General features: G+C 34.7%; 4 protein-coding genes and 1 long non-coding RNA gene across 7 annotated transcripts; 4 read left to right on the plus strand and 1 right to left on the minus strand.

Annotated features, from left to right (window-relative positions):
- Positions 1-17,698: 17,698 nt before the first annotated feature.
- LOC118348248 lies at positions 17,699-18,927 on the minus strand. The gene is made up of 2 exons (XR_004801332.1): positions 18,631-18,927; positions 17,699-18,437 (listed from the first exon to the last, which is right to left on the minus strand). It is a non-coding gene; the product is annotated as an uncharacterized LOC118348248 (long non-coding RNA).
- A 3,519-nt stretch (positions 18,928-22,446) lies between these two features.
- LOC109002811 (protein FAR1-RELATED SEQUENCE 5-like) lies at positions 22,447-26,476 on the plus strand. The gene is made up of 8 exons (XM_035689269.1): positions 22,447-22,509; positions 22,596-22,721; positions 22,812-24,136; positions 24,356-25,094; positions 25,189-25,263; positions 25,368-25,421; positions 25,518-25,577; positions 26,405-26,476. Exons 1-8 carry the CDS (start codon positions 22,447-22,449, stop codon positions 26,474-26,476), a joined length of 2,514 nt encoding a protein of 837 aa, XP_035545162.1.
- Positions 26,477-31,962: 5,486 nt separating this feature from the next.
- Positions 31,963-40,249, plus strand: LOC109002812 (pyrophosphate--fructose 6-phosphate 1-phosphotransferase subunit beta-like). Of its 3 annotated transcripts, none has more exons than XM_035689524.1 (17): positions 31,963-32,234; positions 32,524-32,685; positions 32,784-32,905; positions 35,044-35,097; positions 35,184-35,290; positions 35,908-36,013; positions 36,185-36,248; positions 37,163-37,251; positions 37,606-37,737; positions 37,916-38,086; positions 38,197-38,312; positions 38,599-38,710; positions 38,905-38,989; positions 39,317-39,361; positions 39,567-39,635; positions 39,791-39,909; positions 39,990-40,166. In XM_035689524.1, the coding sequence occupies exons 1-16, from the start codon at positions 32,051-32,053 to the stop codon at positions 39,865-39,867; spliced, it is 1,695 nt and encodes a 564-aa protein (XP_035545417.1). In that variant the 5' UTR covers positions 31,963-32,050; the 3' UTR covers positions 39,868-39,909; positions 39,990-40,166. The 3 variants fall into 3 exon arrangements, with proteins under 3 accessions (XP_035545417.1, XP_035545418.1, XP_035545416.1); XM_035689525.1 differs by having other exon boundaries at positions 39,791-39,904; positions 39,985-40,166; XM_035689523.1 differs by having other exon boundaries at positions 39,791-40,249.
- Positions 40,250-50,875: 10,626 nt separating this feature from the next.
- On the plus strand, positions 50,876-52,345 carry LOC109002813 (translation initiation factor IF-2-like). Its single transcript, XM_018980718.2, has one exon. The coding sequence runs from the start codon at positions 51,050-51,052 to the stop codon at positions 52,085-52,087; it is 1,038 nt and encodes a 345-aa protein (XP_018836263.1). The 5' UTR covers positions 50,876-51,049; the 3' UTR covers positions 52,088-52,345.
- Positions 52,346-66,423: 14,078 nt separating this feature from the next.
- LOC108981542 lies at positions 66,424-68,081 on the plus strand. Its single transcript, XM_018952758.2, has 2 exons — positions 66,424-66,723; positions 67,487-68,081. Exons 1-2 carry the CDS (start codon positions 66,578-66,580, stop codon positions 67,869-67,871), a joined length of 531 nt encoding a protein of 176 aa, XP_018808303.1. The 5' UTR covers positions 66,424-66,577; the 3' UTR covers positions 67,872-68,081.
- Positions 68,082-72,089: the final 4,008 nt, after the last annotated feature.

The following is a 72,089-nucleotide window of genomic DNA, read 5'->3' on the forward strand; positions in this document are numbered from 1 at the left end:
GTGTGAAAGGTGGGGCAGCGATGCCTTCAAGGTATAGATGATCTTTCTCACATACAACCACATAATATGCATCAATTTAATATGTCTAAATATTGTTGTGGCAAATATGTTTGTCTATTATAACTAATTGTTCCCTAATGCCACATGACAGAAAATTTCAGCTCAAAATCGGGAGAACCGAAAGAAGCAGGCTATTAACCACACATCAGGACGTAAATCATTCGTCCGATTACTTGAGCAAAAGGTATGTCTAAGGGAAAACAATCTTTTGATTTCAATAGAATAGTGAAATATATAGTTGGAGATTTTTTTGACAATATTACATTACTATCACTAAAGCTGTCCATTTACTCATAGCTTTTGTTGTTCAAATGTCACATGACAGCGCAATGAGAATGGGAATTTGGTCGACTTCTACAAAGAGACGCGTTGGTCGAAGAAAAAGAATGCATTTGTCACAGATGCTACAGAAAGTACTTATGTGAGTAGTACAGGAACAGCCATTGGGGTCTATGTTTCTTTCTATACGTGATAATTTTATTAACATAGCATTGATGCTGATTTATGCTAGTTCTAATCGTTGCTTTGTCAATGTGCAGAAGGAGATGCAAGGTAGGTTGGATGGCCTAGGACCAGAGCAACGTAGTGATGAGGCAGCAGCGACTGTCTTTAGGGAGGTTCTTGGCCATCGACCTGGATATGCACGGGGACTTGGGGAAATGGTCATCCCCGAGTCAAGTAGACAGCGTGACAAAGTTCAAATGCAACAATACATGTCTGAGGCTGAAAAGCACAAGAAAGATTCTGAACAATACAAGAAGGATGCTGAACAATATAAGAAGGATGCTGAAGCTTACAAGAGTCAGCTGGATGAAATGAGGACAGAGTTGCGGGAGCTGAGGGAGCATCAGATACAAAATGACAATCTGATGCATCAATTCTTTAGGGCTTTCCCATCGTTCACTGAGTCAGTTCGACAGACTCAGTGTAACGATTCCCCCGGCCCATAAGGGGCTTCTCATAAAAGGGCACAAGTTTTTTGGGTGGTTTTTTGTGACACCGGGGAGATATGAAGTTAAGGTGTCGACGTGTTGTGCTTTTGGGTGGTTTTTGGACTTAGTCTATATGACACTGGGCTATATATATATATATAGTATTATATATATATTTATATAAATCTTGGATCTATGTCTACACCGGGGATCTCTTGGATCTTTGATGGGTCTGAAAATGGGGTTAGTATCATTTGGAGTTATCCACCATAAAATGTACTTGTACAAGTGAAGTTCTCAAATATATTTCTAGCAACTTGGTTTCCCAAACAGAGTTGAATATTAATGCTATTTTTTGTGTTTGCCACAGTTGCTCCTGCCCCCCTCTGTCGACTAGAATATCTTGGGATTGGCAACTAGTGGGATGTGACAGCTGCCTAAGAAGCTTTTCTCAAGTGTATTCTATGGTGAGCCTCTTGCTGATTGTTTGCTTGTATCTTTTAAGTGTACTAGTTCGATATGGGCGATTTTATGGTTATTTATTTCCAAGAATTAAATAAATAACCAAACAAAGATTCTATTAAAATCCCATAAGGCATAGCCCAAGCACATGAGTAGTATACAAGATGAACTCTTGGTTAGGAACAGGAAAAGAGATGACTCTATCATGAACACTCAGCCCATGTGCATAACTATAGTAGTTCTTATTTTGCAAGTCTCCAGTGTCGCTTGTACTTAACTCCATTCAAATGTCTATAATTAATTTCCCTTAAAATACCACACACTTGCCAAATAGGGACCATTTTTCTCATTGGTCCCATATGGGGTTGCCATATAAGTAGTTTGTAAGTTGGGGCGATTAAAGTATGTTCTTGGACATCTATGGTTTGAGCCGATGATAGAGTCCAAGTGTTTACTAAGATGATTGGTGCAGTGACAATGAAAAGCTAGGCAAAAAACCTACGTAAGGATCAAGTTGGTTTAGTTAGAACTTGTCTCGCATACCACCTTTCACAAGAGTTATTGGTTGAAGCTGTTAGCTTAGGATGGGAAAATGTCTAGGGAGAGTGATCTTGATCCTTGGTTGCAGGCCCTGTTGGTTTTCCTCTTATTTGAACTGACAACTGGTTATGGAAGTGTGAATTTACTAAACTTAGTTTAGTTAGAAAGCTGAAAAGTCGGCATAAATGCCCTTTTTGCAAAGTGCTAAGCCACACTATATACGGGCATCTATAGCACTCTGTTGTATTCTGGTGTGCGTACTATTGTTGACAACTGGTTAATGTTTGCCAACTTTTCATGAATTTTTCTATACGTTTTAGAAGTTGACAAACCTTTTATTTTTGTTGTTTTGAATATGTTAGTTGTTTATAGTTAGAGATGTGTGCAATGTCTGTAAGTATAACTGAGCTCAAGAAGAATGAAGTTGGAAGGCAGCTGAAAGAGACACACATGAATAATCTGAAGTGGTCAACAATATAGTAGCAATTATTGGTTCAAATTGAGTTTGCAAAGGTATACTTCTCTGCAGTTAAATTGAAATTATATATAAAAGAATTGCAAATAATATTGTATAATAATCTTTCTTATATCCATGGTGAGAAATTTTGACCATTGAGGTGGCACAATCATAAACATATGTAGTTTCTGGAGGGAATATAAGATGTATGTCAAAGATGAGGGAGCAAATCGTTTTTACGATTGAGGGGTATTTCTCATTGAGAACAAGCTCAAATGTTTAGGGGAATATCCTCTGATCCAAATATAAGAGTGAATTTTCTATTCACTCTTATATTTCTTTTGCTGTAATACATTTGCAGGGTTCTATTTTGGCCAGCCCATATTACTTATGCTCTATTTGGTGATTTTATGCAGATGAGACATTTCACAGTGTTAATAGTGAGTTGAGGAAGTTGCATTATATTTGGACATTGGTCTCTCTCTCTCTCTCTCTCCCCCTCCCCCCTTTCTTTAAATCTGAATTTTATGGTTACTTTTTCCTTGTATATGTTAATTAGCTAGTTTTAAGTTTAAAATAAAATGATGGAAGTGTATGAGGCAAGTTGCTTATTAAGGAAAACTCATATGTTTATGTAACACGAGCTCCATTCTATTTAGTTTGTAATTGGGTGGCTTGAATAGCATATGGGAACTGCTACATTGGACATTCATCATGCCTCTCACTGGGATAATTTACTTTTACAGGGAGGAAGAGGTGGGCATTATGACCGGAAACATTGTTTGAGGGTCTATTCGCTGGGATATCACAGGTATGCATGAGTTCAGCCCATGTGCAGTTGCATCTAATTTATTTGGGTTCAAATTTGCTTCCATAAAACATAAGTAAAGAACACAAAAAGCCGCCCCATTTGGAGTGCAAAAACTGGTCTTAGTTGTAAGCTTGGTTTACTATTTATTCTTGTCTTGCATGCTCATTGGGAAAACCAGGCTATGTATTAGTTCGATTTGTCTTCATAAGCTACCACCTATGTATTAGTTGGATGGGTTAGTACATGACATGGGACTGATGCCTTTCATTGTTTCTACTTTTTCCAAGGTGCCCCGTGCTGCAACACTTGGTCCAAGCCAGCCCAATCTAGTACTGAACCTGGCCGTTGTTGGGTTAAAGTCGCAGGAGCTGTACATGGGGGCATGACGCTTAGGGCTTTGTTTGATATTGGTTGTATTTATTCTCAGTGGATAGTAGAGTTGAATACAAAATGAGAAATGACTGTGATGGTTATTTAATATGAATGGATTTAGCTCAGTTTGTATATGAGAATACAATACGCCACCCCATTGTAATACATATGAGTTTGGATTTGTTGATGGGCTTGGATGTTTGTTGATGGGATTTTATTTTGCATGTTATATTGATGTTCAACCTTCATTTCTTGGGCGCCATTGATTATGAATGTTGCTTTTATGAACAGATAAAAAAACCAGGCTTAGAAAGAAAATTAAGCCCAGGGAATTTAAGCACGGAAAATCATTTGCGGCGAATTAAAACCCTTCACCGGCGACTAATTTATCGCCGCTAAATCACTTTTACTTTATTAACTCTACCCCAGCGATCCCAAAATCGCTACTATAAACTTCTAGCAGCGTTTTAAAATTCGCTGGGATTTAATTTCAATACCAATAACTAAATGACGGCGAAACTCGAAATCGCTGTCTATAAGGAAATAGCGGCGTATTGAGATCGCCGTTATAGGAACATCTACATTTCGCAGCGATTACAAACTCGCCGTAAGTTAGCATTTCGCAGCGATCTTATGGTCGCTGCCAAAAGGGCCATCTCCAATAGCCGCGATTAAAAACTCGCGGGTAGTAATGAAAAGCGGCGATTAATAAGGAACATCTACATTTCGCAGCGATTACAAACTCGCCGTAAGTTAGCATTTCGCAGCGATCTTATGGTCGCTGCCAAAAGGGCCATCTCCAATAGCCGCGATTAAAAACTCGCGGGTAGTAATGAAAAGCGGCGATTAATAATCGCCGCCAAATACAACAACACTGTTGTAGTTATATTACGGCGATTTGTATTGGTCGCTGGCAAATAGAATTGGCAGCGATATTTTCACTTCTAGCGTCAAAAATTAGTCGCTGCTATATATCTTTCGCAGCGTTTATCAACTCAATCCTATATTGAGTTTTGCGGCGATTAATAACATGAAGCAGCGAATATAATATCGCCGGTAATAACGAATATATGGCGGCGAGTTTTGGGTTCCGTTGGACTAGATCTAAAGTGGGGCTTTAATACCGGCGAATTAGCAGCGACTTATAAATCGCTGGGGTAGATATACGCCAGCGATTTATATGGTATAGCCAGCGATAAATAATCGCTGGTAAAAGGCTCATTCCTTGTAGTGACATATAGACGTGAAATCACATTTTGCATGTATGAGTTAGCTTAATTTATATATAATGAAATAACAAGAACATGTTGTTTTCAATTAATACTGATCATATTGTTTTTGGTCCTTTTAGTTTTTTCCCTTCTTATTTTCCATCCAAAAACTTAATTATGTAATTTTCATCTAACTTATGACCATTGACCATATTAAATGTTGAATATACGCATTTAGATCCTTATCTTGTAGAACATACTCTTCAATATATAAATATATAAATATATATATATATATATCCGGTGGACTACATATGATCGTTGGGCTTTAGAGACTGAGTCTTGGTTTTGCTTATGCAATAATATATATTGATATTTCTTTATGATCATTGAATTTATATAAGGTGATCAGCATAGGAATAGAGATCCCATTTTTCTGTCCAAGAAGGGGTTAAAGTGGGAGCTAGGTCAAGGTTTGATATCCTCTACAATCAGAATATGTTTATATGTTTATAATCGGGCATTCGATTAAGAGGGACCGATCAAAGGCCGACAGGCACTTGTTCGTCGAGATATATGGACTTGAGACATGATATAGCTTGATTCTAACGTACACACCATATTGTTCAATGGAATTTACAAAATAAGAATAAATTGGTTCAAAACTCTGCATGGCCGAAAACCTGATCAAGTATATATTATATATGCCATAATATTCCTCAATCGGAATTCATTCATGAGATATAATTATTCAAGAGACAACGAAGATCTTTATAAATTTCTTGATTTGCGTCTCTTTATTCTAATAAGTTCTGTTGATGAGATGAATTCATGAATGGGTTCCATGCACCCATTAAATCTGTCTTGTGGAGAAATAAAACGTACGGATACGAAAGAAAATGCCACCACACGTACAATACCTTTCCTGGACTAGTACTCATGATTCCCTAATTAATTTGAAAGACACTGGCGCCCTTGATCACAACATTTCAAGGGGTGATCATTTTGGCGTGTAACATTATTTTAATACGTTCTCGTATGATAACTGAGAAATAATATACAAGAATTTAATTAAGATATGTGTGTGTGTATATATTTATATATATATATGATAATTAACAAAAAAAAATTACCACTTTCACAGTACGCTGCATTAATTAATTTAATTCTTCTATGTACAGTCGCTTGGCGGAAATGGTGGGGTGTTAGGGACCCCGGTCTTGTCCCTAACACTAAGGGTCCGCGGCTCGTCTTGGTGGTGATGGTGACCGAGTGATCTTACCAACTTGCTTGGCCTTCCACCAAAGGATGGTGTTTGAATGATGGGATGATGGTGTATTTAGGTAGGCTAAGTGTTTAGGCTAAGGCAAATCAATGTGGGAGGATGGGCTTGTTCTTGAGTGAGGTGCCAAGATGATGGAGGCAATGGTTGAATGGATGAGATAAGCTTAGGGTTCGGGTTGGAAGCACTTAGGGTTGTCGTGGGGTAGGGTAGAATTAGGGTTGGTGTGGTCTTGGAAGATTGGCTTAGGATTATGGGTGTTTGATGCAATGGGAATGACTTAAAGGTTACCCTTGATGGTTGGGTCACTTGGATGGTGGTTAGGGTAGGTATGGTGAAGTGTAGCTAGGATTTTGTAAGGTGGCTAGGATGGATTTCGAGATTTGCAAGAGTTGGCTTAGGGTTGGAGTTTAGGATGATGCTAGGGTTTGGGAAAGAGATGGAAGAGTTTATAAGATGGAAGGAATCTTTGAGTGAAGAGGAAAGTTTGAATTTTGAATTAAGATGACAAGTCAATGGTTGACTTGGAGAGATTGTAAGAAGAGTGATTTAAGGAATTGAAGAGGATTTGCAATTCCTTAAATTAAGGGATTGGAGTTGGGATTTGAATTTGATTTGGGATTTGAATTTGAATATGGTAAGAGTGGTTCCTTGAGTTTAGGGATTTGAATTTGAATTTGAATTGGAGGAAGTCAAGACTCCTAAAAGGAATGAGTTTCCTTATAGGGCTTTGAGGTGGGCGGCAAGGGCTTATGTGGAAGATGGAGGCAAGACTCCTAAAAGGAATGGGTTTCCTTATGGAGCCTTGAGGTGGGCGGCTAGGGCTTATGTGGAATATGGAGGCAAGACTCCTAAAAGGAATGAGTTTCCTTATGGAGCCTTGAGGTGGGTGGCTAGGGTTTGATGGAGGAAATGCTTATGATGGCCAAATATGGTAAGTGGGTGGTGTGGCTAGGTCAAGTCCAAATAAGGCAAGTAGTAGCCGAATAAGACTTTGCACCAAGGGGGAAAATGTGTTTCGGCTAGGGCAACAAAGATGAAGCAAGCACTTTATGGAAAGTGGACTAACACTTGGTTGGTCGACTTTTGTGGAATGGAATGGATCAAATGAGCAAGAATAAAATGAACACCAAGAACACTATGATGAACACTTAAGAACAAAAGCAACAATACTTATGAACTTAAATGAACAAAAGAACAAACAAGATAATTCAACACTTGATTCACGAATTGCACAAGAATTGAATAAACCTCATATATTGATAAACACAACTTGGATTCACGAATTGCACCAAGTTGCAAGAACAAGATAGATAGATTGAACCACACCTATTCACGAATTGCAAGGTGTGATCCTCTCTTTGGGATTCACGAATTGCACCCAAAAAGCCCAAGTGCCTAGCACCGATGGTTGATCTCAAGAACAAGTATACCCACTTACGGAATTTGCCAAAGGTTCAAAAGACAGAAATGCAATGCCTAAGGGTCCTATTTATAAGAGTTACAAGTTGGAAACCCCCAATAGGTCCCTTGGAAAATAAATAATTAAATAAAAATAAATAATAAAAAATAACATAGTTGGCATGGGTCAAGTTGGCCCATGGCATGCATGAGCCCATGGATGGGCTAGGTTGGCTGATGGCATGTGGCTGGCAGGGCCCTGGGTTGGTCTGCGCATGTGCAGGCTGGCATGGCCCAGGCAGGTTGCCTGGGCGCTGAGCTTTGGGCCTGCTGGGGCGCGCGCGCGCTGGGAGTGCACGCGAGCGTGCGTGCACTGGGCATGGGCGATGCGCGCGCGCTAGGCGTGCGCGCAGGACTGTTGTGCGCTACGCGGGTGAGGCATGCGAGGCGCACGCGCGGCCACGCGTGTTGGGCGTGCGGGCTGCATGCTGAATGGGCTGGTTTGGTCACCAACCCCCTTGGGCACCCTGGGCATGTCAAGGCATGCCCCTAAGGCTGTTTTGAGGTTGTCTAGCCTTGTCCCCACATGGCTAGTGGCTTGGCCATGGGCCACAAAACATGGGTCTCTACCAGGGGAGTCGCTGACGCCACGTCAGCTAAGAAAAAAAGAAAAATAACAAAAGAAAGAAAACGTTCACCTTGCGCCCGAAATAAAACACCAAAACAAAGCTCGTTGTCCAGCTTTTAGAGTGGGTTTCGTCTAGCTTTCATGTGGATTTTTGGTTGTTCGTGTTCGTGTTCGTATTCGTGTTCATCTGGATCTTGCGTGTTCGTGTTAGTTCTTCGTCTTCCTACTTCTAATCTGGTTCATTGATACCCACATTAATCTTGTTCGTCGTGTTTGTCTGGGACTGTGGGTAGTCATTTTCATGGGTTTTCGTGTGGGTCTCCTCCGTCGGAAGCTTCATCAAGCATTGGTAAGATCATTTATTTTTCCATAGTATAGGTAACAATAGTTTACATTCAGAAGAAATAGAAATTACCTAAAACAAGCTACAGATGCTCTAGTTCTGAAGTGTGCATATTCAACTTGGTTTAATCATTAGTGCTACTACATGTGTGATACATAGTGCTATTGTAAGATGGAGGAAGCTTGTGGAGATTATTCCCCCTTTGGACTTTTAGGTAAAATACAATTTGTTGAGATGAAAGCCGAAGTCTCAAATGCTTCCTTGTTGGTTATGGTGAGGTTACATTTAATGGATTCTAAATGTTGTAAAACAAGACATACCATATATTTCTAGCAAAACTGGACAGCATAACATGGAAGCTAAAGCCGAGTTTGTTTTAAAACTAATGCAAACAACCCAGTGAGTAACAACTTGGAGCAGAGGATGATTCAAACTAATGCAAACCACCCAATGAGTAACACCTTATTTGCTGCAAGACTAAAGAGCAAATTTCTCATTATATATGTTAATTTTTTCATCCATAGTGATGTTATGCTGTCCGGTTTTGCTAGAAATTGCTGTGATTTAGAAATTTCTGGAGGATTATCCCTTTAGCTTTATGATTAGACATGGAAGGTGTTTTGTTCTCAAGGCATTTTAATTGCAACTTTTGATAAATAAGGGTTTTTGCGTATGGTTTTTGATCCAAAAGGTACAAAACTGGATGCTTTTTGCGTTTCCTGCATGGATAAATAAGGGTTGGTTGCTTAATTAAAATCTTACACCTAAAGGTCATTAATCTAATGTTTATACCAGAAAGAAGTTAATGAATGATCAGGAACTGGGTGTAGAGCTAATTATATCAAATTTAGAAGGATTGAATTGCATGGGATCCTTGAATAGATCTGGGTCAGAGTGTATACTTTTATCAATGTTCACATGCCATCCTTTCTTTATCTCAAAACCTGCAATAATTCATGCATAATCGATAAGAAGGTGTTTTCATTGAGGCGAAAATTACGACCTAGAAGCTTTTTAAGCAGTTGCTAATTATCTAGCTCGTACTTACTAATTATCATTATTATTTTTATGGATTTGATGGATCACACCTGGTGCAATGATATAGTTGAATTTTAATTTCTGCAAATTTTTTTTTTTTTTGTAACTTTTATGGATGTAGATTTTTTTTTTTTTTTGGGGAGGAGGGGTTGAACACCCAATCATGGACTCAATATATGGCATGATGCCATAATAAGTATGTGCATAAAAATCGTCTAGATATGACTTCTCATTAAATATTCTTATTTTAACTGCAGGATTATTGTCTCTAGAGGCTGTGCTGCTTAGGACATGTTGAAGCTGCAATGAAGAGTAGCCACACTTTGAGCAAATGCATTTATGTTTAATTGTATAATGTAATTTAGCTTCATTCCCAAACTGACTAGAATAGAAGTGGGACATGGAGTTATTCCCATGTACTGTTAATTAGTCTCTCTTATTATAGATTGTGTCGTTTGGTACTAAGATAAAATGTTAAGAGTCCTGTGGTTTTGTATGGTCAAAACAGATAGGTACATTTATTTATGCTGGAGTTAGTCTCCAAGTTTTGTCTCCATTATTTTTTTCTTAAATCAGAACTCCAAGTGGTACTCTTATCCTTTAGTTGGAATACAGGTTTTAAGTAATGAAAATGCCATTTTTTGAGTTTTGGTATTTTAGTTGAATGCTTGGTGATTGCAATAGGGATAATTGCAGGACACAAGTCCCATTTCAATCTGCAAGTGTGTTTCTATAAAGAAAAATGCTTGGTCCCAATTCAATATGCAGGTGTCTTTTCTATTGTTCATTTTCTCCCACTCCAAACACCAGCATTTCAAACCAACAGCCACCATTACAAGTCCACTACCAATGTACCTTTATTGATTTGCACTCCCAGTACACCTCCATAATCATAAAAGTTGTAGCTTGAACTAAACCCAAAAACACACACAGGTACTTGCATTTCCTCAAACAAACTGAAGTTTATATAGATATATATATATATATATATTTAAACTTGCAAATATAGAAAACTATTAAAAATGCTAACCTTGCCTCAATAGTTTGAATGTCCAATACATGAATTACATTCATTACATGTTAGCTGCTATATAATCTTGGAAATGAGTGTTACAGGAGTTACATTGCAAACGTATAACTGAGCTAGTTTAGATAATACATTAGTTGATCTTTAGATAATACATTGCAGATCAGCTGCAAACAAACGTCTTTGTGAGCTCTTGCTATAAATGTCTTCAGAATCAAGTGAAGGTTTAATCTTCTACACTTGTACTCAATGCCAGCTTGCCAAGTTTCTGCTTTTAAGCATAAGATACCAATAAGCAAGAACCAAATTATATTAATAAACATCAAGCAGATTATGAAATACAGAACTGAAACATTATATCATGTATTCATGCCTTTTTTTTTCTTCCAGCAAAAAAATTATCATAATTCTTATTATACATTACATAATAAGAATTGAATTTCAAATTCATCCATTTAAAACATTAATGAATGAGAGTAATTGCTTTTTCTTTTTCCTTTTTTGATAATTGATTATAAATAATAATAAACAACAACTTCCACCTCAATTTGAAGTATATCCAGGAACTTTTTTCATATATATTTTGATAATAGCACTACACATAAACCCTTGGGTTTTCAGTATCCAAGTCAAAGAGATGCTCTGCAACATATTCACCCAGTTCAACACGCCATGTATAGAACAATCTTCAAGAAAAGAACCTCAGATGGTCCCATTTCCATATTCTTATGGCCTTTACTTCATCAAACATCCCAACTTGGCCAAGAAGATCTAAATTGTTTCTGTTTAATTTGGTGAAATATTAAAATGATAGATCATTAAACTAAGATATTGGCGTAGAAGTTCTAGCAACCTGGCTTGGGTACAAACAAATAATAAACCCACAAATTTGATATCAACTGGTTAGGGCCTTAGAAACCCATACAATGGGCAAGATATCTAGATCAGATCCTTACTTGTCCCTTTACTCCCACTTGACGACCCACATGAAGATCTACTTGAAGACCCACACGAAGATCTGCTTGATATGCATCAACTTTATTCATTCAATACATCATCACAAACAAATAAAGCACTGAAAGTAAGATAACTAAACTGAAAAAGCATTTGATTTCTTGCATCTTGTAATCAAGCAAAACAGACAATTTAAAGGAAACCAAAAATTAGGGAAGAATATATATTATAGCCTAAAAAATATGGTAAAATCAAAATTTAAAGAAATGCTTGCCTTCCCAGGGGCGACCGATTACCAGAGTCCTTGATCACCTTCTTATAGGGTTAATGGCGACCACGAAGGAGGGAGGGAGGCTTCCAAGGAAGGCTTTGAGGGAGGGAAATGGAAACGTAGAGAGGGAGGGAGGGTGGAGGCTTCGGCTTCGAGAGAGGAAATGGAAACGCAGAGAATGAGGGAAATGAAAATTGCTCAAAACGGTACATTTCTTTATTTTGCCACATCAGTTGCGCTTACATGGCGCTTACACCAGGCGATGACTCTAGAATTTTTCTAATTAATTATACAAAGGAAAAATGTTAATTAGTACTCCACCTACACTTTCTACCGAGTGTTTATATTTTAGTATTGTGTTTTATAATTTTTTTTGTATTTAATTTTTTAAAAAAATACATTAAGAAAATGCTTTAAAAAAAGCAAAAAAAAAAGTTTAATTGCACAGTCGGTGGCTGATCTATAGCAGCTAGCTCCCTTACACAAAACCATGATAGTCTGATATCATTTATATGTTTTAACTATAATCTATAGAATAGTGATCTTATATTATTCTGAGAATAGAACCACAAATCATCACGTCATAATCATACAAATCTGAAAGAGATCTAGTCAAATCCAGTACACAACCTCGAAACGAAGGGAAAGATATTTATCGGAACAAGCTGCTAGCATTGATGTGTGTGTGCGCGTGTATATATATGTGTGTATGTGTGTATTGTAATATCTATATGATAAGGGTAAGGGTAGGTGGTGTATGAGATTCTATATTGTTTGGGAAGGAGAAGTTCTTGCTCTTTATAAGGTTCCAATGGGGTTCAAATTATATCATTGACTAGTCATTTTGGAGTATATGTCACATAATTTGGGTCTTCTATTGGGGCATTACAAATTGTATTAGAGCTAGACCCAACGAGGACGTCGGAAATTTAAGGGGGATAAATTGTGATACCTCATATGATAAGGCTAAGCATAGGTGGTGTATGAGATTCCATACTATTTGAGAAGAAGAATTTATTACTCTTTATAAGGTTCTAATGGGGCTCCAATTATATAATTGACTAGTCATTTTAGAGTATATGACATGTGATTTGAGTCTTCCAATGGGACATTACAAATGGTATCAGAGCCAGGCCCGACGAGAACGTTGGAAATTAAAAGGGGGAGTTTGTGATACCCCATATGATAAGACTAAGGATAGGTGGTGTATGAGATTCCACATTACTTGAGAATGAGAAATTCTTGCTCTTTATAAGGTTTCAATAGGGTTCCAATTATATCATTGACTAATTTTTTTTTAATATAGGACATGTGGTTTGAGTCTTCTATTGGGACGTTACATATATATATACTAACTGCTTAAAGTAGTCGAGAAATATGCCTTACGCATGTATCAAGGAGATTGTGCTTGTTTGAGATCACTGATCAACATTAGTCAGTCAGGTATTGATAAAGGTTTGCCTTTCAAAAAAAGAAGGGAAAAAAAAAAGCCAAGAACTACGAAAGAACCCAACACCAAAGACACGAGCAGTATTGAGGAGAGTAAAAATGAGAGGCTGTAATTCCATCTTGGGACCATATTTTATGAATTAACTGAAGTTTTTTGTAATGTTAAAGATGTAAAACATGATGATGTATATCAAAAAAAGAAAAAGATGTAACGTGTTAGAAATACTAGGTCAAAGAATATAGCGGAAGCGATATTACCTCATCGGAAATATCTTGGATCTATAGTAGTTGTTCCACAGATTCTTCGTCGTCGTTGTTGTTCATCTGTAATCCTCCCATATTTCACATATACCAGATTCTTCATCGTTGTTGTTGTTCTACAAATTCTTCGTCGTCATTGATGGTGGAGTGTGCTACGTGGTAATATACAAGAGTAATGCTCACATATTTCACAGCCTAGATGTCGAGACTAGAGAGAATTCTTTGAGAGAGAGATCGTTTGTGATGCAAGTGTGTCATCCAAAGGGAAGAGGGGCTATTCTGAGCATATCCCCTGGCTAGCCATTAAGGGCCAGCCATGAGAACTATGGGTGTCCCTATCTTACATCTCCTACTTGAACATAGTGGGCAAGACCCCAGGTCTACATCTCTCAATATGTTCTCGATCTTGTTCATACTGGCAAATAGACTATGCGAGTATCAAGCATTGCTATAAAACAAAAATGGGAGCGCTATACCAAATCTCTCTAAGAGAAGACCGGCATAACAACATCCCTAAAAGTGTCTTGTTATGCCCCGACTCATTTGGTCACATCAGACTAAGCATCTCTAATCCCTCTCGAGTCCAAATGACTTAAAGTAATGCTCAATCTCCATAAAACATAATGTACTCACAACTATGTCGCAACTTTCAAGAAGTAACATAACTTACCGGCAGTGAATACACACCAATATCGATATGTTACCAAATAGTCTTTCATTTGCACTCATGTCATTTAGTTTCAGTCCAGTCATTTTTCCAACAATGTCTCTTTAGACCGTATTATTTAGGGCTGCAAATGGTCCGGTCTGGTTCGGTCCGGCAATGGACCAAATATGGTCCATCGTTTTTCCGGACGAACCGGACCGAACATCCAAAGGGACCAGACCGGACCGATAGCTATCGGTCCGATCCGGTTGGTCCGACCTATTTTTTTTTTAAATAATTAATAAAAAAATTATTTAAAATACTAAATTAAATCAAGTGACTTATTAATGTGAATTATGTAACAAATTCAATAAAAAAATATTTTATATGGTCAATCATAATAAATTAGATGAAAATTATATTATTAATTTATATAATTACTATATAATTAACTAATTGATATTATATATTTATTAATTCATAGAATATTAACAAGTGTTAATAGCATATTTAAAATTTTATATTGTTAATAGTGATAGGTTAGATGAAGATATGTATAAAATATTGTTAATTTATAAAATATTAACAAGTATTAATAATATATTTAAAAATTTATATTGTTAATTGTACAATTATTATATATATAAAATATTTATTTTATTTTATTTTTCATTAGGTCCGGTCCGGTCTGAAAAAACCCTGGATCGTGGACCGGACCGAATGTTTTCGATCCTTTAAAATGTGGACCGGACTAAACCGGTCTAAGTCTCGGTCCGGACCGAAACGGTTGGTCCGTTCGGTCCGACCGGACCGTTTATCACCCCTAGTATTATTCATGGTCATAAATAACATACCATAGTAGCAAACACTAAAACATCAACCTCGTAACATAGTCAAAAGTCTTCTAAGGATATAAATAAATTAAGGTCATCAATTATGACATATAGGACTCACACAGTGAGAAAGCAGGGATTCATTCACTCGCATCTACTGTTTGTCGCAAAAGTGCATGTAGTATGAAATACATGTTACGGTGGAGTTCTCTTTCCAAAGAAAAATAGTATATCTAATCTCAATACACCGTACATGTCTCAGTGCCTAACACAAGTCCCTCCATTTGCTTGCTATCCAAAGTGTCAAAAAGGATCTCGCATCTGACTAAACCACAGGCTACATGGATTGTGGGTAACCATGCACAGTCCTTCTAAGTATGATGGACCTCATCTTAGCTCTCACTAAGGCGACGTATCTTTTGTGTCTTACAACTTATCCCTCCCTAGACAAATACCGAGTGCCACATTGTCTCATCTTTGCTCGCTACCCCTTCATAGCGCCAAAGGCGATCACTCGTATGAGTGAGTATATCTAAGCCTATCAATATACATTTTTCACCATAATTCCTAAATTTATAGTGAATGTGTGTGCTTACCAAAAATGTTTCCAATCACACCACATGATCATAAAACACATCAGTATCATATGCACAACGAGCAATACCATGAGGTAGAGAGAAATCACATAGTCAACTACAAATTATTAAACCACAACTCTCAAGTGATATTTAATGACTATTTCTCTCAATGTGAGAACCCAACACCAAAGACACAAGCTGTATTAAGGAGAGTAATGAGAGGCTATAATTTCATCTTGAGACCATATTTTATGAATTAACTGAAGCTTTTTGTAATATTAAAGATGTAAGACATGATGATGTATATCAAAAAAAAAAAAAAAAAAGATGTTGGACATGCATGTAATGTTATAAGAAAATTGTTTATTTGTGACTAGTTATTTATTGTTAAATTTTTTTTTTCTGCCAACATAAGTTTATTTTAAATAAACATTCTCATACTAAATAACTCGTCATAAATACTTATTTTTCTTATACGTATGGCTAACATTAACTTGGGCAATTTATATATATATATATATATATATATATATATACTAGTAGAGAGCAACGTGCTAAGCACGTTTGTCTAGTTTAATAAAATTATTAATTTTAAAAAATAATATAATTTTTTTAAAAATAATATATAGATTTCAATCAATAAACAATTTCAATTTTAATAAACAATCAATAAACAATTTCATTAATTTATAATCAATACAAGCAATCAAATTACCTATACTTTAAATAAATAAAAAAAACGAATGTAACAAAATAACAAATCAAATAAAAAAATACTAAGAAAAGAAAATCTATAAAAGAATATATCAATGAGAATTCTAAAATTACTATAATATTTATCATTATTATATATAAATAAAAAATAAAATTATTATAATATATAAATAAAAAATAACATTACTATAATATTTATCATTATTATATATATATGAATAAAATCATTATAATATTTATCACAATTATATATAAATTAAAAATAAAATTATTATAATATTTATCATTATTATATAAAAAAATAAAATAAAATCATTACAATATTTATTAATATTAAAAAATCACTATAATAAAATTACTATAATATTTATTATTAAAAATAACATCACTATAATATTTATGAGATTCACATATTTTTTAACTATTTATCTAAAAATCAATAACTTAACATACTTCACATATCTAAATAATTTAAAATACTTTTAATAGAATCTATAAACTTATTCTAATCTCTATTCGAAACTATTAGTAACCATTCTTAACCCTTCTTATATATTTTCACGATCTAAACGTAACTCTCTCCTTAAGTGTTTGATAAGCGTGGTCTTGAAAAAAAAAAGGAAAGAAAAAAAATTAAGTTAACAGTGTTGTTCTGTCCAGCAGATATATCATTCCCAAGAAAAATATCTACTACGTAAAGCTGCCGTGCAGAAAGATGACGTACGGTTTCAATAAGAGCATACAAAAAAATGATCAAGATCGGATCTTACTGTATCTTGAAGACCAAGACCAGTTGGTCTACACCTCGATAATCATTTTTATTTGTCTGTACTCCGTACTCCAGCTTAAATCCTAGTGGCTAGTGCCATCAATATCTTATGTCGTCAATTTCAAAATCCCAGCCAATTTTATGATGAGATTTTATTAAGGTGATACTATATTAGTATTCTTTGTTAATGGTCATGGTCAGAAATTATATATAGAATTATATAGGAGAAAGACCATGATGGCCTGCACCTTGCTTGCCGGAGATCAATATCATCATTTATTATTACTTGTAGAATTAAAATCAGTTGTATCAGGCTAAGTGATATTTATCATCAGTTGTGTCAGGCTAAGTGATTGATAAAGGACACTTTGTATGCTCGACCGCCTCTTAATGTGAGTAGGTAGTAGCTGGCTAGAATTTTGGGCCAGTTTCCTATTAATTGAGATAAGTTTTTTTTTCCCTTTTTTTTAGTAACAAAAAAAATCAAATTATAAATAAATAATAAATGTCATTAAAAAAAATATATGCTGGACCTTTCTTATGCTCATTGGGTTGAGTATGAATCTGGGGAAAAAATTTTTTTTTTTTTTAAAAGAACAATTATGAAGAACTGAATGATATTAGGAAAAACAATTATGAAGAACAATTATAGAGCAATATTAGGAAAAAATAATAATAAGAACTGAATGATATTAAAGAGAAGCAATTAAGAAAAGAAACGACGACAAATATAGTTTCTTAAATATTGAAGCTAGCTAGCACAATTAAAGCGGGCACTATTTCATGATTTTAATGGAGATGGAAGATGAAATCATAAAATCTCTGCTCAATTAAGGCTATATATACTGCCGACAATTCAAAAACCAGATCGTCTCTGGTTCTCTCTCCCTCTTCAACCGTGGCTCTCTCTCTCTCTCTGGTTCTCCATGGCACCGAACACAACCTCTAAGCTTTGCAGTTGCCATCGATCGAGGGCCACTCGTCCACGAGGTGCGGTGCCTGTCCGTAGCTCCTCCATGAGTCAAATCACTGCTAAGGATAGTCCTGCCCAGCCACCTAAAAGTGACGCAGCGTCGTGCTCCCCAGCCCAGATCTGCCGTTGTGATCAGCAAGAGCACCGAAGTCGTCTGAAAACCCCTTGCCTAATCCCTCTCTCCTCGATCTCCTTCCTCAACATGCAAATAAAAGATAAAATAACCAAAATCAGATCTTGGATCATCTTCAACAACATAGATATTTTTTCATAAAAAAAAAGTTACAACTCTGGATAGAGAGAGGGGAAAAGGGAAGACGCCCAGGGTAGTCCAGCCCAGCCACTTGAAAGCCATGCATCGTCGTGCTCCCCTGCTCAGATCCGCCGCTGTGATCTATTTTTTCATAAATCTGTAAATCACACAACTATAAAAAAAGAACTCCGGATAGAGAGAGGGGAAGAGGAAAAAAAATGAGGAATGATAAGATAACAAAAATTCATCTACAATCTTCAAACCAGTTCGACGGTATGAAAAAAAAAAAAAAAAAACTCAATGATGCAGAATACAAACTTGAAAAGAGAAGTTGCAAAGAAGAGAGATAGAGAGAAGAAGGTCACTTCGGTAAGAGAGAGAGATGGTAGCGTCCTGGAGTACAAACTTGGGCTTGCTTGGCTAGAGAATGGCCCAGACAATGAGTGCAGTCACCAGGATGATGAGGTTGAAGATGAGGGTGCCTGCACCTCAATAGAACAAGAAGCGCTCTGAACATTAAAGAAGTTGTCGGAAATTTTCACTTTATCTGGACGAACTTTCGTCCTTTAACGCGGATTTAACGAAAAAGCAGATTTAACGGAAAATAAGAATTTCCGTTTCACAACCGTTTGATAGCCACTTATATAATAGAGATAGATATATGTATTAAATGGACAATCCTAGATAGGGGCCGGGCCGGCCAACATATGGACAATGCATGTACCACTGGGCATATCCCTAATGTATTTGAGATTTCTTCTTTGATCTCTTTTTAAATATTTTTTTAAACATTTTTAACTATTAAGAAAAAAATCATAATTTCACTAATAATCATTTATTTAATAATTAAATAAAAAAAAATTAAAATACTTAAACGATAACATTGAGTGGATTAAATAGTATTTTTTATATTAAATTGCAAATGGCTGCCTCAATTTTTTTTTTTTTCTTTTTTTGGGGAGGAATCCAGAATGTGTACAAAAGCAAAAACACTTTTTTTCCATCTAGCTCACTCCACTTTGACTTTTTACCTTGCTAAGAAATAATAAACAAAGGAAGACATATTTTGCCCTCAAACGTTGAAACTTGTATTATATGGACGAGTCATTCTACTCATAATTCTTATATCATATATTTGTTAAAGAAAAAAAATAAAAAGATAAAAAATAGAAGCAAGAGTATGGTGTAAGAGATAATGAATAGAATTTTTTTATCTAATCATAACTGTTTCGACCCGTTATTAAGAGTAATAATATTGGATATAATTTTAAAACGAAAAAATTTCGCATACTCCATTTGAAAAATAGTGAGACTCATTATTAAAAGATATTTTTTTATGTAGATGTTAAATTTGTCTATTTTTTTTCGAAAGAAGTATACAGACTTACTTGCACACCGAAAAATAAAAATTGTATCTAGTATATTCTTTTATTAATATCAACTATCAATCTTTATTAAATATCATCAAGAATATTTACTCAATATAAGATTTAATAAATCTTTATAAAATGTCACATGAGAGTTTTCACAAAAGAAGGCCAAGCTTCCATAGAGAACTGAGAAACATCTAATTTAGTCTGAATAACGTACATATACACGTTAAGCATAAGGTTTGTTTTTACAATTTCTATTGTAAACTCATTTCATTTCATTTAATCTAATCATTATAATTTTTTTAAATTTTTATATAAAATAAAATAAATAATTTAATTTTTTTCCAATCTTAAAATAAAAATAATAATAATAATAATATATTTTAATAATATTTTATTCAACTTTTAATTTTAATTTCAACTCATCCCGACTTCACTGAAAAAAAGGAATAATTCACCGATAGCATTCTCTTCCTAATCTTTTGTCTGAGACCAGTGACCGGATTAATTGCGTTTGGATCTACTGGAATTCACCAACCACCAGCAAGATTAGGTGGCCATGAATTGACGATTCACCATTCACTGGCATCAACGCCGTTATTACAAATATATATTTTGCTAAAATATCTCAACTTGCTAGGTTTACTATTTTGACGCCATCCAATATATATGTTGCTCATTTTGTTAGAAGGAATTAATTGAAATAGGCGATACATTTTTTCTAATGATCATCCATGTATTATATTAAAACAATTCTGCTACAGGTACCCGTCTTCGGGTACCCGTAGCGGAATCGCTGACGTGGCATTATATTAAAAAAAAAAAAAAAGGGCGGAAAGGCCTCGTTTCAGAGCGCCATTTGATTTGAGAAACCATTTTTGCGAGCTGTGGGTTCATCGTTCTCCATCTGGATCCGAAACCATTTTGCGCTGAAAGGGAAAATCCGTTCGTCGATCTTCATCGCGTTCAAGTGAGTGCAGTCGAACCCAGAAACCATCTTCTGCTCTGAGAAAAAGAAAAGCAGGTTCGTCTTCTTCGTCGTGTTGGACCTCTGGTTTCTGGTTTTTTTTTTTTTTCTTCATCTTTGGCATCACCGGCTCCATCACCGTCAACTGGAACTGGTATTCCTCTTGGGTGTCTGAAGAAACGACACCCAATGATGCACAGTGGGTATGGGCTTGCTCTGTCTCAAGAAATGGTAGTCTGAACAGCAGCCGATCTTCTTCTTTCTTTTTATCATAAATAAATAGAACACCTACGGAGATTGAATGTAATGTGGGTATTTGTTATAAATTTTTTTGTCACATTCCTGGATATGGGTTTTCATATTCATTATTTTTTTGTAGTAGATGTGTTTGTTGTTATGCCATGCTTATGGACGCACAGCCATTAACTTCTTCCTTTTGTCTGGTTAAGTCTTGTATGATTATTGGTCCTTAGCTTTAATGCTGTAGAATTTCAAGGGACGCAATTCATATTCTAAGTTCACAATGTAATCTGATCACACAGCCATCAATCATACACGTTGATGAAGCTTGTGTTTTAGTGTTTAGTTTTGTGCTATTTCGAAGAACGGATTATGTATCAAACGAAAACTTTAGAAAAGGAGTGGGTGATGAAATAGACGTCCTTTTTAGTTTCAGAAGCCTTTCTGCAATGAGATTTTGTATTTGTTTTTTTATCATATTTGGGTGCAGGACTTTTGATTTGCATCCACTGGATTAAGATCGCTATCATATACTAACTATCTCTGGAAATAATTCGCTATTCCAGAAAACCTTGGCTCTAATATTGATTTGCCCACTGCTGCTCCACAGAAAAATAAAAGAAAAAAAGAAGCAATGAAGCATTGATGTAACATGTTTTCAGTCTTTGATTTCCATTTTTTTGAGAATAATTCATTTTCCCCCGTTATGTAACATGTGAGAAATCAAGCTGCAATGGGCTACTTGTTATCACGTACTTTGTTACCATGTTTTTACCCTTTTCCAAACTCATCTTTTGTACTGAGCTCATTCTTTTCTATGGAATTGATGTTTTAAAGCAACACGTAATGGTCAGTTAAGTGTAAATAAATCCTTTTAGCTAATAGTTTAGCGGGGCTTTATGTACTTCCAACTTTATTTTTTTGGAATTAGTTGGTTGTACGATGAATTATTTTTTTGTTTATTATTGGTTGTAAGGCAACAGATTTATTTATTTTGTGTCATTTTTCTAATTAAGGATCCTTGATATACAGGCCAAAATGATATGGAATAGGATCTTCTCTACTAACTAGATATGGGGTGTTTTGATCATTTCTCTTGTCAATTTAATCCTTCTTAAAAACTCAATGACCAAAATACCTCATGTGTTTTTTTTCCTAAATGAATGCTATCCATTTCAAGTTGAATGTAGAGAACAACCCTATTCTAATTGTATGCCTTATGAATTTTTTTGTCTTTTATATTCTTCAATCAAATGTTGGTTTCTAAACTTGTTGTCGAGCCAGAAATTTGTTCCTTCCATCAGATATTCTTTCCCAATAGTTTCTCTCATGCTAAATATTGTAAGTGTTGGTCTCTTACTTCTCTATTTAATGATAGCAGCCATTATCACTACCAAGGTGTAATATTAAAAATAATAATGGCAAGCTTAGCTGTCTAGATGGTCCAGCTTAGCATGCAGAAATTTGAATACTATTTGTTCTGTTCTGCATATATGCAAGTCATAATGATAATGAGAAGATAAAACTTTGAAGTTTTGTGGCTAAGTATTTTTTTTATGAAGTAATTGATTGTGGAATTATGCAGTTAATCTCTTCTCGGCATGGGAAAAGGGGATGAATACTCATCTCCTCAAATACCATCTAGCTCAAATCCCCCAACCATTGTATGTTATATTTTTTACAATGTTGCTTTATTTCTGTGTTGATATTTATTTTCAAAATACATAAATAACTTGTGTAATTATGTTAGGATATACCATCAAGTAACCGGTACTTTGTAGATTACACCAGTCCCGATTACTACGGACCACTTCCTGCGGCAATGCCTTTTCCGCCATATCCTGATGACGGGCAATATCCAAGAAACATTCAAGTGGTGATTAAATTGGCTTATTGTTTTTTTGTTTGTATAAGTTGGCCCTTTTTTTTAGTTTAATGTCATTGATTTGTCAATTTCACATGGCAGAATGTTAGTGACCCGACTCCTCTCATGACTACATATTCCGCCACGAGTGAAAGAGTTGATATAGACGAACCATCTAAATGTAGAGAAACTGATATTCCATGTACATCTGAAAGCAAAGAAGATAGACTAAATTCAGAAGAAACTGAGGATGGGATTGTCGGGACACCACATTTGTCGGATGAAGTTGGTGGTGATCCGATTCAACAGCCAAGTTCGGGAATGGAGTTTAATACTTTTGAAGAATTAATGGTCTATTATAAGCAGTATGGTAAGAAAAGCGGGTTTGGGGTAATGATAAGAAGGACTGATAAAGGAGATGATGGAACTGTCCGATATGTTACTCTTGGTTGTGCTCGTGGTGGGAAGGCTCGGAATAGGACATTGAATGTCGCTAGACCACGTCCAACAGGAAAGACAGAATGTAAGGCAAAGATTAATGCCTTAAAAGTTGATGGAAAGTTCCGGTTGACAACAGTGAATAATACCCATAACCATGACCTTAGTCCAAATAAGGCTCGCTTCTTTCGATGTAATAGAGAAGTGAGTGACTCTGTAAAAAGAGTCCTAGATATAAACGATATGGCTGGTATTCGAATGAATAAGAGTTTCGGATCTCTCGTCGTAGGCGCTGGTGGATTCGAGAACCTCCCATTTTTAGAAAAGGATTGTCGTAATTATATCGACAAGGCAAGACATCTAAGGCTTGGTAAAGGTGGTGCAGGAGCGCTTCAAGAGTATTTTTGTAGGATGCAGTACAAAAATCCTGGTTTCTTTGCACTGATGGATTTGGATGATGAGGGGAGGTTAAGGAATGTCTTCTGGGCAGACCCTCGTAGTAGGGCAGCCTACCAGTACTTCGGTGATGTGGTGACATTCGACACTACATACCTGACGAATAGGTATGGGATGCCCTTCGCACCATTTGTTGGTGTAAACCACCATGGGCAATCAATTCTGTTGGGAGCAGGGTTGATTTCCAGTGAGGATACAGAGACTTTTGTTTGGTTATTCCAGACGTGGTTGAAGTGTATGGATGGTATCGCTCCAAAAGCTATTATCACCGATCAAGACAAGGCGATGAAAAATGCAATAGCTATTGTTTTTCCTGAAAGCCGACATCGACTGTGTTTGTGGCATATACTGAAAAAAGTGCCCGAGAAGTTGTCCTCCTATGCTTCGTACAAAAGTGGGATGAAGAATGCATTGATGAAATGTGTGTATGACACGCATACCATTGACGAGTTTGAGAAATCTTGGGATGAGTTAATCGATACGTACCACTTGCATGATAATGTCTGGCTGAAAAGTTTATACACTGAGCGTGAGTATTGGGTGCCGGCATTCTTGAAGGACTGTTTTTGGGCTGGGATGAGTACAACGCAACGCAGTGAGAGCATGAATGCTTTTTTCGATGGTTACGTTCATGCTAAGACAAACTTGAAAGAGTTTGTCGATCAGTTTGATAGTGCGTTGAAAAAAAAAATTGAGAGTGAAAATAACGCGGACTTCCACTCATTTAGCGTTACCATTCCTTGCATATCTAGATCTCCTCTGGAGAAGAGATTTCAAGAGTTGTACACAAATGCTAAATTTAGGGAAGTTCAGATGCAACTTACCGGCATTATCGATTTGGATCCAGAGTTACTTAAGAGGGATGGTGCAGTAAAGACCTATCTGGTAGAGGATGAAGTTCGTGTGGAAGAGTTCAGTAAGTTGGTTACGTTTTCTGTGGACTTCAATGAGGAAGATGCAGATGCTAAGTGTTCATGTGGTTTATTTCAGATGAGAGGTATACTGTGTCGGCACATTCTCGCTGTATTTAAGTGTAATGGGAGAAAATCCCTGCCAGAGAAGTACATTTTAGACCGATGGAGGAAGGATATCAAAAGGAGATACACGTTAATCGATAGCAGCTATGATGCAGGGGATCAGCGGCCAGATGCTTGCAGATATTCTAGTCTATTAAAAGTCTGTTATCAAATGATTACTTATGCAGCGGGTTCAAAAAAACATACTGAGGATGCCACACATAAGTTACATGCAATGATTGAATTATATAGTGAGAACCAAGAACCTCCATCAATTACCCTCACTGGTTCTAATGTTGGTTGTACTCAAAATGACACACTCACTGTGGGTAGTTCAAAACAAGTGCTCAGTCCATTGGTTGTCAGAGGGAAAGGCAGACCCCCATCTCTTCGGAGAGCATCCAAGATGGAGAAAAAGATGCGGAAACTTAAAGGAAAGACAAAGAAAGCACCAGTAAACCAGAAACGTAAACAGGTGAATATTATTTTAGCTTTAAAAATATATTTGTTTCGGGGCTATTTTATTACATGCAAAAACTTACGTTCATTGAATGCTACTTGTTTATTAGAGAGATGGAGGAGATACACCAGTGCCAGACACATGCAGGAATTTATTTGGCCCATCAGTGTTAGATGTTTCCAATGTTGGTTATGTGCAATTATATTACTTTTGTTATATTTATACTTGAAATGTTATATTTATGTTTTTATTTGATTTTCATGTTTTTTTTTGTTTGTTTATCTCCAGCTTGTTCAAGACAAATCAGCTGTTGTCATTGATGGAACCCAGATTGGACAAACAGTGGGTGGGAGTCAAGAAAGTGTAATACTTCTTAACTTTTCATATGTCAATAGTAATATTGACATATTTCTAATCTACCATCATGAATCCTTACAGGTTCAATTTGGGTTGGACGGATCACAACCTGAACAACTTGGATTGGATGATTCACAATTGGTTCAACCGTGGTTGGCGAGCCCAAGGAACTAATTCCAGGTACTACGAGCTAAGGATATAGATAAAGTAATAAATCATCCGTGTTACAACATCATATGGAATCTGCTTTTGTTAGATTATTGTGTCGGGGTACATTAGTGTGGGGGTTGTCTTTGACCAAACTTGGTAGATGACAATAGCTCAAGTGAGTGGCAGTTTTAGTGGCGGTAGTTGCAGTACTACAAAACAATAGAATTTTATAGCATTAAAGTAAGTTTCTTCTATTTTGGAAATTCTAAAAATATTATAATGGTAGAAAATCATTTTATCTAATTATATATATATATGATTTTACTCTCTTAAAAATATATAACAAAACTCTATATTTATTTAATGTTGAAAGATTAGTATTTTATAAATTAAAGTTGAATTTATATTTTAATTATCTATTTTAAGTTAATTAATTAGCTAATAACCTTTCACATGAATTACTGTATTACTGATTTTAAAATTTGTAGCTGATAGTATAATAATAAACCACATTTCAAAGTAGAAAGTTCAGCAAAATGTTTATCCCATGACCCAGATGGCAAGAAAAATTATAAACAAACTTACCATCATGATTTTTAATTATGACCCCGCAATTAGCTAAGCCAGGATTCCTGGCCTTTTCAATTAACTCCATCAATACTCAGCTTAAATTTACAGATGGAAGATACCATTTAACTAATATTAAAGGCTTAAACTTTGTACATCTCAAATATATTAATTCCTTTATTTTTATCATGTGGTTTATCTTCTATATCAATTATATTAATTCCTTTATTTTTATCTTACTTCACATGCAGGAAACATTGGGGTTTATTGGTAGAAACATTGGTGAAGGATGTTCAAGAGCTGGAAATGATGTGATGGATTAGTCATGTTTTTGTTTCTTGGTAGAAACTTTAATTGGGGTTTTTGGAAATCTTGACAAAAGATACAAGATTGATGGTAATCTCATGTTGGTTGTTTTTTTGTAAGTTGTACATGTAATTTTTTTGGAAATCTTGACAAAAGATACAAGATTGAATGGTTTTTTGTGTAGTTGGAACAAATCATAACATTATTTTGAATTATTTTAGTGGGTTGATTATTTTAGTACCTACTGGTATTTTAGTGGGTTGAATTATTTACTGGGTTAGAGAAGTTAGTACCTACTGGTATGCAGTTACATGTATGCAGTTACACGCATACTTACAGGTATGCAGTTACACGCATACTAAGCCAAAGCTACGGCTTCTTACACGCAGTTACAGGGCATACACGCATACACGCATGCTAAGCCAAAGCTACGGCTTTGTCCAATTATCCAAAAAAAAATTAAAATCACACGGAGTGTGCTTTGGTTGGCTCATCCCTTTTGTGTGCAGCTGTCAACTTTGTCCAATTATCCAAAAAAAAAATTAAAATCAAATTAAATATACACTATATACAATCAGACTAAAATACTCAAGTGTGCCCTAACTCCATAGTCCGAACAATGCTTTGTCGGTTTGAGCGAAACTGGAGTAGTTTTGACTATATCCATTGGGAGAAAATCAGTTGAAGGATATTGGTTATTTTTCCTCAAAGCATGCACACTGGTGAATCATATAAATCTCCAGTCTGTGACAGTTACAGCAACCATCTACTATTTGGTTACATAAAATTTCTGTTTTGACCAAACTTTCATAAGAAAACCACGTAATGTGCAAACTGACATTCTAATCACATAAGAATATCCATGCAATATGCATTCATAGTTGTAAGAAATTATAGCACAGCAAGTCCATCCTTCAACTCTGCCGCTGCGCTACCACAAACTTATGCATCAACCAAACAATCCAGGCATCCTATGAGCCAAATTTCCCAACCCAAATTTATTGTGGCCAAGAATATAACATAAATGTCAATAAACAATTACATAAACGGGAACAAAACATAGACTCAAACCAAAATCAACAACTAGAGTTCAAATAGAATTGCTTAATTTCAGATGCAAGTATGTTTTTGAAGAACATAGGAAAAAAAATGCAATTAGACTATACAATCATACTAAGTTCTAACATCACCAACCAACATATAAACAACTTAAATATACATAGCAACTAACTTCTAACACTATTTGTAAGTTTATCACTTATTTACAAGACAAGTAACATGCTACAACAAATGCGGCAGCCCAATACATCCGGAGTAGTGTGCGTGAGCGTCTGATTTCAGCTTCGCGTACAATAAGCGCCAACTCCTTCTTCACAACCTCTTCATTTCTATTGGATAGCGCCATCTCTCTCATCTCGATGTCATCCGCTCTCCTCCGGAGATCAACTTTGCTCTTTTCGATATCGTCAAGTATCTTCTCCAACTCTTTCTTCGCTCTTAACAGTTCATTGTGAGTTTCTCTTAGATCGGACTTTCTGTATTGATCCTCCTCTACCCACTTAAAATACTTACAATATGGTAATCCCTAATTATTTTAAACATATTTGAGAAACATGTTAGATGCACATAATATTTAAATTTTTTATTAAACATGAATGTAGTTACCTTTGTGTTGTAGTTAAGACACCCTAAGAAGGGTCGTCCTGGATTTCTTGTAGTAGATGAGTATCTTAGTTGGGCTTCAATTTCACAGAAGCATAATAGTTGACCCGAACTTCGTTTACCAGAAGATGAAGAAAAGTCCGTTGTGGATGATGAGATATTCTTAAACTTAAGGTGAATAAGAAACAAAAGGAAAATGGACAATCAAGAACTTTGAGAAACTTTCAGCATCTTCTTTAAAAGACTATCAACTATCAAGACAATTTAAAGTCTCCACACATTTAAACTAAACAAATCTTACTCTCCAAACATTTAATAAGATATTCTACATGTTGGACCTTAGAAATAATTAAAGTCTTCCTCTTCCCATCATAACCTAGATTCCTTAACCACCAAAACCTAGATTTAATTTGGTATCATTTGCTCCTATATGTGAGACGAGACAAACAAAGGATGGCATGTTCAAAATCTGAGACATGATATTTTGGTGAATATCAATCACACAATGCTTATGAAAACAGCACACAAACCCATCCTAGTAACATTGTAACACGTCTTGCAAAAGAAATTATATAGTCAAGATAAAACACAACTAAGAACAGATGACTGAATTAAATTATTCCTTGATACTCCTCAATCTAAGTTTGAAAATTTAGTGTATAATTTAAAACCATAATAAAGATATGACATAACATCTATTACTTATCATCCAGAAAAACAATCCTAGTAACATTGTAACACATGTACAAATAAAGAAATGATTAGTCAAGATAAAAGTCTCAATCTAAGAACAGATGAAAGAGACAGAAAAATTCTGCTCGTACATCCATGGCAATATCCAGAAACAGCACACACAATCCTTCACCTCGTCTCGTCCTTTTTCAATCCCCCAATGCTTTCAATGTTTTTGGGATCCAGAACATTTATTTCCTTTTTGATTTTCCTACCAAAATAAAGATTATACCTAAGTGAAAATGCCTTCATTTTAGTTTTGTTTTTTTTAGATCAATCATGCCTACTGCTACTAAAACTGAAGGAGACAAGATTTCTCAACCACGGTAAATGAACAATCAAGAAATGATATACGAAAAAAAAAAAACAGAGTATTTATATTTTTCTGCTCGATTAGGACTAGGGTTTCGAATCTACAAGTATTTCGAAATAATTTGTAATTTCGAGTCTAAATCAAGTGCTATTTCAAAATCCACAAGAATGTCGAGATCTCCCATTATGGTTAGGGTTAGGGTTCGGGTTAGGGAAAGTTTTAGGGTTAGGGTTTTCAGTTATTCAAGATGAATGTGTACTCACGGATTTGGTGATTTTGGAAAAATCGAAATCATCTATTAAAAGCTGAAACAAAATTATTGGGAGATTCGGTTGTGGTCATGCGAATAGATAGATGACAATCAAGATGACAAAGAGAGTACCTCCCTTTGTGTATCGTCTTCCTGCACGTCGGTGGGGACGTCGCTCAACTGAGCTGAAGAAGATGACCACCCTCCGTGTTTCGTCGTGTTCATTGCTTGCTTGGGAAGGTTCCCATGTTCCGTGCGGGATTCCATGGGTTTCGTGGCTGAACTGAAACTAGGGGAGGTCGGGAGGTCGTCTTCGGGTTTGAAACGGCTTTGTCGCCTCGATGGTCTTGCCAAACGGCTTTGTCGCCTCGATGGTCTTGCCAATTTGAACGAGCGTGAAGGATTATTAAAACGAAACCGCACCGTTTTAATAATCCCACGTGGACTCCCGGGTACGCGGTGGGTACCCCCCCCGTGTACAAGTAGCATTTTTGTTAAAACACAGGAATACAAAGGAGGCCGGGTCGTGTGCTTTAATTTAAGAAAAATACTATAAAAAAACCTTACACCACATTCCTTTAGCTAGGCAACATATGATTTGTCATTTTTTCTTGTTATTTAAACACACATATATTTAAGCATTAATATAGACAGAAAAAATGATAAATTACATATTAATTAGATGAAAGTACGTATTGTAAGATTTCTATATAATAGAATTTTTTTCCAACAAAAATTCTTAATATAGTGAACCCAGTGTATAAAAAGAAAATAAAAAATGGGCAATGGCCCACAAATCTAAACCCTTTATTTGTTGGCAAAATCAAAGAGGAGACCACAAAAAATAAAATAAAATAATGTTTTCTAGCGTATGGTCTCTTGTTTTCACAACACTTTTCAACACATTCCATTTCATCATTACAATTTTTTCAAATTTTTATATAAAATAAAATAAATAATTCAACTTTTTCAAATCTTAAAATACTAATAATATTAAAAAATATATAATAATATTTAATTTAATTTTTAACTTTTATCTCAACTTATTTTATCTTATCAAATCAAGAAAAACAAACTAGACTAATGAACTGCAATTGGGAGCAGCAGTCGACCTCGGTGTTAGTTGAGTCATGTCTTGGCAAAATGTAGTTTTTTATATCCACTACCTTCGAATTCATATTGAGAAAGAGTTGTGTCCAATGTTACTTGCAATAATGTTAGCCCATGGAGCTCACCCATCGGCAGAGAGATCGATTGGAAAGGACACATCTAGTACAAGGCTAAAAGGTCCAATGGCGATCCACGTGTACTTGAAAACGATAGAAGAGTTTTACTATTTATAATCTTTATACATCATATATTATATTTATTTTTAATTTTTTTAGTTTTATTTTTTTTAAACTAATCGAGTTCTTTTACTCATCATTCATATCACATATATGCTAAGAAAAAAAAAATTATGTATGGTGTGTGATGTAGAGATGATCATGAATCTGTCCCTGGAGCTCACGCACACATACATATTGGTTTGTTGGTGAAGATATTGGCTACATTTATATGGTGTGCCACATGAAAGTCGAAGGTTACTAGAAAGGGATTAATCATTAATCAAGCCTAATTTGATCTAATGGAAAATGAAAAGGAGAAAAATTATGGACAATCATGACCTCCTAGTCTTTGAGGGGAAGGAAAGCCACTCTGGTAGCCAGTTTGGTTGGTGGACATAACTCCTATTAGAGGAAGGGGAGAGACTTATCTTAGAAAATTAAAGATGGTGGGGGCAAATGTGTTCTAAGATGATTAAATAGTTGATACTCAAAACTAAAGTCACACGAGAAACACATGAGAAATATGTTATATTTATGTTTATCTTATGTGTAGTAATATTTGAAAATCTTTACAACACACTTCATCCACGTGACATAATTTGATTTATAAGATTTAAATTTAAAAATTTATCTTTTAAATTAAATTATGTCATATGTATGATTTGGGATGTAAATATTTTTAAATATGGTTATTATTTATCTTAAGTATCATATTGACGTGATGGTATTTAATAATCTTTAAATTAAATTTTATCTATAAATTGGTCTGACGACTACTATCACACTATGAAAGTAAGATAATATAGTTTATAGAATTTTTTTTATATTTTTTAAAAAGTAATTGGATTATATATTCCATTTTGAAATGGAATATACTAATTTCACTATTGTTGTTAATTGTATATAAATATAAAGGATCATAACTCGCTTAAAATACAATGTTGGACTCGTGGATCATGAATATTCGATAAATATAATGGAACAAATTAATTCTAAAAAGTGAAAGAATAGAGCAAAAAAAATAAAAGCAAGTAAAATGCGGAATATACCTTTTTTGCCCACCAACTAAACAAAGGTTAGGTAAGTACAAACGAGTATGATCTAGTGCTATTCGGACCATCATAAAAAAATCTCAACTGTCCTCATGTCCAATGCGCCACGAGGAGTAAAAGACCTTTCTCGCCCTTATCAACCACTCGTACATATCACTAGCACGGGCCTCCGCGACTCTTCGACTGTCTGATAGATTCATGACCTGCTCGCATCCAATCATACGCCTTCACCGAAGAATATCTCAGTTTTGACAATGTCTCCAACTCTCGCCGCTAACGGCGATATCGCCGGCACTAAGTCGGCTTCGGGACGAATCGCCTCCGTTTACAGCGAGGTCCAAAAGAGTCGTATCGACCACGAGCTTCCCCTTCCCTCTGTTCTCAGAAGTTCCTTCAAACTCGTAGATGGCCCTGCTAGCTCCGCCGCCGGCAATCCAGGTTACTCTTCCTTTCACTTGTCATTCTGATCCATGAGTCTTCGTTTTTAAATCCTCATTTCTTCGCTTCGCTCCTAAGAACTTCGACTCCTTTTGATTGCTTAGAACAATCGAGGAATAGAAAACCAAAATCACTCTTTCGATTTCTGTTACACTCGTTTTTTTTCGTTTTAGTGAATAGAAAATAGTTGGGTTTCATTTTTTGTTATTTGTTCGTTCTTTTTCTTAGCTTTCAAACAGAGAATTGAGGATTTTGGTTTTTGAACTTGAATCTGTTGCGGTGTTTTCAGGAGAGATCGCAAAGTTGTTTCCGAATCTGTTCGGGCAACCGTCGGCAAAGCTGGTTCCCAGCGAATCAGATGCGTTGCAGCCTGAAAAGAACCTGAATATCGGTGTCGTTTTGTCTGGAGGCCAGGCTCCCGGAGGACACAATGTGATTTGTGGAATCTTTGGTGAGGATCTGAATATAAAGGCTAATTTGGCATCGTTTTCTGCCCTAACTGTTTGAATGTTATATGAATAAGAACCCGGATCCGGATATTGGTGGCAGATTACTTGCAGGAGCGCGCGAAAGGAAGCACACTGTACGGGTTTAGAGGAGGTCCTGCTGGGATCATGAAGTGCAAATATGTCGAACTGAATACAGAATATATTTACCCGTACAGAAATCAGGTGAGGCAATTTTTTGTCATTTCTAGTATTCCATGCATCTACGAAAATCCTTTGATTTAGTTATCAGTATAAATTGATGTTTGTAAATTGGGCAATTAGCTATTGTAAAGTATTCTGTGCATCTATGAATCCTTTGATTTAGTTATAGAATATACTGGTGTTCGAATGAGGTGAGTGGGCCTTATGGAGTGAGGCTACTATGAAAGCACACAAGAGATTGGGACACATTCAAGAAATATCCACATTAAGGTGGGTGATGGATCCAAAATTAAATTTTGGCTCAATGTATAGTTTGCCGATAGTGTTGAGAAGAGTTGTGAATAGTAGTGAAAAAGTAATAAAAAAGTAATAATAGAATGTTGAATAGTAGTGAAAAGTAATGAATAATAGTAAAAAGTAGATGAAAAGTAATAATAAAGTAATGAATAGTAGTGAAGTAAGTATTCTGAGAATACTTGAGGTATTCTTGGTATCCAAACCTAGCCTAATCATATTCAATGGTACTCCCCAATGGAATGTTACATTCCTCAAAGATTCAACATGATTGGGAAATTGATGCTTTTTCCAAGTTCTATGACCTAGTGTACTCCACCATCCCCAAAAAAAAAAACTAATTGAAATCATCAAATAAAAATACCCTCTAGATTTTATACATAATTCTACAAACATAGAAAATGCCCCCCCAAAAAAATTTATAATCTCCATATGCTCTTTAAAATTTTTTAAAATTTCAATATACCTAGAAATGTCTGTCTCCAATTTTGTTTTATAGTCCCAAAATTTTGTTTAATTTCGATATATTATCTATTTTCAAGGATGTGGCTTCTCCAAAATTAAAATTAAAACTAAGTTTAGGAGAAATAATAAACTTATTAATATGGATCCCAGCATGAAAATACAAGAAAAATTATTTAAGGTCGATGATCTATATAAAAAATAGTTTGTAGTTATGTTTTTATGATTTTTCAATCTCTTTTTAATTTGCATCAAGAAATGATGTTTGCATTCCTAGGATCATGTGCAAGCCCCACCCACTTCCTTTGAAAAAGTAAGTAAATCTAGGACCCATATGAAAAAAATTATTTTTTAATGTGGACCGCACTTTTTTTTTCAAAGGGAGTGCGTAGAGCTTGCACACTTTAAGACTGTTTTTAGCATTACTCTTTACATAAATGTGTCACACAGTAGAAAAGCTGGCCTCCCTTCGACGCAATTGCTGGTTCTGCCATTGCTCCACCCTTTTGTTGGGGGGAGTCAAAGAGAAGAATTTTTTTGTGCCCCTCTAAGAAATGGAAGTTCACAGCCCGCTCTTTCTACCAAGTCATGACAACACACAATCCAAATTTGCTCCCATGGAAGAGTATTTGGAAGACAAAGGCAGCATTTTTGTATGGACGGCTTCCTTAGAGAAGATCCTCACTCTAGACAACTTAAAGAAACATTGAATCATAGTCATGGATTGGCATTGTAGTGCAAAAAGCGTGGAGAATCCGTCGACCATCTACTACTTCATTTTGAGATTGTCATGATTTTGTGGAATGAAGTCTTTGCTCGGATGGGATTAGCTTGGGTGATGCCGACGAGGGTAGTCGACCTCCTAGCTTCTTGGAGATGCGTTTGGGGCAACTCTCAGATTGCATCAATATGGAAAATGGTTCCAACATGTTATGGTGGTGTAATTTGGAGGAGAGGAATGAAAGAAGTTTTGAAGATCAAGAGCAGTCAATGGATGAGCTTAGAAATTTCTGTTTCAATACTAAACTCCATTGGTCAATTGTAATTGATTTTCATGGCATGACTTTTCATGAATTCCTTGTATAACTAAATTAGCACACTTAGACGTTCTTGTATATGTCTTGTATACTCGGGCTTTTACCTATTCTTATGATCAATAAAATCTTGTTTACCGGTAAAAAAAAAGTTTTATCAACTTCGTTGTTGTATTGAAGTGAGTGAGTAGACATGAGGATAATAAGTTTTATGGTAAATGAAGTTGAGTATGCCATTGCCATGTGCACATACAGAAATGTATGTGGATGCTTAATGCGAAAGTCTCAGTCATTTTGTATCTAATTTTGTTATGGAGCTATACATGCACTCATGTATGTTAAACTGATTAGATTTTCCTTTTTTATCAGGGTGGATTTGATATGATTTGCAGTGGGAGAGACAAGATTGAAACTCCAGAGCAGGTGTGACTCATCTTTCTGGATTATCTAGGGTGTTTGTGTTGAGTTTGTATGTGCAAAGACTGAGTGCAAATGGTTATGGTTTTTAGTTTAAGCAAGCTGAAGAAACAGCATTGAAGCTTGATTTGGATGGACTTCTTGTTATTGGTGGAGATGACTCCAACACAAATGCCTGCCTCCTTGCTGAAGATTTTAGGTATGTTTTATGGAAAAATACTGTTTTCGGAATACTTCTGTTTCTTTCTCTCAGTAATCTTTGCATGTTGTTTATTAAATTTGCATTATAGTTTCTTTTATAAAAGGGAGAATTACAGTTAACTACCTCATGTTTATGGTTTCAGAAAAATGCTTCTTGAAGTTATCGATATCAAGCCTAGGTGCCTCTAGTTGACAGCAGTTGATTGTACATTAAATAAAAATGCTTTTCTGTTATGCTAAATGACACATACGTATTAGTATTTCCATGTCTCTCTTAAACTTTCAGACTGTAATTCTGAATTTACGACATCAGCCTCTTCTTGTCATAGTATCAGAGCTCTCCTTGTCAACTCATTCCGATGATATTGATCCTTCAGTCTTCCTCTCCTGTACATTCATGCCACCTCTCTATTTTTTCCATCCCTTAGTCAGATCAAGCCCAGTAGATTTTCTCAAGTGTACTGGCATTTTTTGTCTGATCTCACATTCTAGTTTTAAAGCGATCTATGGTTGAATTTCCAGGGCGTTTTAGCATCTTAATCTAATTTTTCCCCCTGGTATAATTACGTTAATGATCATACCATGTAATTTTGTGTTTACTATTTGTTCTATCAGGGGTAAAAATCTGAAAACTCAGGTACTTGGATGCCCTAAGACCATTGATGGTGATCTGAAATGCAAAGAGGTTCCTACAAGTTTCGGGTTTGATACTGCTTGCAAGGTATTTTCACTCAGAATTTTATGCTATGCTTTTCATGCTTTTGATCTTTCATGGTTTCATACTACAACAATAATTATATCTGAGTTCCATAATTTACTGTGATCTCATTTACAGGGGCTTGAAAATATTACTCTGTGCTTATCATTATATGATATATTTACTTTCCTGCAGATTTATGCAGAAATGATTGGCAATGTGATGGTTGATGCCCGATCAACTGGAAAGTATTATCATTGTACGTGTCAGGTTTGACATTTTTAGTAGTGTCTATTTTTTTTTCCCTTCACTACGAAATGGCAATACATTCAAAATTATGAGCTGTGACCATCTCTACTAATATTCTTTCAATAAGCTTATTAGGAAAAACTGAGCTTTTGGATGGAAAATAAGTAGAGAAAAAACTAAAACCACAAATAAATTGTAGACAAGAGACATTATGTTTTTTTAGTTTAGCGCAAAAACCTTTCGGAAATTAGAACTTTATATGTTAAAGGGAGGTTTGAATGTTTCTCGCCCCCATTATGCTCCATCTTTTGTTAGTAGAGTTTCTTCCTCAGATTTCATGCCAATCCACATATTTTTTGTCGTGTGTTGCACAACAAAAAGGCTTTTTATTTAGACTTAGCCTTGTTTGCTGTGACACAAAACACATTGAAGAAAATACCTTATGATTAATGCATATGACAAGCTAGGGTTTGTATTTGAAACTAAATGCTCTATGCATAACCGGGCATGACAGCCAACCAAGAGAGACACTTGAAAATTTTGTTAATTTTAGAGCTATGAAAATTGATACATTCAATGCTAACTGACTTGAAAAAGGCCGTGACAAAGTCATGGAATGGTCTCAAAAGAAATAGTTTTTGGTGCATGGTGTGCTTTGCATCCTCACATCTATTCTAGCCGCATCATTAATCTTCACCTTAGCTACCTTTTCTAATTCAGTTTGCATCGAATGTACCAACTTTATGGCTGTGATACCAGTCATGGAAATTGAATTGTAAACATAATAGGTTTGGTTGTGGTGTTGTTCTTGTAAACATACACCCTCGTATCTCTTCAAGCCATGTCAAACTTATCTCATCCAGTGATCATCTGGTTTTGTGGTTCATTTAAGCGAAGTATTATTTATTGGGCCCATGTTTGCAGTTGTACGGCTTATGGGGCGTGCGGCTTCACATATTACACTAGAGTGTGCTCTACAAACTCATCCAAACATTACTATTATTGGAGAAGAGGTATCTTCATAAATCTATTGTTTTAATTTTACATCACTTGCAGAGCCTGGTATATTTGCTCATGATATTTCAGGTGCAAAAAAGAATATTAGATTTTTTATCCAACATAAGCGCACATGTTATGACAAAAAGGTAGCACCCATGTAATTGGTTGAAGACTGTTTCTAACATTTTAGTCATCGATGCCTTGATATCCCTTCTCCATGGTTATTGAAGAATGTGTAGTAATTGATTGGAAACGCATAGCTTGATATGAGTTCTAGAGACATTTCATCTTTGAACTGCTCTTTGGTAGAAAGGAATTGATCATTTTTCTCAGAAAAGATATCATCTAATTTAGATATCTCGATACAGGTTGCTGCTAAGAAGTTGACGCTGAAAAATGTGACAGACTACATTGTAGATGTTATCTGTAAACGTGCTGAACTTGGTTATAACTATGGAGTTATTCTTATTCCTGAAGGACTGATTGATTTTATTCCCGAGGTAATATTCTTGATCATTGAATCGTGTACTATTTTTCTTTACCCCCCACTCTCTCCCATTTTCTCTTATTTCTGGCTGAATGCTCAAGATTTTGATGCACTGCTCTTTTACAAGTACATGAATGCCACACCACTTTACTGATTTAAAAGCTATCAATTTATTGCTTTGGCATTTGCAGGTGCAGCACCTTATTGCAGAATTGAATGAAATTTTGGCCCAAGATATTGTGGATGAAGGTGGGCTGTGGAAAAAGAAACTGACAAATCAATCTCTACAGCTTTTTGACCTTTTACCTCAAGCAATCCAGGAACAGTTGATGCTTGAAAGAGATCCTCATGGAAATGTCCAGGTATTTGTTTTAATCATATTATTGTCTGTATAGTAGGATTTTGACCTAACGGAAGATTTCCTAGTAACTATTGTACTATTGTTCACGTTGTATGTGTTTCCTACACTCAGGTTGCTAAAATTGAAACCGAGAAAATGCTTATTCAAATGGCTGAGACTGAGTTGGAGAAGAGGAAACAAGAAGGTGCATATAAAGGACAATTCAAAGGACAGTCCCACTTTTTCGGGTACTTATTTTCTTTCCTTAGAGAGCAGTCATTGGTTCATATCACAAATTCTGAATTGATTTTTTGATGTGATGGTGGGGTGCGTGTTTAGTGACTGTGATTTTGGCATTAGGCTTTGGGCTACCCTTGACAAACCTGATGATCCTGACTTGTACTGAACTTAACATTCATAATTGTGTATAATGCTTCTCTTCATTTTTTGTGGCAATTTATATTGAGAAATATTGTTTAAGATTCTTATCCCGAAGATTAGTTGTTAATGTCCATGTAAATTTTATTTCTTTAGGTACGAAGGGAGATGTGGTTTGCCAACTAACTTTGATTCTAGCTATTGCTATGCATTGGGTTATGCTGCTGGAGCTCTCCTTCAGGGTGGAAAAACTGGGTTGATATCATCGGTCTGGATTCTATCCCTTTTCACCTTACTCATTCTGCTTAACTTTCATTTTTTATTTTTATGCTTTATTTATTCCTTTTACTTTGTTCTCAATTTCACACTTTTTTTTTGTAAGTTCAATTTTATATTGTCATGTCAGATGGTAAAAATCATAACCGAGCTAAACTGTTTTTGTGCTTTTCATGATGCCTCCAGGTTGGGAATTTGGCTGCCCCGGTTGAAGAATGGACAGTTGGTGGGACTGCATTGACTTCATTAATGGATGTTGAGAGGAGACATGGTATTACCATCTTTCACTTTCTTCCTCAAATTCTGCAGATTTAATATATCGGAACTTTACATTTTTCTTTTTCCTTTTGTCCTTCATTTCAGTGAAATCTGGACAGAATAATCTGTAACACTTTGTCTTAGCAACTTGTTTTAATGCTGTTTTTTCAACTAGCAGTATTTTAGGATGTTATTAGTCTATGATATGGTTCGGCTGTTTTTTTTTTTTTTTTTTTACTTGTAGAAAAAGGGGGGTTTGGCAGTTTTTTCTGTTATATGTTATTCACGTTCTTTATCTCTATTGTTTGAGCTGTTGTTGAAAGTCTAGTTTATTTTCCAGGTAAGCTCAAGCCGGTGATAAAGAAGGCAATGGTGGAGCTTGATGGTAAGTTTTTTGGTGGACAAACTTCTCATGGTATTTTCACTTCCATATTAAGTTGTAAGGATCATTTGCAGCATATTTGTTCATGATGGCATGGCGGTGTTTGGTAACACCATGCAATATCATTCACGTTCTTTCCTATTCTCTTCAAATGTCGAACAAAGAGAGAAAGTGATCAGCAACTTAAAAAAACATGATGAATTTTCAGGGGCCCCTTTCAAGAAATTTGCATCCATGCGGGACGAGTGGGCAGTGACGAATTGCTACATCAGCCCTGGTTAGTCATTAATTTCATGTTCATCAACCATCATTTCCACCAACTTTCATCAGTTTATGGTGGTGTTTGTTCGGAATATCGTCCCCTTAAAAAGTCTAATGCAAACACCTCATTATATTGTTGCCATCTATTCTACTTATCAATTCGCATTGCAGGTCCAATCCAATTTCATGGTCCAGCATCAAACGCAGTTAATCACACTTTACTCCTTGAACTTGGAGCTCAAGCTTAGCCAAATTGTTGCTCTGATGCACGGTCATATATATTTAGAGAAGGAAAAATATTTGCATCAGCCCCACACCAGCACACACTCAACCTATTGAGTGTAAAAAAAGAAAAAAAGTGATGTGAGAAACCATCTAAATCTGTACTTTTTCTGCATCTTTGAGATTTCTGTCCTTTGTTTTGAAATGGGATTTTTGAGAATTGTGTTTTTACATTATCTGGAGGAATATGTATGACTATGAGATAGTTTTGCGTCTCATTGTGCAACTCAGTTTTCGAGTCTCTCAAAGCACCCATTTCTGCAACTTCTTGAGAGCGTTTTCATTCCTGGTCTGCTAAATGATTGTATGTCTATCATTTTTCTAATAATAAACGACTGTCGTTAACTAGTCAAATCCATAAAATGTCATTTTTTAAAGAGAAATGATAGTTACAATTATGAATATGTAAATGTCGTATAATTATTTTGAAAAAAATAAATAAATATGAAACATAAAAAAAATTAATTTTTTAATAGTAGATTTTATTCTTTTTCAAAATGACTGTATGATGCTTGCATATTCCACGATTATATGTATTATTTTTTTTTAAAACAAGAACAAGGTCGTTGTCATCAATCAAATCCAGAGTTTTTAGCATTCACGTTAAAAATAATCTGTCTCCGAAATTGTAGAGATATTATTTGAGAATTGAGACACAAAATGATAAGAAATTGAGCTGCTTTAAAAAAGTTCTCCATTTGAGCAACTGCTAAGAAAGAAAAAAAAAAATGTCTTCTATTCCTCTCGTTTTAAAAAACAAAAAACAGCTAAACTGCATAGATCGACAATTGCCACTCTAATTAATTTATCAAGTTTTCTACAATAATATTGTCGGATATTCTTTTGTTTAGGATGCAAATCGGAATGAGAGATACAAAATGTAATTTCCCTATTTAAACAAAAAAATAATAAATAAAGAGGGGAAAAATAAAACAAAAGCAATGCTGAATGCAGGTTTAAAGGGCATCAAAGTGTCCCTGTCTAGAATGATCACAGGTGACAGAGGATTCATCAACTCTTTATATAATCAGATAACAACAAACCAATGAACTTACTTTTTGTTCACCTTTTATCCATCTCACACAAACGTATTGATGTGACTTCATGATTCAAAATACATTTAATGATTTAGATGAAATCACATATTGTTTTCGTGTAATTTCTTTATAGATGTAAATTACTCAACAACCATAGGATAACTAAGTGGCAAATCACTGTTTAGCCTGGCCAAAAAATGAAAAGGTAACAAAAGATACGACTTTTTTAGGATGATCAGATGCTTAGCAGCATGAATGCTATTGAAAGTTGAAACACATGACATGAATTATTGCTAACAAATATCACCTAATCTGATTGTTCTTAATCTCTTGACAGTCGGCTCCATAATACTCTATTCTTTCTTAATAGTATGTATTGCTGCAAATGAACAGTACCAAAATCTCAGAATTGTGTTCTCTGCATTGCTGTTTGACAAAATTGGCTACTTGTGGCGTGCGCAACCCAACTACTTTCAGCTTTGATGCAGCGTAAAAGGGTTGTCAACTTTTTTCTCTGTAGACACCCCGACTTTCTTCTCTTTTGAGGTTTTCTTTCCTTCTTTCTGTATATTCAAAGCTCCTTTAATCACATGCTACTGATTTGGCACTGTGCTGATCTGTTGCTACGTGCTGTGCATGATCACGTGTTTTTGACCTTTTTAGGTTCAGGAGATGGATGCTCTTTATCCACCCTTTTGTACCCCCTTTTACAAATATATTCTGGACAATACACAGTCTTAAAAGAAAAAAAGTATTTTCTTAATTGCATCTGGGTTGGATCGGAATCAATTGCCGGTGGTACTTGGAGGAACCTTACCGGAAAAGAACCTGCATTTCCCTGCAATGTGACACCTGAACATTGCTTTTTTCAGAGTTTGGAGCAAGTCCTGACAGCTCATTGAACTTGTCATGACACTTGGGAAGTAGAAGATGAGAAGAGGGAGAATCAGATATGGATCATCTTTCTTGTATTACTACGGATAAAGCTGTTTTTGGTTTAATCCCTTTTTCAAAAGTAAAATTATCTTAACCAATAGAAAAAATATATTCATCATTAATTTTATCATTATTCAATGATGTGGTATTAGATGATAGATTCACAAGTAAAATATAATAAATAATTTTCAATCATCTAAAGACACATCATGAGATGATGTTAATATGATAAGAATTAGAATGATGAGTAGTTTTATTTATTTTTATTTAAAAAACATCAAACAAGATTTGGAAAACAATCATAGGTAAGATTAAGATGATTAAAGACATAATGAAGAGAATAATCAATGCCCTATAACCAACAGAAGCACTTGATTAATTTTGTCAAACAAACCATAATACACACCAACCTTGTTTGTAAATAAAATTATAACTTCAGGAAATTTGAATCCCATTCACACAAGGAGTAAAAGTTGTCAATGCCTGTGAGTGGCCCCATTGCTTGCAATTGGAAAAGCCATGTGAAAAGAGTAGGTACCCATCACATCTTACCAATCATTAAAACACAGGTTTGTCCACCGACATTAACATGGTTCAGTATCATTCATGAAAATTGCTACGGGTCTCAAATTTAAGATATTTTTTATTTTATTTTATTTTTTTATGTATTTTTTTAATTATTATAAATATTTAAAAAAAATAAAAAATTTAAAATATCATTAAAAAATATTTTCTTAATCATTCGATAAAAAAAAATCTCATTCAAAATATTTTTTAGATCTCGAATTCGAAACCCAAAATATTTCTCATCATTTATTTACCCTATATCTCTCTATTGTCACATCCATAACTACTAATTATATTTATTTTTAAAAAATACTTTATCCAATTCTATAAAAATCAACGTGAATTAATGTGCATCAGATTATAAAATTATTTTTATTATAAAATAAATTTAACAAATTTTATAAAGTCTAATTTATAAATTTATTTTATATAATCTATTTATATCTATAACAATTTTCTATATTTTTAAGACTGACTTTTGAGATTTTTTTCCTAAATATTTTCTTAATAAGAAAAAAATCACAGCTTCAATCACTTTTCAGTTTTTAGACGTAAAAAAATTAAATGTTAATTTTAAGATTGCTTTTATTTTTATAATTATTTTCAATCTTATCTAATTATTATAATTTTTTAAAACTTTTATATGAAATAAAATAAATAATTTAACTTTTTATTACGGTTAAGTAGAATTTTCTTTATTTTTATTCAATACATATGTTTTGAAATCATCTAAAAAAACAAAAACGGCCCAAAAACCAAAGTCAACAACTTGACTATCATAGTGGTGAAAGTGAAACCCAATGCCTAGTGCTATGAGCCATGTACGTAGTTCGAGCCATGGAATGGGTGCTCTGTCCGAGCCCCGAACTATCATGTTCAAGGCTCTAGGTCCTTTCATTCTACGCTGATTTGCTAGGTTCCTGCTGTCCTACTCCTACAAGTGGCATTTTGCTGCAGTAAGGACAAAAAAATAGTCCTTTGTGCTTGCAGTTTCAGTTTGTAAAGAAAATATATATATAAGTTTTCTATTTGAAAAAAACTATTTTACCTCTTGCTCAAATTTACCGCTTGATAAAATTATTTTTTTATTTAATAATTAAGTAAATGTTTTTAAATATATTGATATTTTTTTTATTTTTTAAAAATATTCAAAAGAATGTAAATAAAAAAATTAAAAAAATACTATCTACCAAAATGAGCAGACTACTCTAATCGGCAGAGTAGCCAGACTCTTTCTGTTTTGTTATTAAGAAACAGTTAAGTTAGAGCTAGGCAAGCAATCTATAGAATTTCAAGTTTTGGCTATAATTAAAATTTTTAGTCAGGTTAATTTATATTCAATTAGACATTTTAAAATTAAAATAGTAATATAATATTATATTTTAATAATATTTTACAAAATTTTTTTTAATATTTTATAAATACACTTAATATATTTTTCCAAACAAGATTCAACCACCAGATGCCACAAAATTCAAGCAAAATATATTACATATTGTTAAAAAAAATAAAATAGAATAAGGTAGAAAATAATGGACTATTTATCAAAATTGAAATGAATAATATAAATTTTAAAATAATTAGATAATATAGACATTAAAATAACGTATAGATTTTTTAAATTGATGGAAGGTATTACAAAATAGAAAGAGCATGAAAAGTAACATTTATAAATATAATGTATGATGAGTCAAAAATTTTGAAACCTATGCACCTGATGTAAGATTAAAATATAATGATGGTTAAAAATGATTAAAATATTACTTTGGTGAGTAAATAATATATAGCCAAAGATGAATAGGGAGCTTAATTTATTGTAGCTCATATGTTGAGTTTTAGTGGTTTGGCTAGTCTAATGTAAAGGATTTTACTCATGCCTAGACAAAGTATGAAGATGTATTGACATTTGACTAGTTCAATGTCAATGCTCTTAGATGTTATAGATTATTTAAGCATTTGAAAAAATATATATTCATCGTTAAATTTTAATTTTTTAAGTGATTTTAATATTTATTAATTTTTTTACAAAAGTACATAATACTTACACACTATATAATTGCAAATATCATTTCTCAATTACAAAATTCTAGAAAATTAAAAGAGAGATATTTCACTTGAGTAACTACATGTATTTATAATTTCACATTAAAAAATATCTATTTTATTAGTTTTTTTTATAAATTCAAATTTTAAAATTTTAAAATTTCATAATTTTTAATATATTAATAAATACATCAATCCATATTGTTATGCAAGTAAAAATTATAAATACAGATAACATTTTTTATTTAACTTAATACAGTACAAAAATCATTGACCCCCTCTTGGCTCTTTTTACTACCACACGTAGGACACCATTCGCAATGGAAAATGATTGTATTATATATTCTTCCTTATCTTTTTATTTTCTGTGTTTTCTTCCCATATTTAAGTCTGTAATTTCGTATGATAAAGACAATAATTAGGGCTCTTACGCACAGAATTTGTCATGATACGTACGTACGTGTAACAGTAGTACTTTAAGAGCTAGCAGTAGAATATTCCCATGCATGCATATATTCGAATTTTTTTAAATAATTAAAAGCCTTTTTAATTGTAACTTTCTTTGGAATGAGTTACAGTTGTACCGTGTACGTACAGATAACTCCAAAAATATTTTGTACGGCAGCATATATATATATATATCTATATATATTTATATAGTTTGGTATATCCTTCCCTTATCACCTTTCCAATTCCCACCACAAAGGCGCCTCTCTCTCGCATATATATAATATATTTTCTTCCTTTTTTTTTTTTTTTTTGTACTATCTGTCAACGTATTCGATTCAAGATTCTCTATATTCCAAAAATATATTTATACCATCCAAAAGAGGGAGATACAGAGAGATATGATCTATAAAAACGGATCTCGAAAATTTTGTTGCATGCTATGCCATTCATGTGTGGCACTCTTTATATATATATATATATATATATTCATAGGATGAATCTATTAGCTAAAGAATTTTAAGGAGCAATGATTCCACAAACAATGGCAGAAACTTTTGCAGTACTCCCCTTATTTCTACATGAGTGATGCACAATCTATGCATGGATTTTCACTTTCTCTATTTGTCTTGCTTTTTTACATGTGGATGAGAGTGATTATTTACGAGAAAAAACGATTATTTTTTACGAGTTATTTATGATGAGATTGGACTTCTTTTGATAAGAAATGATAGTTTTTTATAGCAAATAATTAATCATAAATATGCATTTTTCTTGTACCATGCAAAAATTGACAAATCTATCAAATATTTGAGTTTAATTATGAAAAATGTTTTAAAATATTAATTGAGAATTTGGATTTCCACTTTGTTTGTCCTTTTTTTTCATTAATTAATTTAGTATGTCATTGTATGATTTGTTTTTACTCGGGGAGGGGGGGTGGAACCCAATATTATCACCTCCATTTTGGAAGTTTGAGTGTTATGTCATCAGGCCATGTGCCTTTGGCCATTGGATGATGTTTTTAAAAACAAGCGATTGCTTAAAAAAATTTTAAAAAAAATAATTGTGCTTTGGTTAACCATAATTTTAGATATACATGCATGTAGATAAACCATACCAATGAGAAAGTTAGGGCATGCAAACAGGTAGAGACGAGGGAGGCAGTTGCTATCAAGAAGAAGGGTCAGTTTCATTAGCTTGGAGAGTTGGGGCCCTTCCAGTTGATGTAATAATGGTGTTTTTGCCTGCACATGGCTCATCATTTTGCCTACAAACAAACGCCATTAACAAAACCCAACCCCTCTCCGATCTCTTTAATTATTTATCTCTTTTAGATTTTGTAGGAAGATGGATCGGTACTCTCCACGATCGACCAGTACCATATATTGCCATTTTGCATTGCAAGGCCGCCTACTATAAGCCACTAACCCATCATCCATAATTGGGGTCCATCTAACTTGTCACCTTCTATATCTATATCTATATCTATATACACGCAAAGAAAGAGAGAGATAGAGAAAAATACTCTACCCGTAAAGTGATTACACAATAATAATTTCACAAATTGATGTGGCTTGATATGGTTTGTCAGATTGTAAAATTACTTTTATTATAAAGTAGATCTGACGAATTACATGAATACATGTCAATTTATAAAATTACCTTTTGTATAATCTCTTTGTGGCTATAACACTCCTCATATATCTATATAAGAAAATAAATTACACAACATTTTTTACAACACTTTACACAACTATATATGTTTTAAATGAGAGGTATTTTTGTAAAATATCTTATAAAAGTAATATCATTTTACAAAAATACCCCCATTTTATAATATTGTTATGTAATATGTTGTGTGTATATCATCACTCATATATATATATATATATATATTATATTGTGTGTGTGTGCACGCGCGAGTGTGTGCGTACTTTGTTCTTATATATTTCAAACCGCGTGATCTTTTCTTTTATACCTAAATCTTGTGCACATCACATAAAAATAAGGGAATATTCTGAACTACCATAATTTGTATCATGTGAATTCGCACTTGATATCTAAATCACAAGCTTAAATTGTAATATACACAAGTTGCAATGATAGACTGATAATTTAAAGCTTTAAGAAACATCAAATTTGTATTACATGATTAATTGAGGTTTTTGCGATAAAAAAATTGTAAAATATCGAAATTGGTGGCTGTGAGACCACATTACGAAATAAATTGATAGGGATAAATAGCTAACTACACTATCCATTCTAATTAATAAGGATTTATACTTGACACTTGAAACAATCAAAATTAACACATTATATGCCCTGATCTACTACTTTTTTATCAAATGATATTTTCGCCTAAGTACTGATCATGTTAAAATGACAAAAAATAGGTGATGTGGAAAACATTTTTTAACTTTGTTTCTGGATAAATGTTGCTATTTAACTATTAGCTATAACGAGCTTATAACTCGCACAATGCGCGGATTGCTGTGTATGTTGCGTATGAGGGAGATAGATTTAGAGAGAGATCGGGTTTTATAGTGGAGAAATTTGAGATGGTTTATAGGATAGTTTATTTGACGAAACAATATAAATGTTGAAATAATATCTTTGGATGGAGACTTGAATATGTTAATATTTTTATATGTAAGAAAAGAAATGAAACTTAAAAGTTATAACAATTCATAATGAAATATTGCTTTTAAAAGGATTATCGCTCCACATATAACTCCGCTTAAAATACAAAACAATATAAATGTTGAATTAGTGCTTTTGTGTGGAGTCTTGAATCGGTTTATATCTTTATATGTAAGATTTGAAATGAAATTTAGAAGTTATAATGATTCATAATAACTTAAAAGTTACAATGGTTTATAATAAAACATTTCTTTTAAAAGGTTTACCGCTTTATTAACATAGCACTTCAAATTTAATGTGTAGAATGCATACTTTTATAAGTAGAATGTCACGTTAGAATTATATGACTTTGCTTTTATATATAGTAATAGATTCGAGGGTGTAATGCTTCATTTTATATGATTCAGAGCGTAAATTATGTCAATAGACTAATAAATCAAAAAATGCATATATACATGTAAAGGATGGTTAAATGCAAAGGATTCAACCAAAAGAAAGAAATAATCACAAGATGTCACTCAATTAAGGATAGTTATATCACTTAACCACACCAATCCCCAATGTCTTTTCAACCAAACCACACTGTTAGGATCAGGAATTGATCACTCAACTCCTAATTCTAAAAAAAAAAAAAAAAAATTCCTAAGCAATATGCATATATAATTTGTAAAATAGATATCTAAAACAAACAATTCTCAAGTTTCTGTCATTTCTGAGTGATAATTTATATAGCAAATACAATGCATGAACAGTCCAAGCTCTCAATAAATGGTAGGAAAATATGATCAGTTGGATAGGGAATACACAACTTCGAAGCGAAAAAAACAAGAAGGCTACAACGATTGCCAACAACATTAATCTATAAAGTAACTTCGATTAGACATTTATGACAACTTATAAATTAATAAAACATTAAAGTTGGACAATTAATCTAAATTAATTTAAGTAAAAGGATACTTTTCATCCATGTAGCCGCCACATAAGGACAAATGTTTCCATAATTTTTATCGTCTTCCTAAAAGTCATAAGCTTCCACAACTACGAGCTTATTAGCTCCGAAACATTTTATCTCATTTCATTCTATAATTATAATTTTTTAAATTTTTATATAAAATATAATAAATAATTTAATTTTTTTTAAAATTTTAAAACAATAATAATATAAAATAAAAATATTCTAATAATATTTTATTTAACTTTTAACTTTTATCTAAAATAATTTTATTTCATCTCACTATATATCGAAATATCACCGGAATTTCAAACGCGCTAGCTCCACAGCCTGTGGGTGAATGCTGATTAATTGTATGGCTGGATATGTGTGTAATTCTTGGAAATTTATCAGGAAAATTGTTTCAATATTTATAGCATAATTATCTTTTTAATACTTTAGAAACATAAAATATTTGTCATTATTCTATATGGAATTTCTAAAAACTGAGTTTCGAAACCATGTTAATTATAAGGTATATATTCCCAATATTTGGCTTTTGAGAACATGTAAAGCACTTATAGATGGTTAGAACTTTATTTTGAAGTCACATGATTTCAATATTCTTATATATGCAAGATTATATAAACTAACAATTGTTTTCTATTTTTCTATACAATGATAAAGGTTCAAAAATTTTGATCGAAAGACAAATTAAATAACAATGATTACTTGTATTTATCCTAATGAACACATTTAATTAATTGCTTAAATTCTATGTATAGGATATTTAGGCCCGTTTGGAACTTGGAAGATGCTGAAATTAACTCAGTTCAGTCTAATTTTAAACCAAGTCTAATATCTTAACACTCAACTCTCAAATCATAAAACTCATCTCAACTCAAAATCTTTTTACACGTAGGATACATAACCTTTTTAACTCAACACCTCTTTATATGCAGGATTAACAATTTTTTTCAAATTTTCATAAATATATTTAAATTCATCTTAACATCAAACTCATTCTACTAACTTATTATTATTCATAAAAAAATCAATTCAATTTAATATTTAAATGAGACATATTGTATTTAAAATGGAAAAACAAACTTATCTACATATAAAAAAATTAAAAAAAAAAAAAAATTGGCTGGCACGCGCTGGAGGCGTAGTCTGGAATTTGGAACAAAAAGGTTTGAGCAAGGAACATGGGGGGAATCATAGAGGGATGTAGATGTCAACGCTGGGGAATTGCATCCTTCATCATGAAGAAGAAATCTCCATCCCATGAATGTTAGCAACTTGGCATTCCCCCACTTGACACCCTTTGACATGACATGACACCACTCTTCCTTTTTTGAGATTTTGAGATTATTGATTTCGATATATATATACTATATTGCATTTTAATTACTTTATTTTTGTGTTTATCTTCACAAAAATAGCCAAGATTCATGAACTAGGTATATAATTGGCCTCTATAATTCAGGAACCTCTCTAACCAGAAACTGTAAAATGGTGTACGTAAAGTGATTTATTTCGAAAATAAACGAAACTAAATAGAAGAGATGACAATTATAAAAAAATAATGTTAGATATAATTATGAGTTGTACAATCGTTACATATTCTTATTAAAAAAAGAGTAATGCTAGATATAGTCATGAGTTACGCAAGTACACCACTCATTTTATAAAAGAATGAGATCTATTATTAAAAAATTAATTTTTTTATGTGAGTTCATATTTATTTTTTTTTTAAAAGAGTACGTAATGCTTGTGCACTCTATGATTGTAAATATTATTTCTCTTAAAAAATAGTGAAACTCATTATTAAAAAAATTAATTTCTTATATAAATCTTATATTTATTTGTATTTTTAAATGGAATGTACGACACATACATACTCTATGAAGAAAAAATCTATTTAAAAGTTTTATATTTTCATACACCCAATACATCGATGATATGAAGCCTTTCACAACAAATAGTTTGGTAGCATATGTACTAGCAAAACTCGTGCGCATAAACCCACAAGATGAGAAGAGGAACTAATATTTTTCTTGAACCAATATGTCTTTCACCATATGTATTATGTACTATAAATTATCAAAATTGAGAAATAAACACACTCTTGTTCATGTACAAATTATTATTGCTTAATGAAATTACTCAACTTTTGTAGTTTTAAGCACAAAGTGTACAAGTTACTGTAACTATTTAATTGTTTATTTTATTTTATTACTTTTAAGTGAATCTCTCTCACTGTAATATTCAATCCTTATTTTGATAAACCATAATCTAAATAGATTCACACAACACAAGAATCGTTTCCCATGTTGTTTTGTACTATATATGGCATTGCTTCCTCCATGCACGCTGGACCCAACATCTTATCTCCCCCAATCTCTCTCTCTCTCTCTCTCTCTGTGCTGAATAATTTTTATTACTCAATTCTCCTTTAGTGGGTCACTCGCAGTCTTGCACTGCATCTCTGAACTCACTTCCAAAACACACCCACTCTCTCTCATCTCTCTCTCTCTCTCCATGGCTACCTCTGGAGTGTGCTCAGAAGCGTATAACCTCTCTTCCAGCAGCAGTGGAAGAAGAAGCAGTTGTTCCGCGTCGCCCGAGTTCGAGTTCTGGATGGTCCGTAATCCGTCTTTCCCACAACCCAATCTCCTCTCCGCCGACGAGCTCTTCGTCGAAGGTGTTCTTCGCCCTCTCCACCTTCTCCCCCCCCACCACCACCACCACCCTGACCCAACACCAGAACCCGACCCAGAGCCTCCCAACTCGACCCCCACTGTTACAGACCCAGAGCCAGCACGACCCGAGTGTCCACCCGTTTTAATCACCGAGTCAACCGCAGTGTTGTCCTCTTCGAAGCGATGGATAGATATTTTCAAGAAGAGCAGCGCGAAGAACCCAGAAGGGAAAGAGAGAGAAAAGGAGAAAGACAAAAAGAAGGCCGAGAAAGAAAGAAAGGGTGGAAGCGGAGCCAGCTCGGCGGAGTTGAACATCAATATCTGGCCATTTTCTCGGAGCAGATCCGCCGGAAATGCAGGGACCCGACCCAAGTCTGGACCCGGGGCTCCAGGAACCAGGAAGGTGAACAGCGCGCCGTGTTCACGCAGCAACTCGGCTGGCGAGTCCAAGTCAAAGAAGTGGCCGAGCAGCCCGGGACGTGCGGGAGTCCATCTGGGTCGTAGCAGCCCGGTTTGGCAGGTTCGCCGGGGAGGAGGCTCGAGCATGAAAAGCTCCGAGACCATGGCTCGCGGTGCGGAGAGAGCAGCCAAGAAAGACGCACCGGAAACTCGCCGGAGCAGAACAGCCGCCAACAGCGGAGCTACAGGGCCGAAAGCGACAGTCTTGAACCTGAACGTCCCGATGTGCATTGGATATAGACACCATTTGAGCTGTAAAAGCGACGAGAATAGCGCTGTCGGTGGGGGTGGCGGTGGCGGCAACAATATCCGCCGAATTATTAGCAACGGTGGCTACGACGGTGGAAGGAGTGGTAGCGTCGGAAACGGTGGGAATCTTTTTAACCTGCGAAACCTCTTCACAAAGAAGGTGTATTGAATTCAAAGTAATTAAACAACAAACTCCCTCAATATTTATTTCTTCGAGACTTGAGAGATTAAAGTCACTTTCTTGCTGATTTATTTGTTATAAATTTCATGTTTTTTTTAATGCTTTTTCTATTGTAAACAGAGATTTAGTTTGTTAATTTCATGTGTAAATTATCTAGAAAAAAAAAAAAAAAAGGCACGCTTTCTAACTTTTTCAGATCGACTTGGACGCATTTGCATTATGTGCAATTAACCAGCTTTTTCTTCACCTTCAAGTGTCTTGCTTGTTCTGATATCATCTCTCTTTATTTTCAACAAACAAAACATGTTTAATTATAAATGTTTAAGGTTGTTAATTTTCTTTAAGTAAAAAAGATACCCTCGTTTTCTGAAAATGACAGGCAAAAAAAAAAAAAAAATCCAACTTTTTGCTTAGTTTTAATATACATACCATCAAGTACTTACAAAAAAAAAAAAAGTAGTTTACTGCATAACCAGTGTCTGTCTGACTCTTACCAGAGAAAATACCAATTTGTAATGATGGTTCCAACCTGTTTCCGAGGATGATGTGTTGTATTGTTATTTAGTCCGGCATTAACAACACTAGCCTCTGTGGATTTAGAAATCAAATCACAAGATTTAAGATAATATCAATGTCTGTTGCATCAGTAATAATATTAGATAGACATAACTTATAATGTTGGTTAGCAATGTTTGATACAATCATGTTCGACGGCAAACATTTCTTTAAATAAGAATAAAATTTATTATTAAAAAGTTAATTTTTTTATATGAATCTCGTACTTATATATTTTTTTAAAAAGAGTGCGCATCAATTACACACTCTATGACTAAAACTAAAAAGTATCATTTTTCAAATTTGATACCATATAAACTTAATATATGATATTTAGAACTAACAATTTTTGTCACAACCCACAAATCTGAAATAAAAACGAAATTAACAGAGTTAGGTTGATGAATGTAGCGAATTTCAGCGAATGGATCGAGTTAGTTTGATGTGAATTTAATGCAAAATGCGAATGCTTAGGGTGTGTTTGAATGTTGAAGTGAGTTGAGTTGAGATGATAAAATATTGTTAGAATATTATTTTTTAATATTATTATTATTTTGAGATTTGAAAAAATTGAATTATTTATTATATTTTGTGTTGAAATTTAAAAAAATTGTAATGAGGAGTTGAGATGAGATGGAGACGTTTGTATTCACAGCTCATCTCAGCTCATCTCAACTCATCTCATAACTATTTATTACTATTCAACAACTTTAACTCACAATTTTTATTACTATTCATAACTCATTTCATTATTATTCACAATTCATTTCAACTCATCTTTAAATCCAAACGTTTCCTGAGATCCAAACTCACCCTAATCTCTCCCCCAAAAGGCAATTTGTTGCCATGAGTTGACTGAACTGCAGCTTTTAACTCATCATCCCTTAAGAGAATCATGGGCCTTAGTGGGCTCATTAATTGCTAATTGGGCTGCTGAAAATTATTAAGTTCACTTGGGAATGGGCCTGTTCCCATAATTGATATTCTACATATTGCTTTCAACGATCCATACATCTAATAAATAGCAATCATAAAGACAATTCCTTTCTGTAAATCCCTTCCAGAAAAATGGAATCGATCAAATTTATATTTAACAATAATTTAATAATAATAAAAATAAAAAATAAAATAGTATAGAAAACACATCGTTGGTGCTGTTGATACGACAAAATTTAATTTTAAGAGAGATGTAAAATTTAAATTAGCAGTCTTACATCACATTTCTGTTGAAGAGAAAAAAATAAATAAATAAAAGAGAAAAAAATCCACGTAAGTGTATAGTGCAGAAGAAATGTTGATATAAATAAGTAATTTTGTAATTGATTAGCTCCATATATTACATATTATATTTATTTTTATTTTATTATTTTTAAATTAATTGAATTTTTTTATTCATTATATTTGATAAGTAGATGACCAGAAATTTTGAAAGGTAAAAGGCAAAAAGGGTGTGTACACACTTAAATGTCGTGTTCACCGACTGACGCACCCAGCGGTGCCTCCCGCGCCACGATCCCGCACTCATAAACAGGGGGACGGAGAGAGAGAGAGAGAGATTACCAGAACTCATAAGCATCCATGGCGGTTTTGGGTCGTCTTGTGAGAATGGCTCTGGCACGGAGTGCTGTCGCCTCACCGAAAAACGTAACCCATCCACGTCCTTGTTCGCCTGTCCTTCCTCGCCGCTTTTACCACCGTACGCTTCCCTCCCTCTTCACCTCGATCATTTTTGTTGATTTTTTTATTATTATTGATGTTTATAATTTTCGTTATCCGTGTGATTTTAACGCCTATTTTATGTTTGAAATTGTATTTAAAAGATTGCATCTATTTGTTTTCGTTTGGAATTGGTTATGCAAGAAACCAGTTGTGCCACTTGACTCTGTCACACTCACACTTGTAAATCACACTGAGTTTCTACTAGATATGGTGGTTTGCATATTTTTATACACATGAAAGTGTTATAGGTTCAGTTTAAAGTAATGTTCAGATTTTTTTAACATTGTCTTAATTCTCATGAAGCTGTGTGTGTGTGTTTTTGCGTGGGTTTCTTGACACTTGTGCACTCCGCGAATACTTTCTATGTTGAAGCTGCATTCTTTGAATTGATTTACTGTGAACTTAGCTTTCTCCAGGATCCTGCCAAACCTCCTTTTCCATCAGAATCTTCTCCAGGGCATGTGGACTTGGAGGAAATTGCCAAGAGAGAAGGACAGCGAATTGAAGAGTTGCTTAAAAGTAAAGGAATGCAACATGGTTATTATCCCCTCTTTACTGTTGCCGTTAAGGGCCAACAGGTTGTTGCATTTACTCCTTTAGAATATTAGGGCTTTAAGTGTGGGTTATCTAACGCTGTCTGTTTAATACTACTTGTAAACTCATTTAGCTGTAAGCGTTTATATTTCTTTAATCTTGGGGGACATAAAATATTACTAATGTTGAAGGAAAAACTTAGTTAAAAAATGAATTCTTCTACTCCCACTATATCATGAGATGCAAAATTCTTATCTTGGAGTCATATCATGGCAAAGCCATCTTAAATTGCTTTTCTAAGATTACTTATAAAAAAAATTCCTTCTCTAAGATGGCCACTTTCTTGACACTTGTGCACTCTGCGAGTACTTTCTATGTTATTTCAGTCGCTTTGATTCAATGATTACTTTTGGCTTACCTGATCGGCAAAATTGCCAGGAAATAGCTGTGCTCAGTATGCAAAGCACCTAACAAAAAGTGAATCAGAAGAATTTGCTGCAGTGACAAAAGAGTAAGTTTGACTTGTTACCATGTGATCCATTAAACTTTTGGAATTCTTCTAGTATAGTTCGATCAGGCTTAATAATAAAGCCTTAAATTATTATCTGCTTGCTACTATTTGTTTTTTCTTTTTTAAAGTTTCACCTCATTAATCTGCCAAGGGGAGAGTTACACCATATATTTTCTTTTTATTATTCTAGTATTGAAATGGATGGAAAATAGTATATGTTCTGTGGATCTGGTGCACTTAAAATGTCATCCCGAAAGTGCATTCCCTTGTTCCAAGCCTTCTTCCCTCCGGAGCAGTATTTTGATAATTTAAAATCCTTAAAATACATATTCTTGCATGTCACATCGAATTGCAAAAGGATGATACTTTAGGAAAGTTTAGTATAATTTTTCCTTGTTTCTTTTATATAGTAAGAATCGCTCCTTAAACTGAAATTGACCAGTCTGTGCCCTTTGTTCCTCAAATTGGCAAAACCATGGGATTGGATTAGAAAATTCTGTTTTAATCCATATATTGATTATCTCATTTCTGTTTTGACAAGGCCTTGTGATGTTTGCATGTTGATTTCCTGCTGTTTGGATTTTGGAAGTTGAAGAAGCTGATTTTGCATGCTGATTTCCTACTCTTAACATTTATGTGACAGTTCTTTTTGTTCCTTTACAACATGCTGTAAGGCCCAAGCCAGGCTAGCAGAAGAGATTGTTGCGTTGAGCAAGCGCAAATTTACTCTTTTGGAAGAGTTACTCGCTCAAGAGAAAGAACTTTTTTGGCTTAAGGCCGAGACGATGGAATATGATCAGGAAAGAGAGGAGAAAAAAATTCAATAAGAGAACGAGAGACTAAGGTTGGAGGACAAAAAATTAGAACTCGCTCAAAGAGAAGCAAATGAGTGAGCAGAGAGAGACCGGTTGGAGAGAGAGGAGGCAATAATTGACCTCTTTTGTATCCCATTAAATATTTTAACTCAAATCATTTTACTATTATTTATAAATAATTTTTCGTCTCAACATTCAAAACGATAACTTAAGACAGTTTTTACTAAAAATTCAATGGACGATATAAATTTAGTGCAAAATTTACACCATCCCATAAATTTTTCGTGAAAATAAGAGACTTTCATTAACGTATCTTTAAAGCTGAATTTCGTTAAAACCACAACACTATCAAGACTGACTAAAGCCGTAGTTGATTTTTTGGAACTTAAAAAATGAATAAAAGGAAAATCAAACGCTAATGTTGTATTTTTTGGAGAGTAAAATCTACAGCTTTTAGTCTCATTTGCTTCTTTAAAGATCATATTTAAAATGTGGTCATATTAATATGATTAAAAATATTTTATTTATTTTTTCTAAAACATAGATCATGAGAAGAGGGCTCGGTCTTGGTTTGATCGAAGTTTGCTGACAACAGTATCTTGAAGTTGCACGCAAAGTTCGATCTACGTACCTATCTCAAAAATATTCATTAGGAAAAGGATAGTATGATTTACTTTAAAAGGGTATTTACTTTACACTCACATATAACTTTAATTGGTGATAAAAAATAATATATATTACTTTAATTGATAAATTAACTAAATTTAAAAAAAAAACCACAAAAAACCATATCCCCTATTTTCTTTGTTTTCACAGGAGTGGCCAGAGAGGAGTCTTGGCTTCTCCATCCTCGACCTCCCTTCCTCTCCCCCCTATTATATTCATATTTTTTTATATATATTTTTAGTTATTTTTTCTTCTACGTTGAAAATAGGATGATCTACTCTTTTCTGATGTCAAGCGTCTCACACAACTCTCTGATTAATGATCTTTGGTTCCATCCATAAATGTCATCAAACGACTAGAGTGCGAGACTGATGCCCAACTTAATTTCCGCATAGGCTTCAAAGTGCTACTGCATGCGGATCCAAAGTGTTATTAAAGACCCAAAAATCTCTAAGATCAAACAAGTGACATTCTATTATTTTTTAAAAAAAAAAATCTATTATCAAGCCGGTACGTAAAGTACGCTTAGTAAAGTGCCTACATAATATATAATATTTTAAAAAATAAAATATAAATCGTCCGAATCAAATTTTACCATTTAAATAACGTGAATGGTGTGCTATACACAATACCTTAAAAATATAATAACTCTTCTCGCAAATGCCTCTTTAATTAATTCGCTAAATCAGAAAATCAGTCCATCTAAACTGGTTCACTTTTTATGTTACATCTTTATGTAACTCATAATTGGTATTGTAAAGGACATAATGTTTCACACCACCAACCATACGAATGACCTGCAACAATATTAAAGGGGCGACACAAGTTGCCCTGTGGAGTCTCTGATGTTTAAGTCAGTAACACAGTATAATAATAAATGTATGTAAAGAAGAAGTGAATCAAGTTCAGTGTTTGTCACATCCTGTAGGGTATTTATAGAGGTTATTTCCTTGTGAAACATTTTCCTTTTAGGAGTTTGAGCCTCTCTCCTTTTAGGAATCTAAGTCACCTCCCTCTTAGGAGTCCAAATCATTTTCCTTTTAGGAGTCTGAGTGCCTTCTTGACTTTATCTCTTAGCTAAAACTGTGGGGACCCAAATATCCATTCCAATTACCCCGTTAATTGTTTTTGTACTGGCACATGAAAAACTAAATACTTCGCATTCTCTGCACCTTCCTTTTACCCTTGGCTTGTGGGCGCCTGCTTGCTTTTGTTTTCCCCTACCCCGCTGAGGGTCCATACTAGTTAGTGTATGGGTGTCTCCCCGCCCTTGTGAAGCCTTAGAAGGCCTTGAGAATCTTTAAGTCAATAATCTGCAGAATAAATTTTGAAAATTAGTCTCTAGTTTCCTGTATGATCCCAGATTTTTGTTTGTTTTGTGCTAAGTGGTGAAGAGCTCAGCTTGAAGAGGTAGGGGAGATGTACTTTACCACATTAGATGTGAGGGTGGAGCTCGATCTTTAGTTTTTTTATTTATGTGAATGTTTGCCTGAGAGATTGTTTATTGTTAGCGAAGAGTGCATATTTCCATGATTGGATTTTTGTGTTTATTTTTGTGATTGTTTTTGCTTTTGTTGGTAGTAGTGGATTTTCTGCCTTTTGGTATAAATTGTTGTTGGTGTTCGTTGGTAGTAATCCGCACTTAAGTGGTCAGGGAGCCCACCGACTCCCTGAATCCACATTAGGTGGTTGTCGAGCCAATAAATTCGTTTCCAAAGTAAACCCGCGCGAGGTGGTGGTGTAGCTCGGTCTGATTGCATGGTGGAGATGTCGGTTTTGTTACTCATCGAGAAACGTTGGTCTTGTTACTCACCCAAGGCATTGGTCTTGTTGCTTGGCGATGGGCGCGAGTCTTGTTGCCCGCCAAAGGGCGTTGGCCTTGTTGCCCACCAAGGGGTGGATAACACTTTGAGACTTTGTAAAGACGTGTTCTGAAACCAGTGGCTTTGTAAAGACGTCTGCTAGCTAATCTTGTGAACTAATGTAGGAAACATGGGGTGTGTTGGCAGCAACTCGATCATGGACAAAGTGGAAGCCAGTGTCCGTGTGTTTGGTTTTTGAGAGGTAAACTGGATTTGTAGCCAAATAGGTGGCCACAATGTTGTCACACCATAAGGTTGGAGCCTTGGATAAAGGAATACCAAGTTTGCAAATTACAGTTTGAAGCTAGATCACCTTGGCACCAGTTGAAGCAAGAGACTTGTACTTAGCTTCCATGCTTGATCGCGCAACTGTCCTCTATTTTTTTGAGCCCCAGAAGGTGAGGTTTTTGCCAAAGAAGATACAAAAGCCTCCAGTTGAACGACGATCATCTGGGCATCCTGCCCAGTTCGCATCAGAGTATGCATGCAAAGTAAAGGGAGAAGTGTTCGAGAAGAATAGGCCAAAATTGATGGTGGCCTTGAGATACTGAAGTATTCTCTTGATGGCAGTCCAGTGGGTTTGTTTTGGTGATTGCATGAACTGACATACTTTGTTCACGGCAAAGGAGATGTTGGGTCTTGTGAATGAGAGATACTGCAAACTCTTACTATGCTACGGAAGTGATGATCATCTCCATAGCTTGGAGAGTCATGCTTGGACAGTTTAATGGAAGTAGCCATGGGAGATGGCATAGGCTTCACATGAAGCATTTTCTTTTGATGAGAAGGTCTTTAATGTATTTACGTTGAGACAGTAGGAGACCATTATTTAAGTAGTCAATTACTAATCCAAGAAAAAAAGACATGAGGCCAAGATCTTTTACTGGAAAGGCCACTCCCAAAACAGAGATAAAGGAGTCAATGGCAAAAGAAATGGAGGATGTGATTACTATATCATCTATGTAAATTAATAGGTAGATGAATTTATCACCATGGTTAAAGATAAAAATGGATGGATCGGCTTTGGAGGCTGTAAAGCCATAACCTTCTAACCATGAACTCAATTGGGCAAACCAATTGATGGTTCGAGAAGAACAGGCCAAAATTGATTATGGCCTTGAGATACTGAAGTATTCTCTTGACAACAGTCTAGTGGGTTTGTTTTGGTGACTGCATGAACTAACATACTTTGTTCACAGCAAAGGAGATGTTGGGTTTTGGTGACTGCATGAACTGACATTCTGCCCAGTTCACAATTCTCGTTTCGCACCTTGCACCTCTCTTCTCCACATTGTGCTTCACCTCCTCATCGTCTGCCATCGCGAGCCACCTTTTGGAGTTTATCAAACCAAAAATTATTTGTAGGCTCACTCACTCACTCATTCATTTAGTTTTTTTTTTTTTTTTTAAGTTTTAGGGTTCCAAAATCCTAAAATTGTGGTTTGAAATTTGTTAAATGTGTATGATTTGTTGTTTGCATTTCATTGATTTCGATTTTTAGGCTATTAAATTTAAGAATTAAGAGATTTAGGTTTTGAAAATATCAAGATTTTTGGTTCCAAACTACGTTCACTCGATGCTCGCTCGAATGTGGCTCGAGCAAACTTCACATAGATTATTCATTCAAGTGTGGCTTGAGCGAACTACATACAGATTGTTCCCTCAAATGCGGCTCAAGTGTACTTCACACAGGTTGTTCACTCAAGTGTAACTCAAGCGAACTTCACAAACATGACTAGACACATATGTTTTTCCTTTTCAATGTGTAGATAATTCTCATAACATATTAAATGATGGTTGTTAATTGTTCCAAATAATTTTATACCAAGGCTTTGTAAAGCAAACTATGGATGTTACATCTTCTCGTTGCAACTCTCCACAAGAGGATGACACACAGCCATTGGCATCGTCGACATGTACTTTTGGAAATAGGCCCCCATCTAGAGTAGCTACCTCCTGTGCAAGTAGTCGATTCCCAATAGATCTAGAAGATGTTAATATGCTTAATGAGGAGAATGAGTTGATGAATGTTGATGTCGATCGACCAGCAGGACCTAGTAAAAAACAGTCGTGGACATGGAAACATTTCATCAAAATTCCCGATGATCATGAGAACCTGCAGGCTTGATACCACTATTGTAGGCAACTATGTGGCTGTTATTCGAAGAAGCAAGGCACATTAGTACTAATAGCACATCTTACGGGCTGCCAGTGGTATGAGATACACAAAGGGTTGGTGGCAACTGATCAGAAGATGCTAAGTTATTAGACTTCTACGGCCACTAATAGCATGCATATTAAGAAGCTGCCAATCCCTCAATACAGTGAGAAGATGTTGAGTGATGTTCTTGCAGAGATGATCATCACTGATGAGATACCTTTTACCACGGTTGACAAAGCAAGCTTCTGCACACTTTAGAGCCACGATTTCTCATACCTTCACAGTATACGATGATGTGCGATTGTTTGAAGATGCATACCAAGAAGAAGGCAAAGATGAAGGAAATGTTTGTTGCCACTAGACAGAGAGTGTCATTTACGACTAATTCGTGGACCTCATACAGAATCTGGGCTACATGTGTATCATAGCCCACTTTATTGACAATGAGTGGACGTTGCAGAAGCGGATTATTGGTTTCAAATAAATTGTTGATCACAAGGTTTTCATCTATTGGTAAGGAGATGGATGACTGTATAAAGGATGAGAGATTAGAAAAGTACTTTGTATCATGGTTGACACTGCCATTAATTGGTTCAAGCGGAATACGACGATAAAGGAGGATATCATTCGTGAGCACCAACATCAATGTTTCTGAGGGGTTGAAGGAGGTTGATGATTCTATTTCTAAAGTTCGGAACCGAGATATGTGAGGGTTTCCCCTATCGACTCCGCTAGTTTAAGGTAATAGCTGAATAACTTAATACTCCATCCTTCAGTATGTTGCAACTAGACGTTCCGACTCGATGGAACTCTACATACATGATGTTGGATGTTGCGTAAAAGTACCAAAGAGCATTCGAGCAGATGGAGGTCGAGAATGGGGGCATGAGGTATGCTTTGTAGGAGTTAGGTTGGGGGAGAAGGGGTTTCAGTTCACCGAACACAGTTGATTGGGCCAATGTTAGGTATTTTGTTTAATTTTTGAAGTTATTTTATGACATAACTATACAGATATCTGTGTGAAAAAATATCCTATTGCGAACATGTACTTCGAGGAGCTTTCGAGGTTTTATGACCATTTGCAACAGAATTGTACTAACAGTATGGGTTTGTTGAATGATATGGCCATGAGGATGAAATATAAAAATATTGTGGGTGTTGAGGGTGTGTTTTGCAAGCCTGGGCAACTTCACGCTAGGCGTTCCCTGGCGTTTCCCTATAAGGAAGATAATGGGGGAGATCGAGAGTCGTAGCACCTCCGACGCTCAAGTCTGTTCAAGTTTGAAGGTAAGGGGAGAAAATAAAAGGTGGAGTTAGATAATAAAGAGATGCTTTTAGAAGAATGAGAGAATGTAACCCCTCTCTTAGCAGAGTGAGGGGTATTTATACCAGTTTGGATGGGTCCTGAAGTGATGTTGGAGCTTATGCGACTCCGTATGGCGATCGCACATCCCTACCGACCTCCTACTCCCCTCATGTCCTGTCAGGCCTAGCCAGGGTAGTTGTTAACACTTAGATGAGCTTTCGCGTTGCATGTCATCCCCCGGGGCGCATTGAATGCGGTGTGGCCCTATCCCTTGTGCCTGCTCCTACGTAATTAATGTGGCGTGACCATCAGACGGGCTCCTTTGTCCTTAGGGGCTCGCGGTGTCAGGTCTTGTGCATTATTGATGGTTGGCCATTTCGGGTGTCAGCCCACCTCAGTGCCAAGGTCGGTTGTACCTTGGCTAGGGTTGTCAGGAGTGTGGCCCCTAGCCTACTTTGTTAGGACTCTTGCCCGGCATTCTCTCGCCTAGGCCTTCCACGCCATCCCAGCCAATTCTGACTCTTGCATGAGGGCCCGAGCCCCCTTTTGGGCCTTTGGGGATTTCTCCCTTCACATGAGGATGTTGAGAAGATAAATATATTATTATTTGTTTCTGCGATCCTTCACCCCTGATATTAGTTGGTAATTGTAGAATTTTGAATTAGGGACATCCTCGGTGATGAGAACGTTGATCAGTTTATTAGAGTTCTTAAATGTGATATTGATTATTTATATAGCCATTACAACAGCAATGGTCAATCTTCAATCGAAGATGGTAGCTCCTCATGCCTGATCGGCTCGACATCTTCCTTAGATGACATATATGCACACAATTCAAATGTTTTTATGCTATGACGATATCATCAAAATCCGTGTATCGATGAATATTATGAAGTATAAGTCTAAGCTTGAGCGTTACTTTATGAAAGATGTCAAAGTACCTAATGAAACATTCCAGATATTAACTTGGTGAAATGTAAATTTTGGCAAGTTTTCAATCCTTTCACAAATAGACAGGGGTGTACTAGTCATTTCTATCACTACAGTTTCCTCGAAGTCGGCGTTTAGCATCGAAGGTCGTGTCTTGGATGCTTATTGAAGTTCATTATCTCTAACCACTATTTAGACCCTCGTTTGCACGCAGAACTAGTTAAGTTCAACTCCCATTAGAGTAGATTTCGTTTATGCCGAGAGTTATAGGCTTGAATCGGATAGTTTTATGGTTTTAAATGATTATTTACATAATTTTAATATTTTCATTATTTACTTTATAATTTATATGATTTTGTAAACCTAATTATGAACCATAGATTAATTGTAGATGCCTGAGACGGACGCACCATAGGATGGAGAACCCATTGGCCTCTTTATTGGTGAGAAATTCAATACCATAATTACCATTATACAAAACTCATTAGGGTTAAAAAATTTGAATAAATATCATATAGACATGAAAAAGTTAAATTTCAAGGATGAATTTTATTTTTTTTAAAATAAGATGTACCATACTTAAATGACCTATATAACTGTATCTAGCCTAGCTGTTTCTTACTAACAAAACAGAAAACTTAAATATTTTATTTTCCTTAGAACATTTTCAATAGATTATATAAAATTTATGTTTTTATAAAATTTTAAAAAAATAGCTTAATATAGCTCATCCAGTAAATTATGTATTTTATAATTAATATTTAGTTTGCTACAATACCATCTATATATCTATGGAACATTATTCATATTTGTATAAATATTTAATTTATTTTTTTTATCTACTTTTTATTTTATTTGAAATAAATAAAATATATTATTTAAATAATATAAAAATAAATAAATAACTTGACGTATGATAAATTATAAATGTTAATATATAAAATTAAAATAATAAATTTTAATAATTTATTTTGAAATAATAAGATAAAAAATGCATTGAAAATGCTCTTACAAACTGCAAACACTTAACACAACTATTTTTTTTTTTCCCTACGCAACAAAATGCCACGTGTAGGAGTAGGACAGCAGGATGCCAGCAACCTCGCAAATCCGCATAGAATGGAACCCATGCATGGCTCGTACATGGCTCATGGCACTAGGCATTGGGTTTCATCACCATGATAGTCTAGTTCTTGACCTTGGTATTTGGGCTACTTTTGTTTTCTTAGAGCATTCTCATTGGATTAGTTAAAAGTTAAATACAATAAGAATTTAGCTATTAGGTCAATAAATTACTCACATTGAATTAGCTATATTCCAAATATTTGGAATATAGCTACAGTAATATCTAAACTAATTTCTAAATTTGGAACACACTATTCATTCATCAAATCCTTTTTATATTATTTATTTCTCTCTCCTTTTAATATTAATTATTTATCTCTCTATTTTAAATGACAATTGAAAAAATATAATTAGAATACAATTACAAATTAATATATAATATTATAAATAGTAAAATATGATAAAATAAAATAAATTTATAATTAAAAAAATTAAAAAATTTTCAAAATTATTAATTACTCATTACTATATAATGAATAAATGGATAATTCAATTTAGAAATTTGATGTGAATAGTCAAAATTAAATTCATCTTATATTATTTTATTGTCATATAATGAAAAAATGGCTATTCCAATGTGGAGATTTATAAAAATAGAATAGTTAAAAGTTAAATTCATCTTACATTCATCAAAAATGTACTTTAATTTAACCATTCCAATGAGAGTGCTCTTAGATGATTTCAAAACATATATCTAAATAAAAGAGTAGATGAGTTCATAACGTGTTTTATTTTAGAATAATTTTTCTATTACATTTCTACTGTTTTTTTTATTTTTATTTTTAATTTTTCTTTTACTTAATGTTTAAAAAAATGACTATTAATAAAATTGTAAATTTTTTTTTAAAATTTTTCTTAATAATTCAAGATATTTTAAAAATATTTAAAAGAAAATAAAGCAAAAACAAATACACTAAAAATAGTAAAATGGTGGTAAAATGGTTGTAAATCTATCATTACCATTTATTTTATGTCATGTATCATTTGATTGTCCGACTCCCCTTTGGGACAGTAGTTATAATTCAAACTAGACATTTCATAAAGGAGAGAGGGGCTCCAATGATCATCCTCTGGGAGGATTGATACGATGGTTGCCCCCACCTCCTATTCGTGAAGAAATATATATATATATATATATATATTCAATCTTTCAACTTATCAATATATATATATATATATATATATATATATATATATATTAGGGCTGAAAACCGATGGGTTCAGAGCGGTTTCGGTGCCAAACCGACGCCGAACCAATGTCTGCCATGAGAGGAAAAAATCAGCCAAAACCGATCGATTGGGGGAGAGAAAACCGATATTATCGGTCTCGGCACGGTGTGGTTCGGTTCCTCGGTCTGCCGTCAGCGTCTCTGTGACGGAGGAGGGATGTGCCGCCGTTTACCCTGAAAGAGTAGAAGAGAGTTGCAGGTGAAATGGAGGAAAGAAGAAGACGCGGAGAAGAAGAAGAAGAGGGGCCAAGGGCATATTAAATCCATTTTGAAACGGCGCCGTTCCATATGTTCTTTTTTTAAGTTCCAAGAGAAAAACGATGTCGTTTCACTTATTTAAGTGAAACAGCACCGTTTTATATACATATATTTTTTTAAAAAATATATATATAAAGGGTCGGGAGGAGGGGGGGTTCTAACCCTAGCAAAAAACGACGGGTGGCATCATCTCTGATATTTTTTTTTCATAGATTAAAAAAAAACGATGCCGTTTCATGTATTGAACTGCAGACCGAACCGGCCGACGTTGGTTTCGTTAATTTCCTACCGCCGGCCGACCGGTTCTCTGCCAGTTTCAGCCTGTTCCTGAATCCAGTGATCGATCTGGCCGGTTTGTGTACAACCCTAATATATATATCTACATTCTTTCAAAAGGTATTCAATGATATCATGTTGAAATTTAAAAGGCCTCATTTTAACCTTTTTACGTGACCTATATTTGAAGTAATTGTTGGGATCACTCCATCTTAATATATTTCTCTTTATTAATAAATTATTTTATCCATTAAAAAAAAAGACATCTTTGATTCTTTACTTCAGCATGCATAAGTAGTTATTCTTTTTTCCAAAAGAATAAAAGAATAAGAAGAAAATCTTAACAAAAGCAAAGCACAAATGTTTGGCCAAAAATTCGTTGAACTCGTATGAAGGCAATCTAATTCATTGGTTCACTCGCGTCGGAACTCGGAAGAGCTTGAGTTATTTAAAGATACAACACCAAAGCTCTTGAGCAAATCCCAAACTCCTCCCTCCCCTCTCACATCTCTCTCGGAATCGTAGAACTCAATGGCGTCACAGGACAAGAAACCTTCCAAACCCTCCAGTAGCAAAGCCGGTGGCATACGCACGCTCTCCGATCTGAACCGATCGTCCGCTGACTCGGAAAACGACTCGGATGGCCCTCAGGAGTACCATACTGGTGGCGAGAAGAGGTCTTCCATCTAAAGCCTAGCTTTCATACCCTATAAATCAAGTTTTCATCTCCATTGATTGAAAATCGTACTTACAGTTCTTTTATCTGTATTAGATCTTTGATTAGCAGATTTTCCCTGTTCGAATAATTATGCTTTAATGAGCTTGATGTGTATTCTGGTTCAAAATGTTCTAATGGCCTATTTGGTGGCCCGGGATATTTCGATTTTTAAGATAATATTGATGCAGTGAAGGTAAGCGATACATATCGCTTAACTTTCAAATGAAACAATAAGAAAATTATGATTGTTTGAATTTGGGCTGTCCTTGGAACTAATAATTGTAATTATTAAAGTTCATTAAGGGCTCCATTTCCATGGTTGGCTCAACTTAGAGATGCGTGTTTGTCATCATTTAAATAGTGTTGGATTTACTATCACTATCTGTTTCTTAGTGACTAGGATTTATTCATGTGATCTTCATTTATTCGACATAGCCATCTAGCATTATTTTCTGTTGTGATCATTATATTCTGACTTTTTTTATTTTTGTTTTCATCATAACTTTCTGGCTTTCTCATTTCTGTTTCTATGTTGTTATTCATTTTGCATGCTGCTCAGTATTGGATTAGAAAATTTTGTTTTAATCCATATATTGATTATGTCATTTCTGTTTTGACAAGGCCTTGTGATGTTTGCATGTTGATTTCCTGTTGTTTGGATTTTGGAAGTTGAAGAAGCTGATTTTGCATGCTCATTTCCTACACTAATATTTATGTGACAGATCTATTTGTTCCTTTACAACATGTTGTAAGGCCCAAGCCATGCTAGCAGAAGCGCTGAGCAAGCTCAAGCATACTCTTTTGGAGGAGTCACGCGCTCAGGAGAAAGAACTTTTTCGGCTTAAGGTCGAGAAGATGGAATATGATCAGGAAAGAGAGGAGAAAAAAATTGGACAAGAGAATGAGAGACTGCGGTTGGAGGCCGAGAGACTGAGGTTGGAGGCCGAGAAACTAGAACTTACCCGAAGGGAAGCGAATGAGAGAGCAGAGAGAGACCTGTTGGAGAGAGAGGAGCGAATAATGACAGTCAATATGCTTAACTTATATGGACTACAACAGAAATATTTCGAGCAACATCAAAAGGAAATCATGGCGAGATTCTACTAATAAGAAGATAAAATAAAATGGAAACCAGCAGATATATACCTCATGAAATTTATTTGTTATTGAGGTAAAGTATAATTTTTATAATTTGTACAATTAATTGGAAGTATTTGTTTGTTTGTTTGTTTGTTTCTCTAAAATGGGCATCCCGTACTCCATTATTTATTATATTCATCCTAAATGTACTGCATGAGTTTCTACCATTAATGTTCAATTTCAATAATTAGATATTATGAAAGGCCAAAAACAGAAACCCCATAATTTAATATTCCTGATAGTAATGTCAGCGTGTCGAAATCAACAAGTGTTGCGTGAAAGAATGATGATCTCCATGTTATATAACACTCATAACAGTGCCTAAGGCCCTAAATTATTGTCAATCGTTTTGGTGATCCATTGGTAAAAGCAGGTGATAAATTACTGATAATCATTGATCTATTAGCCTAAGCCAGAGAAAAGGAGGTGTAATGCCCTTCCATATCTTTGAGATAGTCTCCAAGTGGTCAATTTTTTTTCTTTACTTTTTTTAATTACAATTGTCTTGAAAAGTTATATTAATTTTTTAAAATTTTAAAATAAAAATTATATTAAAATTTTATATTTTAACAATATATTCAATTTATAATATTTTTATTCAATTTTCTCTCATTTTTTAAAATTTCATTAAATATTTCAACTCAAATTATTTTACTATTATTTATAAATAATTTTTCTTCTCAACATTCAAAACGATAACTTAAGTCAAAGTTTTTGCTAAAAATTCAAGTGACAATATAAATTTAGTGCAAAATTTACACCATCCCATAAATTTTCGTGAAAGAGACTTTTATTAAGTATCTTTAAAGATGAATATCGTTAAAACCCCAAGGCCATCAAGACTAACTAAAGCCGTAGTTGATTGTTTGGAACTTAAAAAAATGAATAAAAGGAAAATCAAACGCTAATGTTGTATTTTTTGGAGAGTAAAATCAAATACTAATATTACTTATTATCTTAAATCTGCAGCTTTTAGTCTCATTTGCTTCTTTAAAGATCATATTTAAAATGTGGTCATATTAATATGATTACAAATATTTTATTTCTTTCTTTCTAAAAATAGATCATGTGAACAGGACTCAGTCTTGGTTTGACCGAAGTATGCTGACGACAGTATCTTGAAGTTGCATGCAAAGTTCGATCTACGTACCTATCTCAAAAATATTCATTAGGAAAAGGATAGTATGATTTACTTTAAAACGGTATTTACTTTATACTCATATATAACTTTAATTGGTGATAAAAAATAACATATATAACTTTAATTGATAAATTAATTAAATTAAAAAAAAAACCCACAAAAAACGATATTCCCCCTATTTTCTTTGTTTTCACAAGAGTGGCCAGGGAGGAGTCTAAGGCAGGTTTGCGATGATCTACTCTGTTCTGATGTAAAGCGACTCACACAACTCTCTGATCAATGATCTATTGGTTCCACCCATAAATGTCATCAAACAACTAGAGTGCAAGGCTGATGCCCAATTGAATTTGCGCGTAGACTTCAAAGTGTTATTGCGTGCGGATCTGAAGAGTTATTAATAGGGGTATAAATTTAAATCGAAAAATCGATCCGGACCGGACCGGATCCAATTTTAAATCGGTTCTGGTCCGAAACCGGTTTCTATATTATAAAAACCGGTCGGATCTGGTAATATTTATATATATAAGTTTTATACATAATATATAATTATATATTAAATTTTTATATATAATATATATAATTATATATCATATATGAAATAATTTCATATTAAAGTTTATAAATTATAACATAAAATGTTAATCTTAAATATAAACATTCGTAATTTGTTTGATCATATATTATTAATATAATTATATATAAGATAATGTTATTATAATTTATAAAATAAAATTTTAGTTTTAAAGATGAAAATTTAATTGATCATATGCCTTTAAACATAATATATATGTATTAACTTATTAATAACATTTTATCATAAGAAGTAACATTTTGTTATAATTTTTTTATATTTAAAAAAAATCGAAAAACCGGACCGGTAAAACCGAAGGTACCGGTTTAAAAGGGTAAGCGGGGTGTAATCGGTTTTAAAAAATGTAAAACCAGTTCGATCCTAGATTTTGTCCAAAACCGAACCGGTTACACCCCTAGTTATTAATGACCTAAAAATCTCTAAGATCAAACAAGTGGCATTCTATTATTTTTTTAAAAAAATTCTATTATCAAGCCAGTACGTAAAATATGCTTAGTAAATTGCATATATACATGATATATAATATTTAAAAAATAAAATTTAAAATTTAAATCGTCTGAATCAAATTTTACTATTTAAATAACGTGAATGGTGTGCTCTACACAACACCTTAAAAATCTAATAACTCTTATCGCGAAGGATTGTGATATAATGATCTATTGCTCTGTTGGATATTGTAGCAAGTTGTACAAAGTTGAATTTATTGTTTTATACTAACATATTGATATACCTGTAATGGATATTTGGGTCACCACAGTTTTAGTTAAGAGATAAAGTCAAGAAGGGACTCAGACTTTTAAAAGAAAAATGACTCGAACTCCTAAGAGGGAGGTGATTCAGATTTCTAAGAGGAGAGAGGCTCGGACTCCTAAAAAGAAAATGTTTCACAAGGAAATAATCTCTATAAATTGCCCACATAGGTAACAAACACTAAACTTGATTCAGTTCTTCTTTACATGCATTTATTCTTATACTGTATTACTGACTTAAGCATCAGAGACTCCACAAGGTAATCAATGCCGCCTCTTTATTGTCGCAGGTCATCCATACGATTGGTGGTGTGAAACACATCCTTTATAGTGACACCAGCTGTGGGATCTTTACTGACATCAACGTGATTTTTATATGTCAACCATTACACGATCACATGCAAATTGTGATCCAGAAGCAAGCATGGTAGACGTAGAAATGAGATTGGCAGAAGCTGAGGAAAAAATGAAACAGGTGATGGCAGTTGTCGAGCAACTACAAAAAGATAACGAAGAACTGAAACGGCAGAAAGACAGTCCCCCTCCTGTCCAAAACGTGCAGGTTGAAGGAGATGCGCATAGTGCAGAAGGCGTAAGCAGCGAAAAGATAGAGAAGAAAAGGCTGCACGATGAACTGCGCAGTTTAGTTGATAATTACGAGGAGATGGCAAAGAGAATGGGTAATTCCTCTTCTGTCGAGCAGCTGCTTACTCATTCAAATCTTCCTTATAGCGAGGAAGTCATGGCGGTACCCCAACCATCCAAATTCAAAGTGCCGCAGATCGACTTCTACGATGGATCCAAGGACCCCGTTGATCACCTTGAATATTTCAAGGCACATATGACCCTTCACGGCTTCCCTGGAGAAGTAGCTTGTCGTGCTTTCCCACTGACGTTGAAAGGGTTAGCATAAGGCTGGTTTGGGATCCTACATCCTGGATCCATTGGCAATTTCGAGGAGCTGGTAAATCAGTTCCTTATACAGTTTATAGCCAGTAGAAGGCGGCGTAGACCAACCGCCTATATGCTAACCATAAAACAAAAGGAGGGAGAAACCTTGAAAGCCCATTTGGCGCGCTTCAACAAAGAAAGGCTCACTATGGATGACCAAGATGAGAAGATCACAATGGCCGCCCTCCTATGGGGCATCTGGCCTTAAGCCCGTTCATGGCTAAGTTAGCTAGGAGAACTCCATCCACCTCAAGGGAGTTCATGGATCAAGCAGACGATTTTGTGAATGCTGAAGACACGTTGTAGGCTCTCTTGGGGCCGATGAGGTAGGAAGCGAAGTAGGATAACACCTAAACTTACTAGAAGAGATTAAGAAGGAGGTGGATCCAGAAGCAAGCATGGAAACGAAGAGAGAGAGAGAAAGAGAGAGAGAGAGAGAGAGAACGCTAGAGGCATACTGCTCGACCCCCAACAAGCCCTAAATCGTTGCACCCAATAGATCACAACCATAAGTCCACTACAACATTGTGGCCAACACAACTGTAGTGCATATTGCCATCCCCATGGTGAGCAACACTTCACCAAATTCACAAAAGTGCAGATAATATCTCTCGGTTGCTAGCTGCATTCATGATGGGCAGCACCTCTTGGTGGACAATGAAAGTGGTTTCATTACTGTCAAACAAGACCCGCGCCACTTGACATGCAACAAGGCCAACGCCCCATGGCGAGCAACAAAACCCGCACCACTT

This window comes from Juglans regia, chromosome 4 (genome assembly GCF_001411555.2).
Source record: "Juglans regia cultivar Chandler chromosome 4, Walnut 2.0, whole genome shotgun sequence".
Lineage (NCBI taxonomy): Eukaryota > Viridiplantae > Streptophyta > Magnoliopsida > Fagales > Juglandaceae > Juglans > Juglans regia.

What these genes read in the sequence shown, in the direction of transcription:
- LOC109002812 (XM_035689523.1), top strand. Translation starts at nt 32,051, where the DNA reads ATGTCTCCAACTCTCGCCGCTAACGGCGATATCGCCGGCACTAAGTCG. An exon ending in CTCCGCCGCCGGCAATCCAG is followed by an intron (nt 32,235 to 32,523) that starts GTTACTCTTCCT and finishes CGGTGTTTTCAG; the next exon opens with GAGAGATCGCAAAGTTGTTT. An exon ending in AGATTGAAACTCCAGAGCAG is followed by an intron (nt 35,098 to 35,183) that starts GTGTGACTCATC and finishes TATGGTTTTTAG; the next exon opens with TTTAAGCAAGCTGAAGAAAC.
- LOC108981542 (XM_018952758.2), top strand. Translation starts at nt 66,578, where the DNA reads ATGGCGTCACAGGACAAGAAACCTTCCAAACCCTCCAGTAGCAAAGCC. An exon ending in CATACTGGTGGCGAGAAGAG is followed by an intron (nt 66,724 to 67,486) that starts GTCTTCCATCTA and finishes TTTATGTGACAG; the next exon opens with ATCTATTTGTTCCTTTACAA.
- LOC109002811 (XM_035689269.1), top strand. Translation starts at nt 22,447, where the DNA reads ATGGGAAAAGGGGATGAATACTCATCTCCTCAAATACCATCTAGCTCA. An exon ending in GCTCAAATCCCCCAACCATT is followed by an intron (nt 22,510 to 22,595) that starts GTATGTTATATT and finishes TAATTATGTTAG; the next exon opens with GATATACCATCAAGTAACCG. An exon ending in CAGTGTTAGATGTTTCCAAT is followed by an intron (nt 25,264 to 25,367) that starts GTTGGTTATGTG and finishes GTTTATCTCCAG; the next exon opens with CTTGTTCAAGACAAATCAGC.
- LOC109002813 (XM_018980718.2), top strand. Translation starts at nt 51,050, where the DNA reads ATGGCTACCTCTGGAGTGTGCTCAGAAGCGTATAACCTCTCTTCCAGC.